Source organism: Halictus rubicundus, chromosome 17 (genome assembly GCF_050948215.1).
Source record: "Halictus rubicundus isolate RS-2024b chromosome 17, iyHalRubi1_principal, whole genome shotgun sequence".
Classification (NCBI taxonomy): Eukaryota; Metazoa; Arthropoda; class Insecta; order Hymenoptera; family Halictidae; genus Halictus; species Halictus rubicundus.
The window spans coordinates 2,897,978-2,970,066 of NC_135165.1; the positions used below are offsets into that span (position 1 = coordinate 2,897,978).

The 72,089-nt window shown below is 43.5% G+C and overlaps 3 protein-coding genes across 3 annotated transcripts; 1 reads left to right on the forward strand and 2 right to left on the reverse strand.

The window, feature by feature from the left end:
- Positions 1–20,564: 20,564 nt before the first annotated feature.
- LOC143362627 (peritrophin-1) lies at positions 20,565–21,696 on the forward strand. Its single transcript, XM_076802969.1, has 2 exons — positions 20,565–20,615; positions 21,440–21,696. Exons 1-2 carry the CDS (start codon positions 20,609–20,611, stop codon positions 21,694–21,696), a joined length of 264 nt encoding a protein of 87 aa, XP_076659084.1. The 5' UTR covers positions 20,565–20,608.
- Positions 21,697–24,333: 2,637 nt separating this feature from the next.
- LOC143362537 (endochitinase-like) lies at positions 24,334–25,801 on the reverse strand. The gene is made up of 2 exons (XM_076802785.1): positions 25,757–25,801; positions 24,334–24,678 (listed from the first exon to the last, which is right to left on the reverse strand). The coding sequence occupies exons 1-2, from the start codon at positions 25,761–25,763 to the stop codon at positions 24,413–24,415; spliced, it is 273 nt and encodes a 90-aa protein (XP_076658900.1). The 5' UTR covers positions 25,764–25,801; the 3' UTR covers positions 24,334–24,412.
- Positions 25,802–28,292: 2,491 nt separating this feature from the next.
- LOC143362628 (peritrophin-1-like) lies at positions 28,293–29,690 on the reverse strand. The gene is made up of 2 exons (XM_076802970.1): positions 29,646–29,690; positions 28,293–28,567 (listed from the first exon to the last, which is right to left on the reverse strand). Exons 1-2 carry the CDS (start codon positions 29,650–29,652, stop codon positions 28,293–28,295), a joined length of 282 nt encoding a protein of 93 aa, XP_076659085.1. The 5' UTR covers positions 29,653–29,690.
- Positions 29,691–72,089: the final 42,399 nt, after the last annotated feature.

Genomic DNA, 72,089 nt, shown 5'->3' on the forward strand with positions numbered 1-72,089 from the left:
TGCATATTTGCAACTTGAGTTCACACTAGATGGTTGCATGATAAAAACTATCTCTGCCAATTATTTGTCATTTGTCTTCTAAGCAAATTATTGGTGTCTCGCAATAAATTAGAGTTGAAATTGAGAGAAAAATAAAATAGGGAGTAATGAAACAGGTGTCAAGTGTAAGAATCTGGAGGAGGAAAATTGGAATGGAGTGTGCGAGCAGGTGAACAATCGGATAACGAGGGTTCGAATCGGGGAGACCGTAAAGATACAGGGCCCGCGCGTTAACCTTCGTTTATACAGTCGCAGAAGGGCTTAAGTTGTCGAATTCCTTGTATCCTGAGTCAATTTAGCAAGGATGAATTAACGACGAGAAGTGGGAATAGGGCGAATGAACTGGGTATTTCAGGGCGGAAATTCGTAGGGTAAGCCCTCTGGGTGATCTCTAGAGTGGTCACTAATACTCTCTAAGAACGCCTAGTGGAAGCTGTGGAACGTTGTTTCCCATCAGTTTCTACTGCCTACTAACACTGAATGCATACCTTCTTGATTAGGATCCCTCCCAAAAGCCGATTTGCTTGCATCTGGAGATCCGGCCGATTCTATTGGCTAATGAAATAGTATCAATCGACTGTGATCTACGAACCTCTATTTAATATCGACCACTTCCAACGTCGCCTCTGCCGACAGCATACCTACACATTGAAGCACATTTTTCTATAGAATTCTTTCAAAAACTCTTCAGAATAATTGCTTGCAATTTTATGCTCGACACTTTACAATTTTTACCAGCAAGGTGTAAAAATGATTATGTCGTTACGACCAGACCGCGGATCTTTATGCAAACTAAAAATTGTCCAAGTTAATTGTAAGAAAAAGAAGTCGAAAATAACATAATAACATAATTTTTCTTATGTCTGGTTATGACTTACTAATACTTCATTTTGAGAAAACATTTTAACAAATCTTTAGAGTCAATATAATGGAACAACTTCTTCCGAAATTATTGTGTAAAAGAACCTGTAACATAAAATTTAAATATTGGTCAGTTGATGCTTGCATGAGGGTACCAACAAATACAAGTTTGATATTTCGAGTAACGCGTTTAGCGTGGGCTGCTCGAGTAATTTCTTTATACATACGTAGAGACAGATTATTTTTTTATGAAAACGAGACATGTACAGGTTGTAGGAAAATCTTTAATTTAAAAGCACTTTTCCGGGATATAAAACGATTCAATTTAGTATTCTCTTTCAAGGGTTTTCAACGTATCGTGAAAGGTTTACCTCCCTCCATGGACATATTTCCAGCCCGAGAGCAGTTTTTTGCGAGTATTCTGGCTAAAAGCTGGTATAAATCATAAGACTGCTATACAGACTCTAAAAGAAACGTACAAAATATCTCTGTTCCCCTAAGTAGAAAAGGTTCGATGGGAAAACTCTGCCCTGATCTAACCAGAGTTTCTTAAATAAATAAAAATAATAACAATTATTCTTTCTCATTCGATTTTCACAGACTTGAACATAAAACTAAATGCAAGCAGTTCCTTTTTCTCGAATTTGAGTTACACAAAGAATGGTAAACATTTGCCACCCCTAGTCAGGGTCAGCATTCGTTAAAAATTAATTAGGAAAAATGTGTGTCTGAAAAGGTTAGTGCAGTGCTAACAGAATTTATTCAATTTGACAAGAGCTATCTAAAAAAAAGTAGTTTTCCTAAAATAAATGATCGCATGCTGTGATGTCAATCCTCCCGGACGATTTAATTAAAAAATTAGCAACACTTCCTTTGACGTACCCCGTACGTTTCGATTTGTCACCGCTTCAAGATCGCGCCACGATTTCGGAAACACTCGAGCAGAGATCGTCGCGATCGGGATGCAGCGATGCGGCGATGCAGCGATGCAGCGAGCGGTTCGGCGTGTCTCTGATAAAAGTGGCACCGGTCACAGATGATAGCTATGCATGCCCGGCTATACTTGAACGGAGGTTTCGAAGCACGTTGTACTTCTGGCGAACTGCGACTAGCAGGCAGCGTCGGCGGTTTAGAGTGTTCATGCCCGAAGTTTCGAGGGAACTAGGCAGAGCGGCATCGTTGCCGCTGGTTAATTTGCATCCCTTAATGAGTCGCTCACGTAACGCCCTTATCTTTACACCCTGCCCGTTCCCTTTCGCCGCGGCACCCTTTCCACCGTGCGAATTCGATCCCCCAAACCCCCTCCGCCCCCTTCGACACCCCCTTCGAGTCCTCCCTTCTTTCGGGCGAAACGAGCCACCCCCTTTCTCGTCCCTTCTTCACTGTTTTCTTGTCATTCGACCTTGTTATTTCTAAGTTGCGGCCCCCGTCGTCCGTTTTTTCTACCCCGCCCCTGCCGCGACCGTGTTCCTTCGACTATGCTGCTCTGCTTCTCACCCTTCGAGACCGTTCGATCTCTCGAGGGTCGAAGATTTTCTTGGCCCGTAAGAACACAGGACCGTGGCCAGAGGCAATAGACGTCGAGCATTCATCCCGACGGTCGAGTGTTTACGGAGAACGACCGGCATCTTTTGACAGTGGCCATCCCCGACCGGGATCGTCACTGTCAAAACACCGACGCTCGGACAATTGCTGGCGCACCTGCTGATTGGCCAGCCGTCGAGCTCCTCGTGGACAGGGCCCGCTCTAGGGGTGGGGACAATCCGGGCATTTGCCCGGGGCGCAATTTTGGCTGTAAGTGTGAGAAAAATAATGATGTTTTAAATACTCAATTAATAAAAAATTTCAGACTACCCTTGCCAGACAATTTTGCTAAAAAAAAAGGTCATTTTGTTCAGCGCGGTGCTTAGTGCTTAAAAAGGGGTGGCAATTTGTTTTTTTGCCCGGGGCGTCGTAACCGCTAGAGCGGGCCCTGTCGTGGAAACTGTGGCACTGTACGTGCCCACGCGAATTTTTGTGGAATTGTAGATTTGACGCGGCAAAGGATTAATAATTACGTTGGAAATGGTTAAATACACGTGTACCGATTGTCTAAATAGAAAGAGGTTGCCTGTCGGTACGCCATTTTGGTCTGCTGAAATTCCGAACTGTGCAATAAATCGTGTACTCATTCTGTGACGAAGCAACGTGGTGGTAACTGTTCGATATTATCACGTGTATCGTTTCAGATCTATGCGCATTTTAGATACCAAAGTGGCGAGCTGCTCTTGATTTTTATCGTCCCAGCTGTGTCTCGGGGGGTGGAAACGATCTTCCCCTACGTCGCGAACGTTTCACCGTGTCCCAAGAAACAATTTTCTTGCCCCCTTTCCACCTTACAACTCAGCCCGCCCCAAATTGATATCTTGTCGATAGACAAATGGTTATCGCGAGTTATCGGAATCGAACGATATCCACGGATTGCGTCGCGCGAGCATTCTCCCCGATGTTTTTGCACATGATTTGCTTACCACGTTGAATCGCGCACCGAAGATATCGAAAATTCCATTGTTCAGCGTCGGTCCTAATGTCGGCGTCAACCTTCGTAAAATAATCTGTGAAAATTGGAATTCGCATGAAAATTCGCAGTCTTCGCCATTTCAAGCGAATAACGGGGCGAATAAAGGGGTAAAAGTCCGCTGCTTGCTTTTAAAAATAATTTACGCGTTGATATTACAATATTTTAATATTATTTTGATAATTCATTATTTTGATAAAGCTGCCGATAAAATTTTTGAGGAGGGTGCTTCGGAAATAACGTTTTTACGTATTGTCTAGTGCGATTTTCGGGGACGCAGCATCGAGGGTGGTAAACACGCTGCGAAATCCGTGTTCGGATGAATTCTCGTGGAAGGGGAAAGCCTCCGGCGTAATTAGACTAGAAAATAATTACAGATCAAATGCGGCAGGGCACTAACGGTAATAGGAAAATTTCCTCGGGAAGGCAGAGTCGCAGTGTCGAACTTCTGAGCACGGGATTCACGCCACCGCATTGTGTCGGGCCTGCTATACCAAACAGCCGGCCGCCCTTTTCCGTAGCACTCCTGCTCGGTTATTCTTGGTCGGATGGCTCGGAAAACGCGACGCGACTCGACGCGACGCATCTGTTGCCAAATTATTTTGCCCACGGGTCCGTGAAAAATTTCCCCTGGTGCTATTATTGTTCCGTTGCGCGTGAGAATCTAGTTATTTGCTCATTTCATTATTCCTCCTCGCGGCCCGCCCGGAAAATAGGCGGCGACGGCTTGCTAACTTGCCACCAAGACCACCAGAAGAATTATCCACCGACGTTAAACCGTTTAACGCCGTTCCCCGCGAATAAGAATAATCCAGCTCATCCAGAAACGCCGAATACCCTCTTCCGTTGACGAGTCATACCCACAATTCATTAAAATTATTAACCTTCTGCGCTCGGAGCTTGTCATTGCTTCCTACCGAGAATATATCTTGATCTCTTTATTTTATATACTAAATTTTAAACAGTCATTTTCATGGGAAATTGCCCGCATTGAGGGGGCCGGCAGGTATTTGGCCTTGAATGTCTCGCTATGGTATCCTGTGCCTTTTTTCTAGACATTTTACGTCTTAAATAAGTAAGTAATCAATTAAAAATGCATACCACCGTGTTTGTACATGTCATTGTGAAATTAAGAGAATCTCTCAGCGGCAGCCATCTTGTGACGTCATACTTGCTTCAGAATTCGAATTTTCTGCCGAATATTACAAATTACTCCACGATGAGGTAGAAATTCGCAATTTGGGATCCATACAGACGTAGATTGGACTTTTAGGAAACACAATTGACCACTTCTAAACTGCTCATTGCAATATTGAAGCGGCAGTTTGTCTAGATTTCGACCCCTGCATACGTATATGGATTTCAAACAATGTCGGCCCCCTTAAGGAGTACAGGAGTTGCGCAGACGTTTGTTTCCTCTTTTAATAATTACTCCGGCTAACAGGAGCAGGATGCGGATAACCAATTTAAAAAACAATCAAACGAAGGGCAGAGGAGACGGCAATTCCGAAAATTCGCTAAAACATCGCCCCGGTTGATGGGCCGAGCCGCGCCATGGCGACTTAGGAACACTTATGCCGTTACTGAGGCGACATTATGGAAATAGGTCATCCACGATGCAAATGGAGAAACTCAATGAGCTCTCTTCAGGTGTGCGGATCCGGGTCGTAAGTGTGCCATGCCGGTCCCACGATACCGTCGCGAGGAACAGCCATCGTCCGTAAGGAGGTTAAGCGATTTCAGGAGATCGTTTCATAAGGTGCGCCCGACTAAGGACGGATGCCGTTGTCCGATTATTGGGAATTAATGTAAATAGGAGAGTCCGGGCGTGTTGCTAAGCTCGGCTAAGCGACGTACGCAGCTCAGCTCATCGAGCAAACTTCCACCGTGAGAGAAGAGGATCCTCTCTCCCGCAGCATCCTGCCGCGCAAGGACACCAGCTTCGAACCCATCCTCTCTTGCCGTTTCTCTCCTCTCTTCGCTCTCCTCTCTGTCTCCGGTACAGTTCGCCCGTCCCTAACCCTCGCCATTACGAACGATCGTGCATCGCATGTAGACGTCCTTCGACGAGCTCGAACGATGCATCGACGAAGCTCGCATGCCACCGGAGAGAAGACGGCACTTCCCGGAGACGCTGCTCTGCCTCTGCCTCCTCCTTCGACCCGTAAAATCGATTCCAGTCGATTCTGATTGCAGTCGCCGCGACCCACCGACTGTTAACTGCGAAATTTCGGGCTAAGACTGTGCTAACATGCGCTAAACGCGACTCGTTTCTGTATCGGGACGCTGCAACGGCCACCGGGCCTGCGTCTGTGACGGGAATCTTCAAGTTGGACCCTGGTAAATTGATTTACTTATACCTACCCCCGTCCGGAAGTATCGGGACACCCAGTAGAAATTACACAAACTTCAAATTTCTACGCTCACACTAAGAGCAACGAGAATTTGTGAAATATGTAAAATGTATCAAAATTCCGCATCTATGCGAAGTTATTTTTCTTGCGAATTTCATAAATTTTTATGTATCAGCGCGTTCAGAGAAACAAACGTAAGAAAATCTTGCCAGTTTTCAAAATCTGTTTAATTTGATATCCACGAGTGAATCAGTACACATATCTTAAAATTTGCAGCGTTGACTTTGCTCTAGTTTACTCGATACATGTTCAAAACAGGAGTCCACGGACATATATCGGCCAGGAGATGCTATTCTCTGCGACCGAGGTCTCTCGCGGTAGTGGGACTTTTATCGGCTAGATATACGGGACAGAGCAACCACCGTGTGCCTTATAAAAGAAAAATATTGACAATTGCTGGCGGTAGTAATTGACTATTGTTTAGTAGATTGTGTTTAACTAGTCCAAATTCTGTTATTGTAAGTTCGGCAGGTGTGTTAAGCTACCGCGGTATACTGTGCTCTCGATGATGTAATTAGGTGAATTGCATACCGTTGTCTGGGATTATTGATTGTTCACTTGAGAAATGGTAAATATACACGGTCTAAACATTACAAGTCGGCTGTTATACGGTTAACTATAGAAACTTGCGGCCGTGCAACTTTGTTTTATGCCTGATGTAACGTTCAAAGAAGGTCGCTAAGTGCTGCGCGACATGAACTGCAGCAGAGCGCTTTACAAAGCAGCAACCCGGTTCCGTTTGATGTATAAAGCGTTTGACGAATACGGAAACCCGCACATAGAACAGTTCTGTGTTCGACAGATCGTTAAACGGCATATTCAATTTCGGGGGCAATGCAAACTTTTCGGCAAAGATGAACGGAGCTGTTAAAGGGATTAATCGCCTTTCAGATGCGAGCGTGATTAACGGATCAGGATTACCGTGGGATCTCATTTTCCGGTAGCTCGAACCGAATGGGAGATCGAACGAAAGGATTTATTAAACAAGCGTGTGTTTTCTGTCGCGCACACAGGAATGAAAAATACAGTGTCCCATTGAAAGGAAAATAAATATGGCTCCCTGTCTTCCCGGATCGCGAACGGCAAAAGAACCGCGAGTATTTCAACTTATCTGTATGGGCGTTCGAGTTTTTATTGAATAATTAAAAACGTCAGTGGCAGATCTGCGCGCTCTTACGATCTCAAGCACGGGAGAGGTCCCTCTTGAAATTTGCATAGCCGCTTCGACGATGGGAGTTTCGTTGAAATATGGAGTTTTATTATTTTCGTGGCGATTCGCTCTGTTAAACGTGCGAGCAGGACACAGTAGTCTAAGTAAACGTTTTCTCCGTCTCGAGGCCGTGAACATTTTTACGCTTTCAATTCGCGATCATTCGCTCGGCAAATTGCCGCGGAACTTCTTATCGAATTAATCTCGAAGATTACCGATCTAATTACGTTCGATCAATCGCCGACTTATTTTCCGAGACGACTGTACATGTACAGGTATCGATGAGAAACGAAATTTGGGGATTTAGACGGCGGAGATTGGAGATATCGGAAATTGCAACTTTCCGAACTTCGGGAAGTTTCGTTCGGAACTTGTGCAGCGGGAACTTTCCGAAATTATGACAAAAGTCCATTCCGGGGGAACAATTGGACAAATAGTTGGAAGACACTGTTCCAAATATTAAAGTACACGGTCGACGCAAAACGTTCGACCTAGACTTTCTCGTTCGATGTAATTGAGAATTGTTGGTCGATAGACAGTCTAACGTCAAAAGTGTCGTTTTTTCATAAAAATTAACGCTTTGGATTAAACAAATCTTGTCGCTTGGTGGTTAATAGAACGGAAAGATGATGTTAAAAATAGAAGGAAAATTTTCTGCGTTGTCCGCGGACGAACAGCAGCGGGAAGGCGAGTGGAAGCCATTTATAATTCAACTAAACAAAATGGAGCTCGACTGGACATTTAGAATTGCAGTAATATCTGTTGTGCGCGGGAGAAATAGTGTTCTCAGTGAAATAAATACTTGGCCCGCGAAGGTGAATCGAGGAAAGAATATTCTTGCATATTCTGTATGAGCTGCAGGAAGTCATTTCCGAGAAGTACGTAGTCAACGACCGCGCGGTGATGTAATGGCGGCACTCAGGATAACTGTAGCATTTCGGCAATGTCCACAGCGGATGTATATTTTGAAAGCAACAGCGGAAGGATGAGTACGGTAGAAAACTCCCTGTCATGGTCACTATGAATTTTTCATTTCGCGATGTCGGCTGCTTCGGAGCCTGACTCCTATTTAGTTTTATAAATATTTCAGGAAATATATTTTCCCTGCTGTGTTATGTTCCGCCGAATTTAACAGAAATATATTAATCATCGCGCACACGTTCTCGATGAATAGGTGTACGTTCGAATATACCGACTGTGAAAATGTGTGAAATGCTGGTGGTATAACTTTCCTTTTGTTAATATATGGAAAAGAATTTCACAGAGTTTATGAGAAGAGAGGAAACTGAGAACCCATTTATAAAAAGAAGAATTTAATTACTAGACCATTATTATGATTGATTTCAGATTGTCGAATAAATATAATTATTGGCTTGCGTGAAATCAGAGTAATTGCAATCCTGTTATTCTTCCAAGACAATGCAAGCTAGTCGCTTTTAGTGCTCGCCAGTCCCATTGTTAAATATCTCCAGCAAGGCCGTATCGATCGGACCGATGTATGAGGGTTAAACCATGATTGTGAACCGCCCCGTACAATGTACATCAATTTGATTCATCAACGCACCGACGATCGAAGACATTCGTTCAATTGTTTACACACCTGTAATACACTGACTGACTGTTCGCCGAAGTTTCTTTGTCCCGCGAATTCCGAATACCGAGCACATCTCCACCAACGTCACGCTAGAACCGTCAAGCATTCTAATTAAGAATAATGTAAATATTTTCTAAAATGTTTGTTCAGTTATTTCGTATTGTCTCTTCGAAAATGAATTTCTTCCTCTAATAATTCGAACGATAAGTCAAATTCGTGAAATCCGTGGTTCAATCACGACATATTCGAGAACACTGAATGCAATTAGGTTTTGCAGCATGCAGAAGGATTACAGAACTAATTACTTTTACGCAGTCAACGAGTTAAGCACTGAATTCTAACGACTCCATTCTTGCAAAAACCTTGTCCCCAGATCTAACGTACGTCTGATAAATATATCAATGATCGTTCTCCCCTTAGAATACTCGTTTGGTTCACTATGAAGCTGGTAGGTAGTACATTTCCAAGGTCAGTGTACGTAGCAGCTCTCTCCTGTCGTCGTTCTCGGTCACTTGGCAAATTTCACCGTCATCCACGCTAATCATCAGGCCGGCTTGAAGTTTCAAAGAGAAATGAACTATTCATTGCGGCCGACCTTTGCGCCGGCTACCTTCGGGTCCCTTTCTCTGCCCTTCCCTTTATTTCTGGGAAAGGATCACGCTTAACCTTTGTCGTATTCCTTCCTCCTTCAATGCTCTCTAATTCCGCCATTTCTCTTTTTCCGCGTCCTTTTTCCTCCCTGCTGCTCGCCGGCGAGAGAGACAGGGAGAGAGGGAGGGAGAGAGAGAGAGAGGGGATAAAACAACGGCTTGTGGCTGGTAACGTGGGCTGTTGCTCCTGTTACCGCATCCTTTCATAACACTAAATAATTCCATTTAATTACTCGCCCCTCGCCCCGGCGAATGGCCAACGGGATATTATTTATCGCGCTTTCCCAAGTCGTTTCAAAGTCCAACCCGCGTCCTCCGCAACTACCGAATCTGACTCCTTGACTTCCACTCTTCATCCCGCTTTAACCTTTCCACTTCCACCCGGGCGGACCATTCAGAAACTTTAATGGGTCAAAACCTCTCTCGCGCGTCGTACATTCGGCTCTTTGACTAAAACTACAGTCAACTACTCCGCGATCCATCCCACGGCTATTCCACCCTCGCTGTTTAACCCCTATGCTCGTTCTGATACTCGTTACTTAACCGGAGTCGCGGCGATTTCGTCATTTTCCTGAAAAGTGTCCCATCAGCCGGAGTTGGACAACCGACATCCTCGGTTAACCTTCACCTCGGGAAACCAGAAATTGTTAACTTTTTCCTATGCAATCCTGCAGTCTCCGAAAAGAAAATCCCGAAAATCCCAGTTTTAGTCCGAGGATATCAAACTGAAAGATATTAAACTCGAGTGATTTTCAAGATTTGTTTTTAGTGTGCTGTTGGAAAAAATTGTTTATTGCAACTTAGGTGTACGTAAATAAGAACAAGGCGCGCAGGTAGGAGGAAAAAAAATGAAAGAATCGTGCTTCGCGATATCGTCGATCTCGCGAATCGAATTCTTACGCTCTTCCGATTCCCAAGGAATAACAAACGACCGGAGAGAGAGAGAAGAATCGAGCTAACTAATCGGAATGGAACGATGCCGCATTCAGAGTTACGATCAAGCATTCGTGCGGAACACTGTATAGCGCCGAGTTTATTCTGTTATGAAATGTTCGCCGGGGTAGTCGCGGAATTGTGTTTATTCTGAGAACGCGCACGGTCGAAGGTGATAACACTAATAACGAGGGTGATAAAGAATCGTGTTCGTCGAAAGCGCGAATTTATTCTATTATTGAATTTATTTATGCTGCTATTCAGAACGAAATAATTATTCAAATATAGTGCACTCACGCCGCACGTGTACAGTTATTTACTTGCGTGTCATTTTTAGAAGATTTGGCTACTAATTTTTCTGCATACAGTGAGAAACTTGCAAATCTGAATATTGCTTTGGTGGACGCGGAATAATTAGAATGCATGAAAAAATTACCTTGTTAGCCGGGAGACTTCAATGCACGTACGCGATTTTTTTTTTGAAAAATAGTATAATATATTCAAGTGCCGCGAAACTTTCTTCAAAAACCAATCTTTCCCAGAATAAATGTATAAGGAGGAGCATGAGTTCAAAGAGCTCCTCTCTTTAATCTCGCAAGCGATGGTTCGCGACTCAACGGGCTCAGGCTCAGCGTTGTAGAAGTACGAAGTTTTGCATTTATGCGATCCGTGTTTCAATGATCCCACGTTTATTTATAACAATTTGAAAGTTTCGTATTTACTCATATCGGCCGAGCACTGAAATGGTTTTTCACACTCTGATCTATTCGAAAGGCTGAGAGATGAAATTCGTCCGCCTTTCTACTTCGTGTATACAAAACTTGGCGTGTGTGTGTAGAAAACGCATTGGTGCAGCGTTTCATTCTGTTTTTCATACGTCGAAAACTCTGAGTGATAGGGCTCGACTTCGAAAAGCGATGGTGCACGAGCGCAGGGCGCGTCACTGACAGTGTTAACCGAATATTGTTAAAAAAAGTGAAAAGTAATGAAAAACAAAACAGACAATAAAAAATAATACGAAATAATATTTATTTTGCTCTCGACAAACGTGTTAAGTCTGTCCATCAACCTGGTACGCGACAAATCAGCATAAAATGCTACGTCTGATCATTGCAGACCATTTCTACTTGCTTCCCGAGAGGCACGTCGAACGGACGCGGTTAGGTTTCTTTAGATGACACACTTTCCGAGATATCAAGGTCCCAACAGGCAACAATGTTACTTTAGATAAATGACGTTTGCACCGAGATTATTTTTCTAGAATCGCAATTGTCAATAGGGAATATTTTTAGTACGGATGAGTCCCATTTCTTCGTCGTTCTTTGTAGCCGGTGTGCCTTGTTCTTCATGGCCGCGGCAGTGTAAAGCGCACTTTGTGCTCCTCGAATGCTCTCCGTGAGCCACAGTTCTTCATAAATATCTGATGACCGTCGAGAGAACTTACGGCGCGGCCGGTAGATATTTTTACTGTTTTTCGCCCTTTTCTGTTGCCACAAAGCCAAGAATTGTTCCACGGGCCGGAGGGTCAATCCAAATTTCCGTGAGGCACGATCGTGCCCGGAATGAAACAACTGGCCCCTGCAATTTTCAAGTAACACGGGCACACGGAACGGAAGATAGTTTACGATCGCTTCTCTGCCTATCGATTCGCGAATTTTATATGTGCCACGGAAAATGCGTTAATTCGATGATCGCGGCGCAATTTCTAGTCGGCGCATCCTCGGAATTCAATGCGTGAACCAAACTGCATCAATGCTTACGTCTGCATATATTATGTGTGCATTTATTTCTGTATTTATTATTGTTTCAAATTTATATTACTGTACGTAATATATAAATTGTACAAATTTGACAAAAGTTCAGTGTTTTCCAGATTGTTGAAATATGTGCAGTTCGGTTAAAAAATTGATCGGAATCGCACGAGCTCATTACCGAATCCGTACGTGGCATGAATGGGAGCAGTGGCGCTGGATCGCGGCAGTGTATCTGAAGAGTAAAATCAGGAATCGACTTGTCGTTCAATTAACCATTTTCTCCGATTTCCCGGATAGCTATTCTCGTTTTAGTTCCTCGGCCCGTATTGTGGCAATTACTGCCGGTCGGGAAGCAATGAAGTTAACCAAACAAAAGGCCGTTAAAGCCATCCCGGGTATCTGCACCTCTACCTCCGATTCTCGTTTACTTCGTTCTGGTTGCTCCTTTCAGTTAGATATCTCGGTTGATTTTTCCGTCGTATCCTTGCGGAGGATCCTATCAGATATTACTGTCCCCGATTAGAGCAATTTGTCGTCATCAACTAGTCGTCACGCTGTTAACCCGACGCAGGGTGTGACCAATTTTAAATTTTGAGACATCTGAAATTTTCTTATAGATATTTTTGCAATCTATTTCATTTCAGTTTTAGTCATTTCCTCCGGAATGGCTGTTTAAAAGATTTCCAAGCTCCTTGATCTAGCATGGTGATAGCGAATTCTATTAACGCTTAGGCACTATTAATACTTTTATTACCGGAAGTCTATTACTGTACTCTTTAACGGCTGTACTATAATACAAAGAAGCTTAATCATTTTCGTTCAGATGATAATTTCAAACGAGGTTAATAGATCAGATCACTCGGCACAGCTTATTGGCCTATGAACGAAATTCCTGGCGCTATGAAATAATTTATTAAAAAATTCTACATTATCGTTCCGGCAGACAAAATGCTAACTATTAGAGATCACAGATTAATTTACATTTCTACAAACTGCACCGTAATTGCGTAAATATAAAAATTGCAACTTCCTTTTGACGTGGAATTTTTTAACCATCATATTGACGATCGATTAACGACTTGCAAGATGGAGCAAATGGATAGAAAGCGATGGACATTGTTCTGAACAGTTTGACTGCCAAACCAGAAACCTCAAAAATTCCATAAAATCAAAGTAGGTTATTTAATGAAATAAAAATTGACAAAATTAAATATATGATATTTAGTGGACCTCCAACTTTCTTGCGATTTACAGATCCTAATCAAATTTGGTGCAATGAATATATTAACGTAAAAATTCATTTTAAAGCCTGGACAAATAATTCCGTCACCCACGTATGGATGACGTGACAGCCAACGTGCTAATAGATATCAATTTGAAGGTCGACTCTCCGGCAAAACGCGGCGAAATCGTTCGATCAGGATCGAAGCGCGCGGGGATCAAGCTCGATCAATAGATCGGCGAGGAAGAATCCGCGGAAGTCGGCGAAGGTAATAAATTGGTTGTTCCATTGATTCGCGGAAATGAAAGCGAGCGTAGGGTCTCGAGGCACAATGAGGGTAGTCCGGATCGCGTATCAAGTGGACTCGAGACACTCGAGGGTTAAATGGATCAGCCCGTATGAAAGCCCGGCCGCAAGTTTCCAGGGGGAAGCAACGACGGTCAAAGCGACTCTCGCTTATCTCGCCGGGTTATTCAATTATGACAATTTGTTCGAACAGGGACGAGGGGGGCGCGAGAGAGAGACAGAGAGAGAGAGAGAGGAGAGAAGGAGGCAGGAGCTGCGCGGCCGTTACGCGATAAATTGAACTCTCAAGGAGGTCTGGGATCGCTGCACGTGAACTACGATGCGTGGAGTCGGTGCAGAGAAGGTGAATAGGCTTGCAGTTGTTCCGCCGCGCCGGCACTGCCGTAGAAAGGACAACACACCGGTGCCCCCTTTTTACCATCCCACTTTCTTCCGTCCCTGCGCTCTTTCCTACCCTCATTCTCGCTCGAACCTCTATCCTCTATCCTGCCCCACCCCCCCGCTACCCCCACACCACGGCCCACCCCTTTTCTCTTTTCTGCAATCTACGCACATACACAGTCAGCCACTCAATATGCAAAATCGCTGAATACAGCCGTAAAACGCAGGCGGCGTGTATGCCAATATGGCGAGCACAGGGTCCACGCTTTTCTCTTATTCCATTTGCCCGCGTATCGTTGAATAACGGAAAAATCGGGATATTAACGGTAACGTTTCATTAAAATATTCTCCGACATTTCTACACGGTTAATTCCCGACACACCCGCTCCAACACCTGCAACGAGGTTTCGGGGAGCGAAACCGTCTCCCGTTGTCATGATTTCTCTTTTCATCCCGTGACTGAGTGATTCGTTTCGATGCAGTCTCTGTCTCCGGAGAAATCAGGTTTTCATTCAAATAGGTGTAGTAACGATAATTAGTAGCTCTAACAGCGTCTGGGAACTGTGTCGAATTTAATATTTCTCGTCAACGTCTCTGTCACAGTTAAGTTATGGTTACATCAGCGTACCTATTCTAGTTCAATAAATTGATCGAATATGGGTTACGTTATCGTAGGCTAACGTTTGAAGTCTTGACCCCAATGATAAGAGCGTGGAGTGGCCACTGTGACATTTATCGTCACAAGTAAACAGCGGAACTATAACACTTGTATCGGACATCCTACGTAATGTTTCGAGAATATTATTGAATCATTATTTGTTCTTAAAAGCCTGAAAAATTGAGGTGGCTGAAACTGATGATGAACTCTAGGATAAATTAAAATAGATATAGTAGTATATTAAATATAGTAATATAGTAATATAAAAGAATTCAATTCCACTGAATTATCTGCAAGTGGAATTTTGAATAACACGGACCTAATTACTATCACAGAAAGAGTGATGAACTCTAGGATAAATTAAAATAGATATAGTAGTATATTAAATATAGTAATATAGTAATATAAAAGAATTCAATTCCACTGAATTATCTGCAAGTGGAATTTTGAATAACACGGACCTAATTACTATCACAGAAAGAGTGATGCAATTTTTGTTAGGCTGGTAGCGCAGACGTTAATATCGCCGCGGCAAGTTTTCAACGATCGTTTGGTGTGAGGCGTCTCATTTCCCGAAGTAAACCCAATTTCCGCATCGTTCCGACCAATCGCGGCTAAGAGCCCCCGAATGATCTCGAGATTTGCAAATGATTGAATTTAAACTGTGGACACTCGCGACGACAAATCCGGAGGGGGAGTATAACGAGACGAATTCTTTTCTCGCCGGTTCCGCAAGCTCGTTATTACTTTGTAACGGCGGCAATTGTTCGCGATCAAGAATTCTTCGCGTGTCCCCGGACAATAAAACCTGATTAAATTCGAATTTTAAATACCGTGGGAAGCGGACAAACTGTTCGCGGAAGTTGCCACTTTTGAAATCGCCCAGAGGAATATTTCTCGCGAAACGTTAACATAAATAACCGGTTAATCTCGGAAAGTCCGATCGATCGTTCGCAAATAACTGATCCATCGACGCGGAGCGCGCAAAGGGAACACGGGTGTTCCGCAAGTTGCAATGAACGCGGTAACGAGAAGTTTAGAGCATTGTCGGTGGTTACTTAGCGACGACAAAATGAAAGGTAAGCTCGTTACCACAGCGAATTCGAGACACGCGTACCTCCCGCGGAATGAAACCAACAGCATGCGGAAGAAATAAAAATAACGGGGATGTGGATTGACAATGATCAAAGCGGAAACGAGCAATGGCCTCTGTTTCAGACTGTGGTATTCGCTAATCCTATTTTTACGGACGCTGTATTTATTTCAACGCCGCGCTCCCAGCCGCATTTTTCGGCTAATTGACTTTTCTTTAATTTTTGAGTCCCTCGAATCGTACTTGCAAGTATTTTTTATTCATTTGAAAAATATTTCGAAGAACTTCTCTTGAATATTTGTTCCTATGTGTACCACCTGGTAAATAATTTCAGATCAATTGTATTCCTATTTTATTGAGTTCGTCTAACTTTGTCCGAGCAACAGGCAGTGCTTCTTCGGATCTCACAGTATCAATTCCATCGATGAACAAATTTCGATAACTTCGCTGTATCTCTCGATCAGTATCCTTGGCGCGGCGAACGCAATGACTCTTCGAGGCACCCACAAGTGGCTCGGTAAACAATACCTTTATTAGGTTCAAGGCATCACGGTTTTCTCTATTGGGAAAGCAACAGCTATCTACAAGGTGTCAGCGCTGCCCGGAAAATCTTCCGAAAATGCCCCGCGCATTAGGAAACGCTGTACAAGTGTTTCCAAGAAATGTGAACTTGATACTTGATACGTGAGGTCACAGTGCTGCAGATCAAAATTTATCTCCAGCTACTTGACGCTAAAAACAATTCCCCGAGGGAATCAAACAAATGTCGTTCACTCATGTACATTTTTCTGTATCTTGTAGTAACGTTCTGCCCCCTTTTCAAAAACATTAAAAACCATTTTAATTCACCGATAACTCTACTTGTAGAAACAGCAACGGTTTGCGAGCAAACTGCGCATCTAAAGTAAAATGTTGCATCAAGTGCGAGCTCCAGGAGCCGAATAAAAATTGATTTCTCATTTTTAATCATTCCACCGAGTGGAAAAATACTTTTACTTTGCCTCCCCTAAGGGTTACAATTTCTTTTTCTTTACATCACCCCTTCTCCTTCTATCGCCGTCTTTCCATCGTCACTTAACCTAACTTAATCCTTACCTATCTCAACCTAACTTAACCTAACTTATACTTAGCTTATACTAGACTTATATACTATATAGCGAGAAAGAGAGAGTTTATATGCAATAGACCTTATATTTATGACTTAACCTAGCTTGTACATAACTTAACTATGCTTATGAACTATATAGAGAGAAAGAGAGAGAGAGAGAATTCTATATACAAAAGACCTTATATTAATAGCCTTACATTTACCCCCCTATCCTTCGGACCTCCCCTTCCGGTCGCCCAGAGTGGAAAAATAATATGTCCTAAAATTCTTCTAATCCTTCGGCTGCTTTAACCCACCCAATTATGTCACAAACGCATCGAATCCACAACGTTGCCATTTTTCATGGAAACGCCATCAGCCGAGGTCGCTCCTCCGTCCGCGGTGTTATCTTTCGGCTTGATTTTCCCATTGAGCCGTCCCGTTCGAAATAAAAAGGAATCGATATCGTCCTTCTCGTGGACGCCCCGCAAGATTTTATTGGAAGTGCCAAAAGTCTCGGGGCTGGTACACGGCGACGGTGTACCCTTGCGAGAGGGTGTGCGGAAGAAACAGTAGCACGCGCGTCGTTAAGGAGAAACAGAGAGGCGAAACGGAGGCCGAGAACGGTCCGTTATGTAGAAGCGTTGGCACACACGTTTGTACAGTGGGTTAGTCGACAATAGGCATTGTGCACCCGCCATAAGCAGGAACCGAACGCGACAGCACCACGCCGGCATTGTCCGAATGTCAGGCGAAGTTCCTTCCCTCCTCCCTACCCCTCTCTCTCTCTCTCACACACACACACAAACGCGCACACTCTCTCTTTTCGGTACGTTCACACACGCTCACACGCTCGCAATATCTTCACCGCACCGTTTCCAACCTGGCTCCTCTTTTTGTCTCCTTTTACTTATTCGCAAATGCCTCCTTGTATCGCCCTTTTTCGACTTGCAGCCAAACCCTGCGCTGCATCCTCGCGGTCATACTCCTCCATTTTTATTCATTTAATCGAGGCGAACGCTTTCCTTGGCTAGATAATTCACGATGGAGAAGGGCCTCGATTATTCTCTAATAGGGCCCAATTATAGTGCTAGATTAAATCTCCACCGATTTCTACAATAAATCGCAGTTTGCGAATAGTCGAGGTGCTACTAAATCATCAACATGCTCTGAACTGTACCGTGTTTGGACTCATTCTAATCGGAAGACTGTCACGAATATGCAGATAGAAATTTCCGAAAATTCTAATTAAAAACGAAGTTGTGACAGACTTAACACTAGGTTCACGGGACCCGTCAGAATGACGGGTTCTAATATTTTTAATTTACGATTACTGAGATTGTGAAGATCCGTGTACGTGGAATTACTCAACAAACTTATTTCCTCAGGTATATATTATTTGAAAAATGGCTGAAAACTTGGACAGACACATTCTTCTTATTTTTATAAAGTAATGTAAAATGCTCTTAATGCTCCGTACCTTAAACGCATGAGTGGGGTCCGCAAAGGACCCCAGTGTTGGATTTTGTGTTAACATTTCTAGCCGCGCCATGTTTAGTTTACAGAAATTGTACAGTCTTACAGAAAGTTTACAGAAATGAATTGTTGCTGTAATCAAAGTTAGCAAGGAATTAGGTAAGTGGGGTCCTCAATGGACCCCATGTATGCCATCATGTTCCTAATATTTAGTTTACCTATGCACTTAAGGGTTAATATCGTGCTCCACTTTTTGACTACCCAGCTCCCGGGCCTCTCGAGGGCTCTACCCACCGGGGCAAAATTTTTCGCAAGTATCGAGCACATCTCTGAGACATATGCCGAGGCGTTACTGCGATGAAACGACGAAGCTGCTTCCGTCGTGGTTTTCGGAAGTGGATGGATGTTTCCGGGCAAGTAACGTATCAGAATGGAATCGCGTCGGGCCGCGTTGCATCTCGGGGTAAGTCTCACTGCCTGATCCGCCATTATCGGTGCGATCGATGCGAGCTAAGCAAACAGCAGGAAGGAAGGACGTAAGGACGAAAGGAAGGAAGGAAGGAAAGTAGAAAGGCGAAGACGAAGACGTAAAGCGAGGCCGGGTCACGATGAGGAACAGATGAACAGGGGCTTGCGAGAGGACTTTCGAATTCCCGTGGGATTGGCCGTGTATCGTGTGCAAAACAGGGGAGGACGGCGAACTGGGAAATGAACCGGGGAGCGAGACACGGGAACGGAAGTGGTCAACGGTGGAAGGAAGACGCTAGGCTCCCGGGGAAAGAGAGATCTCATCAGAACGGCGACACTTAAATTCCCTATTTCGTTTGGCGCTCAATGCAGGCTACGAGCTACGGAGTTTGTCGTATTCGTCGTGTACGCCGGTGGTACCCGACGTACTCGTGTCGTTCCCGTCCGTCAGTTAATGTCGTATTCTCGTTGCAAAAAGGAGAAGCGGCAGGGCGAACGAAGCGAGAAAGAAGACCGGGGAAAAGAACGGCGACGGCGAACGGATCGAGACTTCTTATCGGTACGACTCAGCTACCGTCTCTGCCAGCTTCCTACACTCGCATTTCGTATGTTCCTTCCCTCGGACGATTCTTTCTTTCTTCCTTGCGCCCCTGCCCCGGCAGTTTCCTCCCCTATTTCTCGTCCTTTCTCCCTCTCTCTCTCCCTTTGAAGCCACTTTCGCTGCTTTTCCGCATTCCTTTTGCCAGTCTTTGCCACCGCCAACTGTGTCCGGGGCCCTGAAGCCCTGGGACGGGAATGTTAATGGAATCTATTCTCTGTCAAATTGGAAACCGATCGAGCCCCCTCGTTGTCACGAGTTCGCGGAATCGCCCGTGGAAAATATCGCGGGGCCTGAAATTTCACTTTCGAGACTGGAACACTGAGAAATCAGTATCAATTCGTTCCCAGTTGCCCACGATGACGAAGAAACAGGTACACGACTATAGGTACTTGGTCTGAACCACCTGAAGAAAGTATTAGAACAGCTACTGTGGACGTAGGCCTTGCCAATTGCAGGAAAATAATTTGATATATTTGTAAAAGAAATACGATAGAGGTTATGTAAATTTATCGTATTCCTTTTAAAACTCATTTTTAATTGGATATGTATTGCGCATGTCTGTAGAACAACGTGGCGGATCGACAGTTGATAAGAGTAGAGACAAAACAGAGAAAAGCGACGCGCATTGCAAAATCTAATTGATTAGCATTGTCACTTTCTTACATAAATCTTTGTGGAATAATAGCTTTTGATGTCGTTTCTTGTGTTCACAGGTAAGAGTGTAACCAAATTAAATAATGTAAATAATTGTAAATAGCGAATAAAAAAACTTTAATCTTGTGTTTACAGTGAAACTCAGGTTGGTTATTATTTCCTCAAGATAAATTAAAGAACGAAAGGATAAACTTATTATATATTTATCAGAGAAATCTGAAATACGAAATAGCCAAAATACGTAGGAAAAATATGAAACATCAATTTGCAATTGATTTGCAGCATACGAGAAAGATGCTCAGTTTAGATGTATAAGATATGAGTCAGTGTGCGGACAAGGAAATCATTTTTAACGCGAACGTATTACGAAACGTTTTCGAAACATCTCGATTTCTTCATCTCAAGGCGAAACGAAGACAACGATTCCCCGAAAATCACGTGAAACATCGAAGACGCAATTGTCTGAGATTACCTGTATCTCGATACGCTTGATAATGATGCGTAGCAATGATCGAGCTCGAAGGGCTACTGCAGATAAAATCAATTCGATGGAGTATATAAAGGGACAGCGCAATTCGACGGTCACAGTAACCTCTGTAACGACAAGTTTCGAGCATTGTGAGTTAATATTTCTGCCGAGCGAAGAGAAGATGAAAGGTAAGCTCGTTGACACAGCGAATTCAAGATATACTCGTCTTTCGTGTTATTGGACGAAGCGACTGCACGGAGGAGAGATCGGAATAACAGCGGAGACAACGGTCACAGCAGAATCGAGATTTACCTTTTGTTTGTGATTATTTTACTGTTCGTTATTTTTACGGCGGACGTGTTTCTGTCGACGGCGTTCTTCGTGTTCCATCCATCATTTTTGAACGGTCGATTCCGTGTTTCTTGGACCCTCCGCTGCAGAAGAGCCTACAGAATTACTTGGACCAATGAAAACTCGATTATGCTCGGTCCACGTCGTGTTTCAATCGATTGCGTTTCGCCTAAATCGTGTTTTAACGAAGCTACTTATTCTTACATGAGCTAAATTCGCCTGAACGATTTGGTTGAGAATATTCACGTGGTGGATTTACAGCGAGCTATTTTCGAAAATTGGCGCAAAAGAAGTGTGTTGGAGATTTGGTCAAAATTTACGATAAGAACACGGTATCGATTGAAAATTGATTGTGACGAGCAAATTTTGGAATTATCAGTGCCATACAGCCTCTGTTTTAAGAACCATTAACATACTTGCCGAGAAATATTATGATACTCGTTCAAGCATCATGTATAGTAATATATAGGCTTCATAATGTTGTATCTGGATTGATTCGTTCTGTCTGATGCATTTGAAATTTTACATTTCGCAAATCTATAAAATCTGCAGTCTCTTAACGAACAAAGATGATTGAACCATAATGAATGTACGTTCGGCCTGAATCATTTCAAATCATTGTGTAACTCGGTATTAACGTGATTCATTACCCCTTTTCCAGCCGCATTCGTTGTTTTCGCTGTTCTGGCGGTCGTCGCGTTGAAGGTGAACGCTGACCTGACTATAGTATGCAGCGAGGACCAAGTTGATGGTGTAATAGAGTACCATCCTCACCCATGCGTCTGCAACACCTACTACGTCTGTATGGGAACGGAACCACTCCCCATGTCTTGCCCCAGAGGTCTTCACTGGAACCAAGAGAAGAAGTACTGCGACTGGCCAGGCAAGGCTAAGTGCAGGAAAGCATCGAATTGTTAAATTAATATCTGAAACAAGCAACTCTTTATACTCCACTGGATCAATTATGTACATTCGTTTAATAAATCAGTAACCGGTAATACTCTAAAGCGTTACGTGAAGTGTATTTTCAATGATGTTCAAAACAACGTCGATGTAACCCTGCTCGGACAATTTATTGTATCTTAATAGTATCAAAATAGCCGTTAGCAGACTGCCGATAATTTCTGCATTTATGGCGAAAATGAGTTGGCGCGATTTAAGACGGTAAAGAAATTAAAAGGATCCAAGGACGTCGATATATTATTTCGAGTTTAATAAGGTTATTGAAGAACGAAAGAAATTGTAAGGTCTTCTGCTTCTCGCCGGTGATTCGAACAATTTTTATTGTTCGAACGAAATTTTTATTGTTGAACGAAAAATGTCTGTTGCGCAAGTTGTTGCGGCAGCTCGTCTGTATGTACCTTCAATAAATAAACGCGCGGTTGATTGTTCGGACGGTCGCAAATTCTGCTGTTTTCTGTGATTTTCACCCCCTCACCCTCAAAACCAAATCATCGCGCTTGGTATATGCTTGGTATATACGATCCCGAAAATGTTCAGACTATCGTTTCGAGATGATTTCAGCGAATCTTGCAATTCCGATAGTTAGTTCTTCTTCGAAACGTCCGACTGGGTCGTCAATTTATGCTGTCCCAATGAAATCCCCAGAGCTTCGTCGTGCTTGCGGTCGCTGGTGTTGGCGAGACATTAAAATAATGTTTGCCACTATTCGTTCCTAGACCGGTGTTTGATCTCGGCAATCTCGGGGGCTAAGTCTGCCGAAACAATGGCCTCCCGGCGCGAGTCTACGCAGTGGAATCTGGTAAGTTCTCTATGCGTCTAGTTTCGAAATCTGGGAGCTCGAGGGGTAGATTCGCCCGTATCGTGTAAGCCGTGGCGGAGGGGGCGAAGGGCGGAAAGAGAACGGAACAAGGAGAAGAACAGTTTCACGAGGCTGCGACGGCGGGAGCGAGCGAGACGAAAGAGAGGAGAAGAGAGAGAGAGAGAGAGAGAGAGAGAGAGAGAGAGAACGAGGGTAGAGAAAGAGAGGGAATATACGGGTCCAACTCCGGTCGTAATGAACTTGTGAATATTTAGAGGGGTAATTGCCCGTCGCGGCGAGTCTGGTGCGTCTACAGCTATAAAGGGTGTCCACAAAATTTAGAAGCAAAACCAATATCAGTGGACCACCTGTGCTCGGGCCTTCATTACGTCATACACGTACGCACGCACGTTCGTACGCCGGGGTTTGGCCACGGCCGCGCTGATAATTTGATTTTACGGGGGAGAGACCTTACGGAGGGAACGGCAATCGCATCCTCAGCTCGTCTCTCTTTTCGGGTTTGTTCGGATCAAATCCCGACGAATCAGCCGAATGCCTGCAGAGAATTACATGTCAGGCGGTGTTTCAGCATTTGAAACATACATTTCTATCAAAACATTGGTAGAATAGAAACATTTTTCCACAGAGAATCTGGAAGACATTGTTCTCGTCGGTGTTAACCCTGGATTTTTAAGTATGCTTAATTTCTTGAGATTGTTGCGAGACATTCTAGATTATTGGTATGATCGTGATATTAAAAAGAGCATTTCCTATTCATGTTTTCTGTGCTCGTGTATTCGCGACGTACGCCGGTGCACAGTTTCTTTGTGCGAGGAGGTTGCGCCGTGTTTTCTCCAACACACGGGTGTGCACGCCGAGGAACAAGACGATCCGCAGAAGCGATTAAAAAACGATAATCCTGACTGATGAGAACTCCCGGTCGTCCAGTAAATGTACGAGTCCAAGGAGACACGCAACAAAACTGTAATTTAGAAGCAAGGCAAGCGCCCGAGCTTTCTTCATATCTCGTGCACCGGGGGCCTTCACATTCTTTGCACGCCATCCGAGAGTTTTATAATCGGTATTCTCTCTTTCTCCGCTTTCCCTCCTCGCCCGGTACGCTTCCTTTGGCTTTCTCTCTTAGAAAAATGTCTGGCGATTAATTCGATCTCACCTCCTACCGGGGCCTAGCGGCATGACAGAACGAACCGAGCCGGCAAGACAGACAGCATAAATTAACCACCCAATCAGACGTTCAAATTTCCTTTGTATCGCGGACAAAGGGGGGGGGGGGGCGAAAAGGAAACAGAGAAAAACAAAAACGAAAAAACGAAACGAGACGAGAACTTGCTGTTGCCGCAACGTAGTCGGCATACGCGATAACCTCGGACAACGGTAAACGAATTCGACGAGAGTCCCACATTTTTCGTTCAGCTCAGATCTTCTATTAACTTTCCTGTGATACAGTGAGATACGCGGGACGCGTCATTGTGAATGATGAAAATTGTTCGAATCAAATGCGAGAAGCAGAAGACCTTACAATTTCTTTCGTTCTTCAATAACTTTACTGATCTCGAAATAATATGTCGACGTCCTTGGGTCCTTTTAATTTTTTTACTGTTTTAAATCGCGCCAACTCGTTTTCGCCATAAAAGCAGAAATTATCGGCAGTCTGTTAACGGCTACTTTAATACTATTAAGATGCAATAAATTGTCCGAGCAGTGTGCAAGGGTTACATCGACGTTGTTTTGAACATCACTGAAAATACACTTCGCATAACGCTTTAGAGAATTACCGGTTACTGATTTATTAAACGAATGTACATAATTGATCCAGTGGAATATAAAGAGTTGCTTGTATCAGATATTAATTTAACAATTGGATGCTTTTCTGCAGTGAATCGGTCCTGGCCAGTCGCAGATCTCCTTCTTTTGGTTCCAGCGAAGACCTCTGGGGCAAGACTTGAGGACTGGTTCCGTTCCCATACAGACGTAGTAGTTGTTACAGTTGCATGGGTCAGGATGGTACTCTATTTTACCCTCAACTTGGTCCTCGCTGCATACTACAGACGGGACAGCCGGGACAGCGTTCACCTTCAACACGACGACCGCCAGAACGGCGAAAACAACGAATGCGACTGGAAAAACATAATGTACTATATTATTTCCGAACTCAATCTTGTTCCTCGGCATTGTCAAATTTTTATAAATTTTTTATTATCAAGCCTTTCGTCAATTCACTAGATTTCTGCAAAAATAATTGACGATCTGAAGGGGAACTTTAGAAAATGCTATAACCCGGCTTTAATTGAACGCTTTTAATGAGAACCATCACATTAACAGACGGACTAACCGATACAGAAACTATAAAATGATATAGAGTGTCTCCAATGTTATGGTACAGTAAGAAAATTTGAAAAATGTATTCCAGTAAGGTAGCATTTTCACGAAAATCGGTTGTGAAAATCGGTCAGGTCCCCGTGCATTAGGATTGCAGCAAGTAGATTCGGCTGGTCATGATCAGACCTATCAGCCGATTCCTATTCAATAGGAAGGCGTACTTGGCGAATCTTGAAATTCGATTTTTCTCGAGAACGAGACCCCGCACAAGAAAATTTTATTCCACGTTTTCGACTCATTTTCGCATCGAGATTCACTGATTGGTCCTTTGGTGCCACCATAACAAACGATAGAAGCGGTACGATTGATTAAAACCATTCCATATAAAACACAAAAGGAATGAATTCTAATTCTAAATAAGTTAATTACAAATTATAATTGTTTTAGCACCCGTGTACTGTTCAGAAAACTGGGATATTTGAAGAGTTACGTTGGATCACAGTTGACATTGCTCGGGGAAAAATTTAGTCGACGTCAAATTAATTTATATATTTCGGTAAGATATGAGAATAGTTTAGGATTAAATCGAGCTGAACGGTGCACAAGGTTGCAGTGAATTTTACGAAAATTTATGCAGACAGTTAGGGGCTGAAGAAAAATGAAATCGATTCTCTTATTTTTCAATTATTCGAACAAGATCTCGTTGAAATGAACACAGTCCGCGAATACAGCAGTGAACGAGTCGAAAGCAGAAACTAATCTTCGTTTCTTCTTCGATCGCAGTCAATCCACACGTTATTTACATTTCTCCACCACGGTGTCGACAATGCCGAAGATAGGGGTAGGTTTTCGAGCTCAATACGGTAACCAGCTTACCTTTCATTTTCACCTTCGTTAAATATCACAATTGTAAAATTCTCGTTGCCGAACTTAATGTGACCGGTGAAATTTCGCATTCCTTTTATATACTCCATCGAAGGCCTTTATCTTCGCGTTCGCACGCTAATGCTAATTTTTATCAATTGTATCGCGACGATCTCCATTTAGGCGACAACAAGTATGCGACGATGTTCGCCCAGTGTGTAAGTGAATTTTGTTGTGAAGAATTCGTTCAGGAAAGAAATCGTTCACTTGAATTCCATTTTCGTTACACGTTAGTTTCTACCATATAGATGCGTCAGTTTGGCACATTTTAATCTTATCGGTGGCTATTATAGTTCGCTGCTCCTGATTGATATCGCGGTCGGTTATTAGCTCGCGAACGTTAGATATCGATTCATAGAAAGCTTTCGTAATGTGATCGTAATAAAAACAAAATTTTCGACAACTCAACTTGCAAAAGGAGACAGGTTTTTTCGGTGGACCCAGCGGAGAGAATAAAATAGAGTGATTCTGAGGCCGGGGTTGCAGACAGTCTGGCAAACATTAATAAGTAAATGAGAGAGCTTTCTAATTTTTAGCGCAAACCGGTTGGACGGCGAGAGCAACTCGTGCGAACGAAGCGTACGGCAAGTTTGTATGCGCAAGTCAGAGGCGGCGTAGGGTTCTCAACAAAAGGCTCATAAAAATTTAATAGATCGTCCCGCTTGAATGTGATGGCAGGCTTTTACGGCTTATAAATGCTTCGTTAGATTGAAAACAATTTCCCCGGGACGGAGATCGTGCCGCAAACTCGAAACTGGCACCGATCAGTTTAAAAACACTTCGCAGCGATTCTGCTTCCGGCCAACGAACCGGTCGGAATTAGTTTTAATTACGTAATAGTAGATTACCGTTCCCAGGTCTCGGTAACCAAAACACGATGGAACACGGCGGATAACTCGATCCGCGAAATTCCGAAAGTTCCGCGGGCTTACGACTGATCTGCGAAATATAGAAATATGCTTATCGTTCCATCATGCTCGCAGAAGAGTCGCTCGAAATGCTTGTCCTCCGACGGGAATGTTTGCACCCTAATTTCGAAAACAGTATTGCTTCAGTTGCGAGAAACTAAATATCAGGAAGTATCAATGTTCCTCATGAATTTATATTTTCTCAGTTACAAACGATACGCGGTAAACCGATGTTCCAATGGTTTCAGAATTGGCGAGCGACACCGCCATTTTGTAATATTTCATGTTCAGAAAGTTGGAGAATAAAGTCGAAAGATGTACAAGAAACGTTCCGAAAAGAAGGAGGTTTTTCACTTGGCCAATTGTTAGTGAAAAAATTCCACGAACATCTCGATTCTTCGACACTGTCTGACTCTTATCGTCTGTATCCCCTTAAAGTCCAGGGTTTCGCCGTGGGACAAGGAATCGGAATGGTTCTGAAAGCGAAGAGCGTTTTTGCGGTACGAAGCGGGCATTATTAGGACGGAATTTCATATTTTCGATAAGTTTAGGGCTCGCAACGGTGATCGGTCGGCGTCCCGTTGCCGATGTACAGGAAAGTATTCGGAAGGTATTCGGATTAATCGAACCGAGCCGCGAACTGCTGTACTCCGTTGAAGCTTTTTAATTTGACACACGCAGACAGTCACGGTGGCCCTCCCCCGTTACGTATGTATTACTGCGCGCGAGGCTAAAGTCGACGATGACACATCTGGATTGATTTCTGGCATATCGCGTTTCCTGTGGATTTTCGAGAGGATCACACGTCAGCTATCGAATTCGACGCGGTCCCCGATTAAAATTCGATCGGTTATCATCCGGACGTCGTGTGATATTCCGGCGGAGTTTTACGTACGAGTCCGATAACAATCCGTTGGATTATTGAAACCCACGCATCGATTGACCGACAGCCACCGATATCAGGAATTACTTTGGCGCCCGTTCCGATCGATCCTGCGCGCGTGCAACTTCGATAGGACAAGATTACATGTATTTCCGGTTTTCGAAAATCCCGTCATTGTCCCAAGAAGAACGCGGGGACATTTTGCGGGATGAATCCGGAAACAGGTTTTTCAATTTGAAAATCCCCTGTTGATCATTAATACGCACCAATTGCTCATTGGTACCGATACTCTTTGAACGATACAATTTTATTTTTAATGAGTGTTTCCTTTCCCCCCCGATGCAACTTTCACCAACACATTGGCGACAATTCTTCAATAACCTTACTGAACTCGAAATAATATATCGACGTCTTTGGATCCTTTTAGTTTCTTTATTGTCTTAAATCGCGCCAACTCATTTTCGCCATAAATGCAGAAATTATCGACAGTCTGTTAGCGGCTATTTTAATACTATTAAAATGCAATAAATTGTCCGAGCAGTGTGCAATGGTTACATCGACGTTGTTTTGAACATCACTGAAAATACACTTCGCATAACGCTTTAGAGAATTACCGATTACTGATTACTGATTTATTAAACGAATGTACATAATTGATCCAGTGGAATATAAAGAGTTGCTTGTATCAGATATTAATTTAACAATTGGATGCTTTTCTGCAGTGAGCCGGTCCTGGAAAGTCGCAGATCTCCTTCTTTTGGTTCCAGTGAAGACCTCTGGGGCAAGGCATGGGGATTGGTTCCGTTCCCAAACAGACGTAGTAGGTGTTACAGTTGCATGGGTGAGGATGGTACTCTATTTTACCCTCAACTTGGTCCTCGCTGCATACTACAGCCGGGACAGCCGGGACAGCCGGGACAGCGTTCACCTTCAACACGACGACCGCCAGAACGGCGAAAACAACGAATGCGACTGGAAAAACATAATGTACTATATTATTTCCGAACTCAATCTTGTTCCTCGGCACTGTCAAATTTTTATAAATTTTTTATTATCAAGCCTTTCGTCAATTCACTAGATTTCTGCAAAAATAATTGACGATCTGAAGGGGAACTTTAGAAAATGCTATAACCCGGCTTTAATTGAACGCTTTTAATGAGAACCATCACATTAACAGACGGACTAACCGATACAGAAACTATAAAATGATATAGAGTGTCTCCAATGTTATGGTACAGTAAGAAAATTTGAAAAATGTATTCCAGTAAGGTAGCATTTTCACGAAAATCGGTTGTGAAAATCGGTCAGGTCCCCGTGCATTAGGATTGCAGCAAGTAGATTCGGCTGGTCATGATCAGACCTATCAGCCGATTCCGATTCAATAGGAAGGCGTTTTCGATTTTTCTCGAGAACGAAACCCCGCACAAGAAAATTTTATTCCACGTTTTCGACTCATTTTCGCATCGAGATTCACTGATTGGTCCTTTTGTGCCACCATAACAAACGATAGAAGCGGTACGATTGATTAAAACCATTCCTTATAAAACACGAAGGGAAAGAATTCTAATTCTAAATAAGTTAATTATTTGATGTAGTTAATTAAAAATTGTCATTGGTTTAGCACTCGTGTACTGTTCAGAAAACTGGGATATTTGAAGAGTTACGTTGGATCACAGTTGACATTGCTCGGGGAAAAATTTAGTCGACGTCAAATTAATTTATATATTTCGGTAAGATATGAGAATAGTTTAGGGTTAAATCGAGCTGAACGGTGCACAAGGGTGCAGTGAATTTTACGAAAATTTATGCAGACAGTTGGGGGCTGAAGAAAAATGAAATCGATTCTCTAATTTTTCAATTATTCGAACAAGATCTCGTTGAAATGAACACAGTCCGCGAATACAGCAGTGAACGAGTCGAAAGCAGAAACTAATCTTCGTTTCTTCTTCGATCGCAGTCAATCCACACGTTATTTACATTTCTCCACCACGGTGCCGACAATGCCGAAGATAGGGGTAGGTTTTCGAGCTCGCTACGGTAACCAGCTTACCTTTCATTTTCACCTTCGTTAAATATCACAATTGTAAAATTCTCGTTGCCGAACTTAATGTGACTGGTGAAATTTCGCATTCCTTTTATATACTCCATCGAAGGCCTTTATCTTCGCGTTCGCACGCTATTGCTAATTTTTATCAATTGTATCGCGACGATCTCCATTTAGGCGATAACAAGTATGCGACGATGTTCGCCCAGTGTGTAAGTGAATTTTGTTGTGAAGAATTCGTTATCAGGAAAGAAATCGTTCACTTGAATTCCATTTTCGTTACACGTTAGTTTCTACCATATAGATGCGTCAGTTTGGCACATTTTAATCTTATCGCGAACGTTAGATATCGATTCATAGAAAGCTTTCGTAATGTGATCGTAATAAAAACAAAATTTTCGACAACTCAACTTGCAAAAGGAGACAGGTTTTTTCGGTGGACCCAGCGGAGAGAATAAAATAGAGTGATTAACATAATAACATTATTGTTTTCAACATAAGTGGCGGCGGTAAATAGAAATTGCGTGTTCATCGAATGAAATTGAAAGCACGCCCTTCGAGGCGTTCATTTTTAAGATTTCGCGCCGGAATTTGTAGCTTTTATAATCCAATCGTCGGCTTTATGAAGGTACAGAGGGCGGATGCAAAAGAAGACGCAAGAGTGATTGTAAAGGAAACAGCGAGGGCGAATCGCCTCCTCTCTCTCGAAGTCGATCTGGATTTACGATATTGGTTGCAACGCCACCTGAACCCGGCCCAGCCATCCCTGCTTTAAACCATCTCAAACCGGTTACCTTAGTCCGTAAGCACGTTAGATCGGCTTTCTTTATTTATTTCCACATTTTGTATTTCCCTTCTCCTTCTGCGCGCGCGTTCCCTGCGAGTGGACTTGTCGGAATAAGTTATGACCGTCCCTTATAACACCGTCGCATTATCGGGGGAGAATGGCGTCCGCCGTGCTCGCTACAACAAACTGAAAAATAAAACGCCGAACAAATTGAAACGAAAAAGTGATTTCCGCCTATTCGCAAATCGACGAAAATATTCAATTAACCCCTCGCTTTAGAATGACGTTCCGGAGACGATTATTTTTAACATTCAATCGGAGACTATCCTCGATTTTGAAGCTACGCAAATTATTTTGTGTTTCCTCGATCCGCGAACGTCGGATGAAATGATACGGTATGTTCTAATCTGAAGCCTCGGAATTAAATCGTGAAACTTTATTGTATTACTGCGCGAGTCTTCTTTTTACGGAATTATAGTCCTGCAAACGTGGACAATGATCTGGAAATGATTAGCGGTGAAATGCTTGCTCGACTCGCTGCAGAATATTCCAATGAAAACTAAACTTTGAACATTTATTTTGGATTTGTATCGAGTGTAATTTGCAGGCTACAGAAGCAGATAATTCTCATAATTGAACCTTGCGGGCAGCTATAATGATTGAACAAAGGCGCGTAAGTCGTTATTCAAAGTAGGCACGATAAAACTGCGTGCACTTGTTTAAACTGTGCCCGGCGCTGTGCTTAAAGTTCCCTTCATTTTGTCGGCGCAGTTAACCAGGCTAATAAAAATTTGTTTCCTGGACGCGGCCCGGTAATACACTTCTCGAGGAACTTCGCCGCGCGGACCATCGTCTGTTAATCGCATTATGCAGCCTAATGGATAAATTATACAGCAAATTATATTTTTCTATCGTTACCGTTTCATTCCGGCTATCCGCAGAAGATAGCCTTGGACATAATCAACGCGCTAATCTCGCGCCTGGTAAGAAAACGACGGGTATTAACTACGAAAGTTAGATAATAGGTTCCTGTAAACAACGCCGTTCGTATCTCCGGCAAATCCCCTCTTTTCCCGGAGCCCTTCATTGTTGGGACAGCACAATGAACACGTATTAAAAACTATAAATTCATTCATCGCTCGTCCGCTGCTTCTCGCCGAGATTCCCACGGCGGTTTATCCTTTCCCTCGACGGGAAATCGAAGGAATTTCATTTAAAAATTATCTTCGATTACTCTCGGCCGACAGTAGTCGATAGTTTCCGAGGCGTGTCTACTCGAATAGCTCCCGACGAGTTTAACCCGCCGAATGCCGAACCGGGAACCATAAAAATTCCACTAAATCGAGGCGATTTGTTTAATGGAACAAATACTGGAATGTTAGGATTTATCGCGGACAGAACTTCTTCGCCACTACTGTGTAACGCCGCTATTTTGTAATTTTACAAAACACAACACTTGTCCAAGGTGTCGCCAAACATCCCCTGAAAAGATATTTTCGTTTCGCGGAACAATTATTGAAAGAACAAATGTTTTATTTTACCAATAATTTTAAAGTTCCCCGGCGGTGTACTCCGTTGAAGATTCATATCGATCGGAGAAGTTTCCGAGTTTCGAAAGGAAAGGTGCGCCCAGGACCGTGAATTTCCCGAGAAAATCCGTCGTCGGAGTGTGCTGAGAAAATAATAGCGCGGTTCCCCTCTCCCGCTTTTAAACGATCGAATACGTCCGTGCCACGCGACGAGATTTATGCGTCGATTATTTATCGCGTCCCTTTCGACGTAGAAAATAGAAAATATGCTTAAAAGGGAGAGCAGCCGGCTCTCACGCACGCGTCGACAACAAGCTTACCATAGGTATACTTAAAATCTCATTTATATTGTCCTTGCTATCTGCCGGTACATAAATTCCGCTATTGGAAACTCGGCCTGCCTGTTATAGAAACGCTGCGCGAAACCCTGCAGAAAAATATATGCGTATACGGGTCCGCGCGTCGCGATCAAATCCATATCTCAATTCGGGCATTCGTCGCCGAAAAGTTCGACCATTTTCGTTCTGCCATTCGTCATCTGTTTGTTCGTTACCGCACCTGCACAATATTTTAACGTACCAAGCTCAGGTGGACACCGATCTCTTAGCCTCGTGGAATTTTGTTTCATTTCAATTTTCTTAGGTTCCTCTAGGAAAATGCAAATCCACATTTTCTCGCAGAAGATTTTCCTCTTTGTTGATGTCTTCGATCCTGGAATAATTCCTAATTTTTTGGTATTAATTTTTATTACGAAATTAGCAATTTTCTTAGGTTCCCCTAGGAAAATGTGAATCTACATTTTCTCGCAGAAGATTTTCCTCTTTGTTGATGTCTTCGATCCTGGAATAATTCCTAATTTTTTAGTATTAATTTTTATTACGAAATTAGCAATTTTCCTAGGTTCCCCTAGGAAAATGTCAATCCACATTTTCTCGCAGAAGATTTTCCTCTTTGTTGATGTCTTCGATCCTGGAATAATTCCTAATTTTTTGGTATTAATTTTTATTACGAAATTAGCAATTTTCTTAGGTTCCCCTAGGAAAATGTGAATCTACATTTTCTCGCAGAAGATTTTCCTCTTTGTTGATGTCTTCGATCCTGGAATAATTCCTAATTTTTTAGTATTAATTTTTATTACGAAATTAGCAATTTTCCTAGGTTCCCCTAGGAAAATGTCAATCCACATTTTCTCGCAGAAGATTTTCCTCTTTGTTGATGTCTTCGATCCTGGAATAATTCCGAATTTTTTAGTATTCATTTTTATTACGAAATTAGCAATTTTCTTAGGTTCCCCTAGGAAAATGTGAATCCACATTTTCTCGCAGAAGTTTTTCCTCTTTGTTGATGTCTTCGATCCTGGAATAATTCCTAATTTTTTAGTATTAATTTTTATTACGAAATTAGCAATTTTCTTAGGTTCCCCTAGGAAAATGTGAATCTACATTTTCTCGCAGAAGATTTTTCTCTTTGTTGATGTCTTCGATCCTGGAATAATTCCGAATTTTTTAGTATTAATTTTTATTACGAAATTAGCAATTTTCTTAGGTTCCCCTAGGAAAACGTGAATCTACATTTTCTCGCAGAAGTTTTTCCTCTTTGTTGATGTCTTCGATCCTGGAATAATTCCTAATTTTTTAGTATTAATTTTTATTACGAAATTAGCAATTTTCTTAGGTTCCCCTAGGAAAATGTGAATCTACATTTTGTCGCAGAAGATTTTCCTCTTTGTTGATGTCTTCGATCCTGGAATAATTCCTAATTTTTTGGTATTAATTTTTATTACGAAATTAGCAATTTTCCTAGGTTCCCCTAGGAAAATGTCAATCCACATTTTCTCGCAGAAGATTTTCCTCTTTGTTGATGTCTTCGATCCTGGAATAATTCCTAATTTTTTAGTATTTATTTTTATTACGAAATTATCACAGTCCATTCACTGAGTTCGAACGAAGGGGAAAAAGTTCCAGATTCTGTTCGCGCTAAATAAATAATTAATTTCATATTTCAGTTGAGCTTCGTAGGTCCGAAATTTTGTAGTGCAATATTCAGAGCTGCTTGATGCATCGTTTTAAAGTCGTTGTTAAATTGCTAACTGTTTCATTGTGTCTGATCATTTACATCAGTGATATTTCTCGATTCGAATTGGTATTTCCTGCGGTCCCGGTAATCGAATAAGTTTGCAAATGGTTGCAGAAGTCTCGATAACGAATTTTCTCCCCAATTTGCCGGAGCAGCGGCGGCGATGGCGGCGGCGCGGTGGCTCGATTTTCAATATTCCCGCAACGCTCTCCCGTCCCGGCTAGCGAAACAAAATTTTACTTACGTTGAATAATATCGCATATTTTGAACGGTATAGTATAAAGCCCATTTGCCTGGTTGGCCCATGCGTTAACTTATACACGGGTTAAAAGCGGCTGAAACCGTGCAAAACATAATGGTTGCTTTTAGTATCTGCGTTTCATGTGCGACTGTCGAGTGCCAAAAATCGCATATAATGTGCGCGCCGTTTCGACACACACGGTGCCCATAATAAATTAAGAGGCTTTCAACAGCCGTGCCTATTAGCAACAAAGGGAAAATAAAATGATACACGAGCGCAATTCGATATCCATACGCAGACCCGCGTATTCCACTCGTTATTCTCCTTATTCGGAGTATATAAAAAAAAAAAAAAAAATACAAAAACAAGCTGCGCGCGGAAAATACGATAAATATAAAATAAATATTGAAAGAAGTCTGCTGGAAATTTGTTTCTTAATTGAGAAGACCGACAAATAAATTTTACAGAACTTACAGAATTAAAATGTGCATGTTTGCAGTAATTTTTCTTGGAAGAGAGAGCAGGCTTCTATTCTGTGCTCATTTTAATACTTTTAATCGACGTTTCGTCGCCATCGATCAGACCGCAGGAATCCAAATTTACATAAAGATCCGCAGTCCGGCGATCAGCAATTTCGCATGCACCACCACTTTGACGCCAGCATGTACGTCACGGGCTTCAGCGTTAAGGGGTTAATCTCACTTAAACGTCCCCGACCGTACAGACATGAACCGCAACATCATCGCTCTGCTCATCGAATGATTGATCAACGTTAGGATACATCCTCGGAACAAGGCCATCGGTCTAGTGGTGTCAGGAATAGGCGATGCAAAGTCAAGCGTTGCGTGGAACTTACCAAAATGCGATACTGCCACCTGAACCGTATCAAGTTAATTAATTTATTTGTCACGGAGCCTCTTGCCTGCGGAAATTGACTTAACTGCGGAATTTTTGCAAAATTAATTTTATCCGTACAAGACACGGCAACTGCATCCTGCAAAATGCTCCACTACGTCGCGTTTATGGAATTTTTTCCAGTTTGCCGAGACTGAACTGAGAATTTCTGGTATTTCGCGAATGGAAATTTGGTAGAAGATATTTCTGCGGGGGCCCAAAATTTCTTAAGCGATACGACACTGGCAACAGTGCTCTAAGGGCCATTAAAGAGTGGCGAAGAGCGTGCGGAGGATGGAGGACGATTTTCGAGTGCCCAGCGGAACGCACTGTCGGTAATGTCGATGAATAGAGAGGTAATGAATCGTAGTGGACACCAACACGAAAGAGGCGAGGCAATTCTAGGCGTTTGGCTAGCCCTCTACCCTGAAAAATATATATGTACGTACTCACACATATGTACACATCTATATATATAATATATATATATATATATTTCGGGTTCATTTCTCCCTCCCACGGGATTTTCCCTGTTCCCCTCTTCAGCCTCCTCGCAAGATCTCAAGCTTCTACCCGCGCTGCACACGATGGCCCTGGTATAGGCGGAATAGAGCACATACGTGGTATACCTATTCATATTAAAACCTCTGAAATCCACCCTCTTATTCTGGCCTACGTTGGCATTCACGTTGGTGCCAGACACCAGGAAACTGACCAGCTATACGGTCCGCGTACGTCCCCGTGCTCTTCTTGTTTCCCTTTATTTATACTGACCCTCCCTTCCCCCCGCCATGCCCTTTGTACCACCGTAAGATATCGCACACCCCCTCTGCCAGATCCACCGCCCAGAACAATTAAGATTCGACTGTACCCCCTAAGCGAAACGGCCGAATTTGCTCGGGAGTCCCAGTGTCTGATTTTTGAGTCGTTGGACTACTTGAAGGATCTGTTATTTCGTTTCGTCGAATTTATGGTGAAAACTGCTGGCGTCAATGTTGAGTTATTAACGAAATTTAGGGTTCCTTTCTTTCCGAGTCCCAGGGTGAATCAGTGCCGGCTGTAACACTTTGCGATTTGCTATCTTATCTTATCGCGGCTGTTATCGACGAAGGAATTTGCATAACGATAGCACAAAAATACATATATAAATACGATAACCCGATGATCCACAGACATAGTCATAAAGATAATTTCAGTTGACTTCTACATGTATTGATCGGAAGTGTTCTGTCTTTATCATAATCCATTTCTTTTTGTTTTTATCAAATAATGGAGAGATTTCTTCGAAAACATAAAAATGTTAAGCCCAGCCGTTTACGATAAAGTAACGCGCGCAGCACATTATCGAGGCATCCTTGAAACGGTGCACGTAATCTGTTTAATATTGCCACTCGGGCAACGACTGATTTAATTAATAGCAGCACCTGCAGGCACGGTGAAAATGCAATACAATATTTTACTTCGTATATTTATACCAAACATCACGGCGCAATCAACGACTCGGTGCTCGCCTTGCAAGCACTGCGAAAGAATAATGACTTCGTAGTTAATAATCACCGAAGAAAATCCATTATATACAATTGCATTATATACATCACTATTAATTTATCAAAACTGTTAAAGGAGGAGAGACTTTTCCGTTCGGCCACTGTCTCCTGCAATCGAAAATTTGGATTTTCCACAGAAAAATTTGAAACAGTAGGAGAATTAACACTGTTACTATGGGAAGAAATTAGATTCTATTAGGTCGTCCCATAAGTTCGTGCCGTTTACTCTCGTACCATTTAAATTCTAAAACTAAAATATGTAATCACCCTTTCATTCCACAACCTCCTCTGACCTTTTTGTCAAAGACATACCCCGTCACTATAAAATTTCTGCGGTTTTTCATTAAAATACTTTTCAATGGTGAATAATATCCATGGACTTATGGGACGACCTAATATTTGGTTTCCATTTCTCGCCATCGATGCAGGCAATTTTTGATTTTGAATGACGATCCGTGGTATAGTAGTTAAAGACTTTGGAACTCCGACGTTCCGATTTGATATTTAATAATCGGCTCGCCGACGCCGTTGTTTTTCCATCGGGCAAATCGGTTTTAGGAAAGAAGTTGCGAACAGCCAGGCAGACGACGATCGGGTCGGTAGCGGTGCACGTGTTTGTGTATCTTCTTGGCAAAGTAAAGAGGTTGAAGGAGACCGCTGAGTAGCCGCTTCAGGCTCGGTATATCGATAAAAGTGTCGGCGTCTTTTCCATCTTCCAGCAGCATTTCCTCGTTTCCCGATCCGCGCGCAGCTTCTTTTTCCAGCGTGGTTGGTGTTCCTCGTTGGCCCTGCAACAGCCTGCCTGCCTGCCTGCCTGCACTCCGACCTCCCTAAATCCCCCAAATCTAAATGATTCGGTTATTCCTGGAAGATCGCTGGAGGCGTTTCTCTTCCGACGGGCCCCGGGTTGCAAAGTGATTTCCCTCGTACTCGTAATCCCGAATTCGATCGATCGGTCGTCGGCACGGGGCTCCGGGAGTTTTACGCGAGGGTAAGCCAACACCGGTATAGAAAACTGTCTAATAAGTCTTCAGGATAAGCAAACAACGGTAAAAATTCCCGGATAAAGGGCTCTCCCGGTACACTGTCAAGGTTGCGAGTTATGCTTTCAATTTAAATTCTGTAGCCGACTTGTCGCGCGATCTGCTTCTCCTTCCGCAATTACATCGGAAAATGCGACGTCTCCTGTTGCTGCGAGAATTCAGATAACAACGTGGCCGCTTCGTCCACGTTAATTCCACTGTTTGCCCACTTTGTCACTGTTCCCGACCCGAAGGAAATATTCTGTTCGATTATGCGTCACAATACCACTCTCTGGTCTCGCGAACCACAAGATTCAAATACTGGGTGTTCAAAGCAGGTTTTCAAAATAAATTTTTACCTTTCTATATCCTTTATTCCCTTCGGACTCGACGAAAGTTAGTAGAAACATTTTTGGGTGTCTCGTACGATTCTTCCGTGTGAACAAATTAATTTATTTTCATCGGAAGAAGCTGCGAAGGAAATGCTGCCTTGGTTTGGTCGCGTGTAAAATAATGCACGAAAATGGGAGATAGAGGTTCGCAGACTACCGTTCGCATGATGTCTAGGGCATTGTATAGTATTGTCGGCAAGTGGTTATTTGCATACGTCGATGCCAGGTCGATGGAAGACTGGCTGGAGAGTAATCATTTTAGATACAGTCCATATCGCAGCATTCGAACGGCGGCGTCGCCGTTTTTCATTACTCTTTTTTGCGCTTTGGTCTGAACCCATAGTCGGTGAAAGGTTATGTACGACCTCGTACCATCTACAGAGTAACACGCCGCTGTAAAAACCCCATAAAAGCCAGTTTCCTGGGGAGCAATGCCCAGCAGAGCGAGGGCTCATATCCGCGGCTTAACCATCATCAGATATTACGCATTTTCATAATATTTTACACCTTAGCGGCGTATCACAAAGTCACTGGGCGCATTGTCGTTCAGACACCGGGTTCTATACCGATTTTTCGTGCGAAATAAGGCGAACATGCTCGTTAATTATGAGCCGCGAGAGCTTTGCACAAAGTAGCATCTCCCTTGTCGAAATCTGTAGGGGAAAAAGGGCTTCGGAGATTTTCAACGCAGATTATTCGACAAATTTTCTACACTTAAATGTCGATCGTGAGGATTGAAAATTTATTTAAACTTTCGTAGATCCTATATCTTTCTATTCGACTTGGTAATGATACAACAATGAGTCAAAAAATTGATCGATTGCTGTTTTAAAATGTTCAATTATCGATCTTTCATTGTCGAATAAGAAATTTGCAAAACGGGTCAAAATGGCCCCGCCTCGATTGTTGTTATCTTAATCCCCAACTAACCGAGGACAACTTTGTCATAATCCTCGATGTATTAAGACAACCTCTATCTCGATCTCGAATTCGCTAAGATAACTTTTATCGCAATTTTCGCTAAATTGAGATAACAATTGAGGATTATTGGATTAACAAAGTAGACTATGTGCACGTGTTTCGTGTACATTTTATGCCCCGACGAAACTCATGTTTGAAGACAAGTGAGAACGTGAAAAATGTTTAATTACAGTGCATACATTGCATGTGGCACGTAAAAGCTCGCTGCGACGCCTGATAAACTTTTACTGCTTGCATTAGGGACAATATGGAAGCTCTTACCAGAGACATGCTTTATGTTTAGGGTTCCCGGCTGGGAAAAATTATTTAGCGTCCGTAGACATTGATAAACACAAGTCATCTAGATTGATACATGCTGCACCTGGAAACCGCAAGGCCTTCTCAGTCACTTAATTATTCAATAATTTTGAAAACAATTTAACCCTCGTACGGTCAAAAATGGCTAGACAAAATTTTCTCTCAGAGTATTCATCTGTTCTCTTTCTTTTCTGAACCTTCACGTAATTAACCCTTTGCACTCGAAGCCATTTTAACTCCAAAACGAAACATTTCTTCCGACCTAGAATATTTCTCTTCTATAGATTTTTTTTTCAGGTTATACATACAAAAATGGTGCAATTTACTCGTACAGTACTGAAGTGTTTAGTAATTTATTAAATACAAAGAAATTTAATAAAGTCAAATATATTTTGAATAGTGATACAGCAATTTTTAGTGGCGCCTTGCAGTCGTCATTCGAGTGCTAAGGGTTAAATACTTTTTTAAGCCTACCTATAAAAATAAGAAAATTGCAAGAACAGAGGAATTTTTCAATTAGACAACAATCGAACGGACGAGCTCATCAGTTGGAAGAGGCTCCCGGTGAATGAGGCTAAAAATCCGCGCAGGCATAAGCAGTTTATCGATCGGAGAATCTGGCGAAAGCGTTCGAATTCCCCGAATTCGAAAACGCAGCGGCGTATCGTGCTCGCGTCGGCCTGGCCGGTCGATCCGATCGCGATCTTTCGGATTGATCAATGCCAGCCCGGCGATTTCCGGCGGGTTCTCTCGGCAGCGCGCGGTCGAACGGAACGCTCCGCTTTAAGTTGTTAGCGCACCGAGAGCAGACGCACGGTGCATCCGGGGATGCACGGACTGTTTTGCTTACGGGTGACGGTAAGCGAATACGATAAAAACGGGCGCGAGCACGGAAACCGTAGGAACGAGATCGACGAGATTCTCGGGCTTGAACCGAGGCCACCCGAAGGCGCGAGATAGTGCATAGCACGAAATAGTGGATGGGGATCAATGGGGGCCCGGGTAGTCATAAACGACGTGAATCGGAAGAAAAACTGCTAAACGAAAATGCCTGCCCTGGAAGATCGGAAGGAGCGATCTAATGGGGAAAATAATGGATTTTCGGCAGTAAAGATCGCCTGGCCAGATCAGCCAATCCGCCCTTGCCCATCTTACCTTCTCGATTTCGTTCTTCCCGCAGCCAATGGGCCAACCGACGCGATACTGGCACCTTCTCGAACTCGCCACTCAAATCCGGATTTTTTTTTAACACATCAAACTCCTCATGCAATCACCGACTTCTTTCAAAATCGCCAGGTTTCGAGCGGACTTGGAAAAATTATTTTCCGAAATATTCTCCCACACCAATCGATTTGTCCAGCGAGGAAGAACGTTTAAAAAGTTTAAGAACACTTCTTTTTAACCCATTAAAATGATTAGACAACAAATCCACGGTCTACTCATTAATCTGATATGTTCCCGGTCAGTTTTCGTCAGGCAATGCATGAAAATCGTAATCGTGTCACGGCGGCAGGAATTTCGAAAATTGAAAATGCGATATGCAGGAGATTATGCGAGGTTTCCTTCCTGGTCAGCAGCAGGGTTCTTCATGTTCCCCGAGAGGATGCACGAGTATTTTCAGCGGCCGTCCGAACCGGCGGATTACCGGAGCTTCCTGCAGGCTAATTGATTGTTCGCAAAATTTTATGCACGCTCCGAATATTTACAGTCCTCGGGCACGCCACGTTTCTTGCGCCTAACTGCGTGAATTTCTTTCGAGTACACCATTCTTGGCTGGTGGTACACCGACCGTTCGCAGATACGCCTGCATGTAATTAACCCGGCGTCGGAGAAAAAATTAGAGGGATATGTATATATACATATATATGTGTGTATATGTATAAGTATACGTACATATATGTATATATGAATTTAACTGCGGTGTACCGAGCGCGCAAAACTTTCTTCTCTGTTCCGGAACCTTCCTGGAATGTTCCATCGCGTGACGCGGTACAGGACGGAATTTTATTCTGACATTTTCGCGTCCCTGAGGTTTGCTTTTAAAGCTCGAGGCCTGCGCCGTATAAAACTCGAACCATTTCGTCCATTCGCCCTTGGTTCTATATTCAAAAACGTTTCCCTTGTGTTATACAGTTCGTATGCTTCAGCGTCTCTCCTCTTTTTCCTCTTTCCCCCTCGGCCTGTACGTTCCGCGCGATTTCGTCGGCTTTTGAATTGTTGATCACAGTTTCCGCCACTGGCGAACACGAACTTAATGAATCTATGCGGCCCGTAATTAATTGTTGCCGGCATTCTGCGCGTCGTAACCGATGCCCAAAAGCTGTTGTAATTTTGTTTTTCTTACTTGCATCCACGTACCGCGGGGAGTTGTTGTTCCAGAAATTTTGTAGTATCGTTAAGGATGGAGATTCGGTTGATCTTTTTGCTGAATATTTTTGAATATTGATTTTCGCGGAGCGCACACTTTCCGCGTTAGCGTGGAACGCCTTCCTGGCGACACAGTCATTTCGGTTTCCAGTTTAAATGCGCTGCGCTCGTCCGAATTTGAAATTCACGGAAATATTAATCAATCGTGTGTTTCGCATTTTTTTTTTAAATCGTGTTCCATCCCTAGGATCCTGCGAATGAAGCTCCATTGTTTTTCGAGAATGTTGCGCGGCGCGAAGCAGAATTCGACCGTCGAAGACGTTGCAGTCGGGGTCTCTCGGCGGAGCTTACGCGGAATTCTGTTCGGCGGAAGGGAACCCGAGGTCGAGCATTCGAGAAAGGGTGGTCAGGCTTCAGCACGCGGGAAGTGGCCGGCATGCTTGGCACTCAACGTACTCCCGGAATGCACCGGGCAGCGCGCACGTACTTCATTTCGGCTGATTATGCTCGCTGCCCGACCGCTAACCACCGACCGCCGCGTCTCACTTGGCTAGCCTTTCGTGGCCGCGTATGGCAGGCTCTACTTAACGATAAGGATCGGCATAGATGCGAGTGCCCTATGCCCGTGGCATGGTAAGCATGCGTACCACCGTGACTTCCAGCCCGACATGCACCGCCGGTTAAATCACTTCTCAATGAATCGACCCGCTAATCTCTGATAGACTCCGCAGCACTCTCGATCCTCGATCGAGAATGAGATCAAATTTTATCGGTACAAGAGAAATCTTGCGTAAAGTCCAAGAATTTGGACTACTATCTGTACAAGTGCAATGGTTGTAACTCTAGATTTTTGGAATTAAGGGGGCCGGCATGGTTTGAAATCCATATGCGTATGCAAGGGTCAAAATCTATACAAACTGTCGCTTCAATATTGCAATTAGCAGTTTAGAAGTGGTCAATTGTGTTTCCTAAAAGTCCAATCTACGTCTGTACAGAGCCCGAATTGCGAATTTCTACCTCATCGTGGAGTAATTTGTAATATTCGGCAGAAAATTCGAATTCTGAAGGAAGTGTGACGTCACAAGATGGCTGCCGCTGAAAGATTCTCTTAATTTCGAGAGATTTAGTCAAGGTCAAATGCCTGCCGGCCTCTTTAACACTAGAACTACCGAACCAGTCGAAATGACTGGTGGATGATTTTCTCTTTAACGATTAGTGAAACTATGAAAACGTTTTCACGAGAAATTTTTTAATATATCTCTTCTTTCAAGTATATGTTACCATAAAAATCGTATGAAACCTGAGCAAATTCAATCTTGCAGTTATTATAAAGGGATGAGTCTAAGTCACGTTTAGGGCTCGGTAGTTGTAGCGTTAAATAAAAGTTAAATGGTACTTTTCTTCCACCGTAATGAACGACTTATTCGGATGCAACAATGGTTACAGTTAACACGGAATTGGAAGGAGCGTCTCCAGATTGTTGCAAGTGTTTTACGAGGGGTTCTCGGTTGAGAAACGGTACTTTCAGTGGCGCCATACCCCGAAGGCCCTCGCGTTTACCCTTTCCCTCTTGACGGTCGCGGCGATCGGCTCCCTGGGATTAACGCCGCTCGCCGGTCACCGCCGGACCGAGATGGATGGCCGACGGTCAGCCGGTGAAGTGGAGAAGGTTGAAGGCGCTGCTCCCCCGGGTGCGATGTGTCGTGTCTAATTACAATGTCCAGCGCGCCGCCCTCTGTCCAAACACAAACACCGGGGCAAACCGTGGCGCACATGTCCTCTCCTGCCTTCTGCCTCCTGCCTCCTGCCTCCTGCCTTCTGCTCGGCGAAATGCAGCCCCGGGATCGCGCCTCGCTACGGTCTGTCAATATCTGTCGATATTGTCAGCCGGCGAGCGTTGCTATTGCCTCGGTATAGAAGGATGACTGCGATTTCCGAAACGGACGGCGGCTCGGCTGTCAACGCTTTGATTAACTGGAGCGTCGATTTGTATTACCTTTGCCGAGGGATTTTTCTAGGGACACGGCCGAACGTAGGTCCGCGAATTCGAAATCATTTTTTCCCCGGAAATTTTGCCGTTTTCCCACTAATATCTACGCAACTCAGCGACCTCTTACGTAGTTGTCGAAGGCAAAGGAAAATTTGAATATCGGCGGCCGAGTGCCGCGGCAGAAACGTAATTTTATATCGCATTTTATTCGCGAACAATGAACCCGAATTGAAGTATCGCCACGAGAAAATTGTGGGGGGGCGGTGTGATTTCGAAATGCAAACCAATTTTCATCCGCGAGATTAATGGACGGTGCGAACGAACGGCGCTAAATATCACATATTTTCCGGATAATGTGCAACGCTCGTAAATAATAACGGTTTCCGTGTATTTTTCCCGTAGAAATGGGCTGCCGATGAATGGGAGTAAAATAACATTCATTAAAAATCTTTATTGCGCACCGGCGCGGCATAATTGAAGCGTGTATTCCAATTTGCAACGGAGCGATTTAAAATTCCGTCAGTGGTGTTCGTGCTTTAAAGCGTTCTGTATTATTTGAACGAACGAACGAAAAAAAAAAAAAAAAATAGAAATGAAGAAGGGACGAAACGGAACGACGGCAATTGCATGGACAAGGGTGAAGAGAGAACTCATTAATGAAACTGTTCGAAACATGTCGGAACACAAGCTGGCACTTGTACGAAACAAATTCTCCGTGTACACGATAATATAAAACTAAGTAGTAACGCTGGAGAACACACGTCTGACCATTGCTAGACATTTCTACTGTCGTCGATGGTTAATATTCGTACGAGTGGAATGGAATTGTGAGATCGCGAAATTTTTAGAATTCACAGGGTGGTAATAATTAATAGGAAAGAAATAACGCGCCGCTATCTTCATCCATTATAAGTAGAAATGATACGCGATGGTCAGACACGCCAGCAGACCGTGCCACATGTATGGCGAATATTCCGAATCCGAAAATTAAGTTTAACAAGGAGAAATGTTATCTATACCTTTTGCCTGTTTTTCCGCGTAAAATCATCCGTTACGTCGTGCCCGTTCATTCCACCCTGCAAAATGTTTTAAACAGTAGCATTATTCCTCGCGTTCGGTGCCGACACGGGAGAGCCATGCGTCGTGATTAGACTATAGTGCTTCATGCAAATCCTGATTTCCATGGGCCACTCTAGAGACGTCTGAACAAGTGGAAAATGTCTTTCACCGAAGAACAATTAAAAAATCCGTTTATCTTGAATTGTATAAAAATACAATTTCTTCTGCTGACAAAAGTAAGAGTAGCTATAACACAAAATTTGTTTAGCAAATTGGTTTCCTTGATAGGCTCGGCGTGAACGCTTTGGTGTGAATTTACTGCGTCGTAAAAAGATTAATAAAAAATACAACAGTGGATCTCGAAGTGGGATGACAAGTTAGGCGCATAAAAACGCAATTCTGAAGAATCCCACGAATTAAATCCTTAAAATACGCGAGCTCACGGCTTCACTCGTCTCTGCTCTACAGCTCAGTAAACCGTAGCAATCAGAAAACCCGCTGGCGCTCTAAAGCGTGGTAGAGCGCAATAATCGGGAAATAGCGACATCGCTTCCTGCCGGAAAACGTGTTTCGGAGCGTATCGTTCAGAAAAAGTGAACCAATGAAAGACCCATATTTCAATACGATCCATCAGAGAGAAGTCTCCGCTTCGCGATGACCTCTCAAAAATTATTCCGCGATCTCCCCCTGCAATTTGACCATAGTTCAGCGACTTTGTAATTTTATGGAGCAGCGTATTCCGAATCGCTTCGGATGAAAAATCTACAATTTTTCGTTCCTTTAATTTCGCCGAGTATAGTTTCGCCGCCTAGATTTCGTATAGCGATTTTACACCTATCTACAATCACGGACGATATTTGTAGAACAGTATAGCGTTCGTCGGGCCTGGTCGCCAACGATTTCGTTCGTGTTTCGTTTCCGCGTGACGTTCGTAAATCAATAAGACCGTCGCTATTGGATTAAAGAAATTGAAAATTGAGTGCAGTTCATTAGAAAAGTTAGCAGTAATTCTCGACCTGGTGCTAACTCCACAAATTGGATGTCCCGGTCTGTTCCCAGCGTTCGTTCGACTTGTCGCCGTGTTCTGAACTCCCCTTCGGCTCCGGTTATCCGGAAGATAGGCCGCGGAAGTTAACCGTTTCAGTGTCGCGAGCCTTCCCAAAGATCCGATCCGAAAATTGGCAAGCGTCGACGAGCGTTGCCAATATTAGACAGCGCGTCAGCGCTTCTCTAATCGACTAATTAACGCGTTGAGTGCCACCGGGGTCATCGGCGACCGTCGCCATGACATTATATTACTGGTTGTCGAGCGCGAATTAGTCTACGGGTTTATTGTATATTAATTTAAGCTGATCCTTGAGGTCCTGTTTTCAATTTTAATCGAAACATATAATTTTACTTGCAAATCAATTTTATTTCGACGTCGATCAAAGTGACTGCTCTAGGTCTAGGTATATTCTTGATAAATATAAACTACAACAATTTATCAACGTTAAAATTGACTAGACCACAGTGTAAGGGTGCGAACTGTAAATGAAGTAGTGGAGATCAGCGTGGCAGCCGACGCGTTAATGCTCCGTTAATAAACCACGCAGCTTATGACAACGCAGATTTCGACTCGCCACAAGCTTTATGGAAAAACAAAAAAAAAAAATTAGCACAGGATCATGTCCGATCGCAGAAATTCTCCTGTCGCGTCGGCCATCGGGATTCAGCGGGGTAAACGAGGCAAGGGGACAACCAATTACCGAAAGCAATTAGCGGGGACAATTAGCGGCAAAGTTGCAATAAGTAATTAGCGCCCTCGCGAATAGTTACTTGTAATTAACTTACGCTCAGCCGCGTTTTTTCGTTATTACGTATTTTTCGTCGCAAAGCTCTATTGCCTGGCCCTTGGCAGCGGGACGCGTCTGCGCCCGACAACCGTCGCAAATGAAACAGCCACGAAATTTTTCCGACGCCATTGCTGCGCGGTATTAGAAGCCGTAATTTCTGGTCCTCGGTGAAATCAACCGAATCGGGGGCGGGAATATTCGAAATTAACAGGCATCCTCGATTGATCGTTCGAATCAATGTTTCCATAGAAATTGACTCACTGTTTCCTAATTACTAAACGAATGGCAGTTCGTTCCACTGCTCCGCTGACAGTAAAAAATGTTGGCTGTTCTTTTCAATTTGAGAAGCAGGCAGGGAACCATAACCGGAGCGTTCGCGCTGAATACGTTTACGTTCCACGGGCGGCAACTGGATGTTAAACGTTAATAAAACGCGCGGTATCTCCATACACGGTCTTTCTCTTGATGCCAACAGAAGAGTCGCGCCGTTATGTTGCGCAGCTCCATGATAAACGCGAGTAAAGACATTGTTAAAGGGCCGCGGCTTAACGCCGCGCATCTTGATACCCCCCTCCTTCCCGCGCGCGCTCGCGCTCGCGCGTACATGTATTTACACTTATATGAACAGCGACGCGAATTCATCTCGCAAATAAACTCGTGTGATAAGGTTTACGACGTTCATTCAGCGAGACCGTTTGTCCTGTAGCAGCCGGCAAAGGGAAGAGGGGTCCAGTCGATTTCTCAATGACGCTCCTCCCTGCGGAAGAAATCCCAGCACTCTCGTTCCGTGCTGCGTCATTAACAAGCTTGTTAACGACTACTGTTTTCGAGCAGCACGTTTTATTATCCATTTATGGAGAGCTCCCAAGAACCGGCGATCGTAAAGCCGCGCGAGAATCAAGATTTAGCGAAATCAAATATCATCGCGTTCGCTCCTTTCTCTGTTCGTCCACGCTGATTTTACTACTGCAAACCGAACCAAGTGTTATATACGAGCTGCGATAAAATTCCACTGAGCATCCTACGTTGCTGCGAAAGTAATCTGTATTCGATCATCTGCAGTGTGTATCGTTAGCGTATGATCGCGAAAAGTTGCAGATTTTTAATCGTTCCTTCAACACTAGGTTTACGGAGCATTAAAAGTGAGTATTTCACATTGCTTTATAAAAATAAGAAGAATGTGTCTAGCCAAGTTTCCAGCCATTTTTTAAATAATATATACCTAAGGAAATAAGTTCGTTGAGTAATTCAACGTAGACGGATCTTCACAATGATCTTCACGGGTCCCGTAAACCCAGTGTTAAGCTTTACTTAACAATTTCAGGGTCTCATAAAAGTCTCCTTGCTTCTCGACTGTAATCAAAATTAACGTAATGAAAATTACCATCAGTATCACTCACGTCATTAAAGATCTGCTTCACTGTAGAACCTCGGATGAAATCAGTGGCAATACAGAACATATTTCACGACGAGGATCGGCTAGAAGTTTCAGCGAGCTTCGCCGAACGTTAATCATGACCTTTCCCTCCCCCCGTGCACACATAGCGAGTTCGCGATCAGTATCGTTTTTCCACGGCGGTCGAACGGCCTCCTCTCCCCTCGTCGAAATAACAGGACGGCAGAACGGACACGGACACGTAACAATATGATTCCGGGGGGCGGGTTTCTTAATCTCATCCCGGGACATCATAAGCCTTATGGCGCGACAGAAACCGCATTGATGCGGGATAGGATAAGTTTGTCCAGATTCCTAACCCTCCTCCGGTCTTGAACTTTCTCCGCCTTCCTTCGCCTCAGTGTATCCGAATTCTATGTACGGTTAAAGTTTGCTCGTTGACGGTCACAAGCCGTGTTCGCGGCGCACGACGTGAGTTGGTTGTGGGAGAATCATGGTGGCAGGGCAGACACGAAAGGGGTATAGTGCGGTTTCAGGGAAAACGATAGCGCGCGCGAGCGTGGAAAAGAGAAGGCGAGATGGTTAGGAGCGGAAAGCCTTGCCGAAGGGTCCGCCGTATACTCGGGGAAGGTATTCAGATCCAGTTGGCATAGTTGATGCTCGAATATGTCATATCTCGCGGTCGCAATTACACGCCCCGCTCTGCGAATTCTCCTTCGTCGCGTTTAGCACTCTGCTTGTCTGCGATTTTCTTATGCTAGATTTTCGTGGGCTTTGGAATTAGATTTTCGAATGACCGTGATAAAACTCTGCGATTCAAAATCTTGCTGGACTGTGGTCAGGTGGTCTGCCGCGTCTGGATGCTTGGCACCGAAAATTGATGATCTGCGATGGAGAAAGCCGAGAACGCGAAGACGGTTCGGCAAAGGCCAAGAATTAGCCGTCATCGGGACACCCTGAAGAGGAGCGAGATAAGAAAGAGCAGCCGGCCAGGTAGAAAAGCTGTCCATGCTAGGTGACAAATGAAAGGGGTTAGCCCCGGCACGGTTTAGTTGACGTAACCAAGTTCCCCGAGCATCCAATCTATTACGACCGGTTCGGCATTAGTAATGTGTCGACGGTAGCGGCGAACTCCTGGCTGTTCCGGGGTTCAGGGGTTGTCTGAAAGGAGGTGGAAGAAGGAGGCTGGGCTGCGAGGGAGTCGCTTCAGGGTGGCTGCCACACGGAAGGTAGCGGTGCCGGGTTCCCGAAGGAAATTCGGTGGCCAGAGGTGGAGGAGCCGACTGACAGAGATTCGACTGGGGAACTTGGCGTAGGGGCAGGAGAATAGGCAAGCACGACATCAAAACTTGCTTGAGCGAATCTAAATTAACCGAGTAACTCCCCGCGTTACGGTCCACAATATACGGTCGCGGCAGAATGGCGAATTGGCGACTGGCTGCTGCTGGTGGTGGTGGTGGTGGTGTCTGGAATAGAGGCCCACCGACGTCAACCAAAAGATGGGTGACAGGGAGTAGGGAGGATCGTGTGGAACCTGACGGATGAGAAGGAATCGGATGCGACTGCGAACCAGGTAGGAGTCACCTACGATCAGACCGCCATAATGTGAACGCTGCCTTCGGGCAGGTGTTGGCACCGAATAAGTGGGTGATTTCAAGCGTTCGGTATTTAAGATTCCTCGGCTAAATCTTCATTTTCCTGGACCAGAAATTGGGGCAATAGAGTCCAGTGAATCGGCATCTAGAACAATTATATATTTTTACTCTGACTTATCGTTGTACGTTTATTCAGGTGAGCATTTCGGGACGTAACGAAGAGAATTAACCTCAAGTTTAAACGCGATACAGTCTCCAACTTTACTTTACCTACCCACTCGCACTATAGCAGCGGGTTCAGCCCGTTACCACCGCCGTCGCAATAGTTCTCTAACCCTTTCCACCTTGTCTTCCTCTAACGGCGGTACTGTGTTCGCACGATACAAGCATAGAGTCTCTATCTCCCTGCCTGTGCTTGTTACTCCAGATTATAGGTACAGCAGTGATCACTTAAATTTGCAACCTTTGGCATCCGGAAGTCAAATTCTTCCGTTACAGGGTTGCGTTTCTTTTCCAAATGTGGTACCAGTGGATCGTCGAGACTCTCCCGATTAAAATGAGTCCAAACACGGCGTAGATCGGTCTACTTTTATAGAATTCATGCATAGCAGTTTGGTGGGAGTAGTTCAGTAGAGGGGGAATAGAGGACGCTCAAAATTTCTTCTGGCCTGATTTACGTCTATAAAACTGGTCCCATTTACCTCGTGTTTGGACTCGTTTTAATCAGAAGAATCCCAATTATCCACTAACACTACGCTGGATTAGATGAGACAAAAATTACTGAATTTTAAACTTTCTTTATCACTTTTTCAATTTTAATTCACGATTACTGGAAATGTAAAAATGCTCCACGAGGAATTGTTCAACAGATATATTTCTTCGGATACTATAAAAGAAGAAAATGGCAAAAATTTGGGATAAACACGTCCTCCTGATTTTTATAAAGTAGCGTAAAATAGTGACTTTTGTTGCTCCGTAGACTACTGAATTTGCCACAACGTGGCGCGATAGACGGATGCAGAATTCCCTGGTAAAATGGTGAACGGAGCCGCGGAGCGTTTGTTATTGTTTCCCGATTTGCATTCGCGTATCGTCGACGGTCCATCACTTCTATCCAGTCGGTGTCCCCGGGACATCATCGCAAAGTCAATCGGGGAACAATGGCCGCCTGGAACCTGCTCCGTGGGACGTCGCCTCGGTTATCTCGTTACCCTTTATAGGATACGTCACTTGCCGCGGTGTCTCCGCTTTATTGTCGATGATGACTGATAGCGATACTATGAATTACGCGCGAGACCGCACGTTTGTCTATCGCGTTAACCAGATAGCCTGATATGTGGAGTGACTCGGCGTTGCATGTAAAACAGGCCGCAGATTTATCGCCGCCGGGCACAATGCCGCTCATAATTATTCGGGCTCGAACTTGAGACGAGCGCCGAGGATGGATGTTGCCACCGAGAAATCGAACGCGAAATTTATAGACCGGATCAGAATTTTAGTGGAAACTCGCAGGCACTGGTTGAGCCTTCCTCGAAAGGCCGAATCGATTAACCGTCTCTCGAGTTCTTTCGCATTTCATTTCAAAATTGTTGGACCGACGCTGAACTTTCTGCGTTTAAAGTAAACCCTCAGAATTTGTTTTCTACAATTTAATTCTGCATTATCTTTTTTCGTCCAGCTCTTGTATCACAGTTGTAGATCTGGAATTTTTGTCGATTAAAATTTTTTTAAAAATGGCAGGTAGTTCTTAAAGTTTATTTATATAAGTGAATGATAGTTGTAGCAGTCTTCTGATTGTCGAAACAACCCCAATCTCGGTAGTTATGCATGCAAGAGGCAACCACCAACAATCGTGATTCCCAACATGAATAATATGGTAGTTCGACCGCGCCTTTGTTACATGTCAGTTGCGAATGTTAGGTTTCGTGTATTAACCGGTTCAGTAACTGATCGGTTAGTCAAATGTGCACGGATAAATAGGTCAACCGTGGTGGTTGGCTGCTTAAATTTCTATACGCTCGGCTCGGTATACCGGCCAAACTGCTGCATGCGTGGCAATGAATTTTAAGACGCCGTTCCCCGATAAGATACCGTTCGTTACGTCGAACGTTATCATGTTTCCGATCGTGTAACCGTGTGTCGACAGTAACCGCTCTAAAACAATAATTGTGTCACACGAAAACACGCAATAAAACATGATTTCCTTTTAATCTCTTTTTCACCATTTTCTGGGAATTCGTTGTTTTCGTGAAACGTAAATCTTCAAATCAAACTGAAATATCATAAGCATCATTTTCGAGTAAAATACTTTACTCGACCGCTAGATTTTTTAAAATGTAAGCAGGCTTCCTAATGCAATATATTTCTGGCACTTAGCGAAGCTGTTGACGTTACTAGTTTATTTCGAAATTAATCAATGAAATTAAATTGAAATTTTTAGACTGCCAATTAGGTGCTGAAAATGTCAGATTGTTGGGTTATATTTAAAAAGAAAGTCACGTTCGGCCATTCTTTAAATTTAACCCAACAGCCCCCCTGTTTAAGTAATCAACAATCCTTTAAATATAACCTCCAATTACTTTAGCAGTACGTCAACAACATTGATTAATGCAAATGTTTCGTGACAATTTGTGCTCGTATGCAGAGGTACTGACAGCTCGCTTAAAAACAGACAAATGAAAATAACACCGGCGCGGAATAAGGAATAAATAATTGCAGAAATAATATCCACTTCGGTATCCGTGGCAAACAGAAACAATCGAAATGAATAAGCAATGAATAAACGACTAACCGGGTAATATCGATCCCGTTATTTCTCACACGAAAGAATTTAAATATAAATGAAGTTGCATCGCGGCCGTCCCGGGCTGCAATTATGTTAGATCCGGCAAACGGTTCCATTGTGTTTATTTCTCCGTGGCTATCAATCCAATAAAGGATCCTGGGAATCAAATTTCCTGACCTGCTGATGAAGGAAATAATCCGACATACCGTAGAAATCACGTCTACCGGTGGCAGTAACGAAGAAGACGAAACACGATCCGCTTGAGAGAATTAGAGAGAACGATGGAGACGCGACAGCGTGCGATAGAGACGACACCATCGTAGGAGAGAGAGAGGGAGAGGGAGAGAGAGAGAGAGAGAGAGAGAACGTGGTGGCAGTCGATTGTCGGATAACGAGGTTATCGGGGATGATATAAATTCAATCTCCATCGGTGACGAAAAATCCGTGAAATGCTTCTCCGACGGGGCATGGAACGAAACTGGTCTAGAACCTTGAAAAAAATCGATTTTCCTTTTCCGCATTTTCCCGAATTAACCGAAAACTTCAACAAATACTAACACATTTCTATCTCCTTACTCTGCTAAATGTGAAGAGAACGCCTAAAAATCAAAATTTCAAATGAAAGATATGCCGCCATTTTTGTTAAATTTCTCCCTTTTTGTCTGCAACTACATTCGCACTAATTAGAATGCTATATTTTTTAAATTTCAGACCAACAGAACGGCTGGAATCGTGTTAGGCAGTCAGAGTACTTTTATATTATAATCCATTTCCTGTTTAGGAAATTGTAGCTCCCACAATTTTGAGTATTTCGGGGTGAAAAAATGATGTGGTACGGTCGAAATGATAGAGAATACGTACCCAAAAGCTGAACGCGAAACAGTCGTCCGATTTCCGTAGAAAAATTTCCAAACGAGACCTGGAAAATGGAACGGACCCCCTTCGAACTTGTCCGACCCGCTTTCGTATTAATGGGAAGCAACACCGTGAAATTACCTACATCCAAGGAGATTCGCGTGCTGTCCCTTTGTCCATGCCGCCTCTCGGGCTCTTCTTCGACGACCAGCCTCGCCAGAATCGAGTTAACAAAGTATCTGGCAAGGAGATACATTTCGCGCGCGGTACAGATTGATCGCGCCGAGTTTCTGGCGAGTTTCAAGTGTTAATGCAACTTATCGCTCTTCTTCGTGTTCCGCCACCGGCTGAAATTTATTCTGGCCCCCCCGGAACACCGCGGCTTTCTGCCTCGGAAATATTCTTCTTTGGCGACGTCCCACGGCAGTCCGGAACTTTCGATCTAGCTGCTCTTCTGCCGGCAACTTCCGTATCGGCGTTCGCAGAATTTTATAATCTCTTCTACTAATGAAATTTCGTAATAGTAAATTCATCTAGCGAATTGAATGTGAAAATAGCTGGTGGCAGAAAACAGTCTTCGAGCGATATTCTCACAATTTCTCGCTATCTCGTACGGTATTTTGGGTATTCCATATTTTGGGAAATACCAATCGCGTTTAATTTGCCCATTAGCGTCGCAAACGCATAAAATCCGGCGACCCGGAGACCGGTAAAGACGCCAAAGATAATTTACAACACGGCCAAATATTTGCTAATGCGAGCGTGGCCTCTCGCAAAATTCGCTAACGGCAGCGCCGCATAAAGATGCGCGGTCTAATAACGATGCGCGGGCATAATTTGCCAGGGATCGTAACGCATGGAAATGTGCGCCGCAATGGGAAGTATTTTGCGGGTATCGAGAGATTCGGGCGACGGGGTGGAGTTTGTGGGGAGGGGGGGGGGTGGTAGGGGGGTAGCGGATGTTTTCCGTAACTGCGCGTGGAAGATACGTCAGCGTATGAATACGGGAAAGGGAAAAGATACGAGTCACAGAAACGGAAATCAGTTGGGAGCAGCAAGTTACGATTGAGATTTAAGTTATTGACAAGCTACTTTGGCGAACCTCCGCCGAGATCTGCTTGGTTTATCCCGGAGGCCCACTGCCTTCTGATTTCCCTGAGGATCGAACCCTTGAGAAACTATTCTTCTGGCCACAATGACTCCCGGCCCTCGCGGCACTTCATCTCCATTGCGAGCCGCTCACATTTCCTATTGGCGGTTACGTGTCACGGCCACGTGTCGGCCGTTTTGCATATTTCCCGCGAAATCCGCCCCCTTTACCGAACTTGTTAATCGTTCGAGAATCCCGTGGCATTTCTTTTCCAGCCTGATATCCTGCGACAGGATTCCTCCAGGCTAGGGCATATTTTTCTTCGGGAAAATTTGTAACATATTTGTTGTCCAGTTTCATTAATTCTGTGGCTAGTCGATGCTTGAAACGGTGTTGCGTTAAACGGGTGACGGGGTCGGTTATTCGCAGGACGGTTAAACAATTAATTAGAAGCGAGACGGTAGGAATAAATGCGGTTTATACGCGCCAGGTCATACTGACAATGAGATACGCTGTTGAAATGCCTTCAGCGTAATGACCGGTCGATTGGAATCACAGAAAACCGTACAATCCCGCTCCCATAGCAATAGTAATGACGGTAATAAGGTCACGAACCACTATTGCCGCAATAATGACATAGGGATTGGTACGATGCCGGACTTGCCTGCCTAATAAAACACAAGTTGTTGCAATTCCACCGTTTATAGCTGAATAGCACGCGATACCACTTCGCCCTCCTATTGTAAATATTAGCTGCTACTTGTTCTGAAGGAAGATTAAGAAGGTTCTTGTCAACCTGATCCGATTATGCAATTCCTCCGAGCCGTGTTTCTTTTTTCCCGAATGACAGCGCTGAAGATAGTTTTTAAAAATCATAAAGTTTCGTCAGCGAGTCTGCGTGACCGCTCTACTCGAACAAATTCCACTGAAAATAACAATACTTTACAATATTATACAAGCTTTCGTCCAAGTTGATGCTCCTTCGAGGACGAAATAATGACAGTCCCGTGGGAAAAAAAGCATTGTCCGTAATTAGAACAAACGTATTCCACATTCCGGGAGAAGGGACACAAGAAAGGCGACGGTAAATGCATAATTGGTTGTGCTACCGTCGACAAGAAAGCCGATTCTGTTTTTCCTGCTCCTCTCCTCCGAGAAACAAGCGGCCTTAATCGCTGAAAAATAAAGGAAACGGTAAAGGAAAATGCAAATGAACCGTGTGAACCTTTTTCTAGCGTCTCCGAAACCCGCTGGGTTGCAAACACACGGTGCTTGTCCTCAGCGTTGCAACCTTACTCGCACTGTGACCCAAAAATGCGGAACTAAGAGACCCTTTACAATTTTTTAAAGTAACACTGCTTCGTTGTAGTACCAACAAGTGGGGATAATTCCGCGACGTATATCGTCCAGGCCTGGGCGACATATACAGAGAAATCACTGTAGTCTCTGTCGCGAATTTGGCACCTATCGCTCCTCGCAACGAATCGAGATTACAGTTGTCAGCGTGGACGGACGGCAACTAACCAACCGAATCGAATAAACAAAAATAAAGGTCCTCGGACTAATGGTGCCTGAATCTCGAGTCCAGCGAGCGCTTTAAAACAACCATAACGCCTCGGTTGACGCAGACCCAGTCGGCCCATCTGCAGATTTCGAACGGACGTTATTACAATTATCCGCGAAACAATTTACCGAAATAGAAAAGATAACTGTGTCCGGGGCAACGGTGTCTTCGATCTCGAGCGAGATGGAACATCGATCGGTTCGACTAACGGTTTCGTTCTTGGCTGACGGACGTCTATTCGCGGAACGACTGCGAGATTCGAATGAAACAGGACCTGCCTGCCTGCCGAATGAACGAACGAACGAACGAACGAACGAACGAACGACGCGACGGTCAGCAGCACGAACAGTGGACATTTTGCCCATTTCGCCGGATCTCCCTCCATCGTTCGACACGTAGTATATTTTATCGCATTACTGGCATTGTTGCATCAGTTTCCGCTATACCCCCGTGGTCACTACTCTCTCATCCCCCCCTCTCTTTCTCCCTTTCTCTTCGATTCCCTGTGTGTACCCCTTCGCTCGTCCATTCCCTTTTCCCCCCCGGTTCGAACACCATTCCACGAGGATTAAATATTGACTGCGATTCTGATTTATAGTAATTGCCGGAGAGAGCAGGACGGCGAGAAAGCGAGACGAAACGATCGAAACCGAGGGGATGGAAGAGTAAAAGAGGGCGACTCTCTCGCAAACGGTGCGAGGGAAACTGGACGGATTTCCAACGCAGGGGGAGGGCGAAAAGGGGGTTGAAAGGGTGTGGGGGTTGGGGGGTTGCTATACCAGAGGCGGGGGATGGAGGAAAGCCATTCCCCTGCCGCTTTCCCTCGCTGACAGATGCATTTGCCAAAGCGTTGCGGACGTTTCTGGCTCGTTCTACGTCGTCACGCGGCCCGTCGTTATTATAGCGCATTTTTATTTAGCGACTGTTACCGTTCATCGTTTACGGGACTCCTACGTGACGAAGCTATGGTCTGGAATAATCGGGAAATTTATCGCGCGGGAACTTCGCGATGAATAACAGTAAATCAGAGATCGCCGAACTTCCCTCCGCCCTGATACCATGCTTTTCAGATTTTTCCTTTTTTTCTTTTCTCTTTTCTTTTTTTTGACCGGTCTGTTGTTGGTCCTTTTTCACTTTCGCAACGTCGACGTTGCGCTCGACAGCTTTTGGACTCGAGGATTTTCTTGGGAGATTGGGGGAAACGTGGTTTGCGAAATGTCAAGGTGGTGGAAATACTTGTTTTGTAATTTTCTGGAATTTACCATTAATTGCAATTTAATGGAAATATTGTTAAAGGTTCTCTAAATATCATGCTACAGGTCCCCTATGATTTGCGTCAACTGTACAAAAATAATTCGACCTTCTCATACATATTTTGTCACGTATACGTGAATAAGTAAATGTCTACTTTCACAAAGCATTCTTGACAAATTAAAATTGTAATTTCCTGCAGCAAAAACGAAGTAAAAATGGTATTAATGTTTTGCTCGCATCATAAACAGACAAAGAAGATAGAACATGAGTAAACCCGGAGATTTTTATTTAGCATAAAGATCAGCAGCGTAGCGACGATCTTTTTGACAATTGGTTGTGTTTGTAGTCGTTGGGCGACTCGAATTGTTTACAAATTGCCGGTAATTAAGGGGAATAATGAGATACCGGTATGGTGGCATGGAAAGCAAGTGACGGGGTCGGCCCGGGTGAAAAGTAAGCACGAGGGGCGAGCGGAGAGACGCAGAGTGGTCACTGGCTACCAGTTGAGAAGGGTGATTTAGTGAGGGAACAGCAGGCGGCGCCCGATTATTTTTGGTTTTAGCCGTGGCGGCCATTATTTTTGGTCTCCCGCTCGCCGCAACTTGGACTCTGCTCGGTCAGAAATTTAGTGTGACCGAATTCGACCGTGTAAAAAGCCCATCGCCTCTGCGAAAACTACACGGCGCGGCCCCCGTTGACAGACGAATTATAAATTTGCCGCGGCAACGCTGAAGACGAAACCGTTGCGGTCGACGCAATGACTCCGAAATATTGTACGGTTTGCTAGTTGGCCACTCCGTCACTGTGACGCATTCGTTTTCCTACCCGGAGACCGCCGACGATAGATCGTCAACTGTTCCGTGCACTTTTCTATCCAATCGACCGCGCAGCCTAATTACACCCCATTAAAAAATACTTTGGCCCGTTCCATCATTTCCGAAATAAGAAAAAATTCTAACCAATTTATAAACTACTTCATTACGTATCAGATAATTAATCTCTCCTCGGGTAGAAATAAGGGAAACGTACAGCACATTTTTCTCCACAAAAGTTTCCCGTGTTTTCCAAAACGCGTTTCTCGTATTTTTCAAATGCATTCTCGCCGGCTAATTTGTTTCAATTTACCGTCGACCAGTGAACGTTTCGAGTTACATTTTTACCATTGTTCCTCCCGAGGCGCCGGGCATGTATCTTAATTATGATCTACATCAGGAGCGTATCCATTCTAGTGTTTGCCGCGTGGGCAGTCGAAAGGAATGAGATGTCTGAGAAAAGACACATGGGATTATTTCCGAGGCTGCTAACTTACGCAATGAAATGACAGACGGATATCAACGTTGGAGAGCGAGAAGTATGTGTGTGTGTGTATGAAAGACAGAGAGAGGAGAGAGAGGGAGAGAGAATTACTGGCACTTTGAGAAAAATGAAATAAATGATGGAGAGGCATCCCTCGTAGCTGCTAGCAGTTCGGCCCATCAGACGTTTTTATTAATTCCTCTCAGATACAATTAGTTGGTCTATTCGTCAGACGCGTTTCATTAAGTTTCCCTTTCCATCTTTCTTCTGCCAATTCTTTGCCCGTTTTCTCGTCTGTCGTCCGCCTTATCCCTCTTCAACAACGAAAGGGGTAATTGCTGAAGCGGGGCCTGCAGCTTTCGTCAGTTTCAAACGCCTAACAAACACACCCCTGTCATTTGAAGCGATCTTCTTTATTATAACAGAACTCCTAATTAGCACACATATACACCGGAATCCTTCAGTTCAACGATAAATGTTAATGAAACATATAAAAGAATTGATATAACATGTAAATGTTAATCTTCTCAAAGAACACGGATCGGAACGGTGCACCAAGAAATGCAGGAGCAAGATTAAAAGGTGTAGTAATTTTCTTCGCCGAAATAAATAAATTGCAAGCTGCACAATTCGTTCGATTTAAATTATCAGGTGCTTCGCGGCTCGGCGAACAAATTCTGCAGTATCAACCTTGCGAGAGCGAGAAGAAAATCATTGGATCACACGGAAGGGGGAAAGGGATCGAGAAAGGAAATAAATAGAATACAAGTGTCCTGAGAGAGGGAGGGGGGAGAGAGGGAGAGGATAAATCGAAATACAAACTGAGAAAACCGGTCGACGGAAGGTCCGACGGCGAGAAAGAGAAACCTGAGAATGGAGCGAGCGAGGAAAAAAGCAACGAGGTATCGTCTGTAGAATTTTATGGGCTAGAGAGATTACGTGTCTTTGGTCGTCGTTAGTTTCCGATAACGGTCACTTTTTCTGATGTTATAGGTGTTCTGCTCCCCTTTCTCTCAATTAAACTCGAACGATTAAAAATAGTATTCGAAACACTGAAACATTTCAACCGAAACAACTCTAGTTCCTTCAGGGACAGTAATATATCCTTACAAACAGTTCGAGGATTAAATAGTTTAAAATTCTCATAGAAATAGTTTGATATTCTTATAGAAATTGTTCAAAGATTTAGAATCATTACTCAAACCTTCGGTGCATCGATCGATAATAATATCATTAGTTGTAGGTTTGTCTCCACAATTTTAGTACAGTAATGCAAGTCCGAATTTCGCGGGTCACTGTTACTGGTTTTATACTTGCGGTATCAAAACACGATGTCTGTGAAGGTATTCGATCGGTGTTTGTGTTTAACTCGACTGGTTCGAGTGTCCCGCAGCACGACTTCCTTTTCCGTGTGGAAAAGTGCAAACATGACCCCAGTTCTCTAGGAAAAGAAGCGTGATTGCACTGTTTGGCATTTCCCGAGCACACTGGCTGCGGATACCTGTTTCACTAGCTAGGTTAAATAAACTTATTTCTAAGTTAAACTAATTAGAAAATTATTTCCCAATCCTCTGTCACAGCTATTTACATGGAACGCAAACGTTTCTACAAACCCCCCAATATTATAAACGAATTTTTATTCACACGAACTGGAAAGTGTGCTTTAAATTGGTAATACTAAGGGTTAAAGGGTTAAAGTATAATATTAAAATTCGTGTAAGTGGAAGATCCCCCTCTCACAAAAACGAGGATTCATCCAGGACCTATAATACAATTTGCAGAAAATTAAAACAGTACACTTTCGACTCCCAAACCGTGCGCTGAATAGTTAAAAAGCCTGGTTAGAAAGTATGCTAAGCAAAGCGTTAGGACGCAGAGGGTATGCGCGTAGAATAGCGGGACAGGAACGAGGAATCGGCAGGGGCTGGATCGGCATCGATCGCTAATGGAGATTAAATAAAAGAGAATCGTCGAACGCGCTGTAACTAAAATCGTGTTCGACCGTGATGAAAAACAAAGAGTCAACTATGGTCGGGGGGGGGGGGGTGAGGTCGGTCGCGCGGTATACGACAGACAAAGAGAAATGACGAGGGTATACGGAAGAAGGTGTGCGAGCGACGAGGAACATGCCAGAGAGAGCCGGGCGAAACGTGGTCCAACGGGGTTTTCGGGGGGTGGCGGGGGAGGAGGGGGTAGTGAGGGGGTGGCTCGAGTTTCGTTTCATGGTTGGAGGGCAGAAGGAGTAGGAAAGTGGTGGGACGCCAGAGAAATGGAGGAATTGCCGGAGAGGAAGTCGACTGTGGGCCGGGGTGGCGACCGGAGAAATACGTATCCAGTTAGTTTTACACTGTGCCTCCAATTGATTCGAAATCGATTGTCGTTCGAACGATTCTCAATTGATCGATTACGGAGGGTGCGCCGCAAAGGGGGCCGCCGTCGCCGCCGCCACCCCTCGAACGCCGCTGCAACCTCCGAGAGAGAGAGAGAGAGAGAGAGAGAGAGAGAGAGAGAGAGAGAGAGAGAGAGAGAGGGAGAGAGACAGAGTTTGGCCTATAGGAGGACTTACTTTAAGCCAACGCCAATTGCATTCCGTTTTTTACGCCCGCTTGTTTCGACATGCCTTTACGGTCTCCCAATCGAACTCTCCTTCCCTCCCGGGCCACCGCCTCCTCGCTGCAATCTACGATTTTACCTTAATTTCTTCCACGTCTTCCTCAAATTTCCTCCACGATTTTACGATGCCCCCTCTCCCTCTTCTGGGCTAACGTTTACCCGGCTGTTTCACCGACACCTCTCCTCCCCTGTGATCAGCGCAGGCCGGATCACCGAAAGCTCATTTTCCTAAAAAATATACAGGCTACTTCAATATTACATCTCGCGCATAACGTGGTTCTACACCTTTAGACAGATGGGGATCCCTTTTCCGACCCTTTTTCTAGGTCAAATATATTTTTATTCACACACAGGTCTCGAGTCAACCGTTCTCTCAAAAAACAATTTTAAAGTTTCTTAACCCCTTGGCATACAACTTAAATGGAGAGATCCAGCAGCCTTTGCGTAAGCTTATTGGCAATATTTATTGTTAACCCCTTGCCGTACCTTTCAGCTCGGAAGAATTCGGGCCCAAGCGCCAATTCATGTTTCGTTCGAACTTTTGAATACGAGTCAGACTCGTGATATTTATGTTTGAAGTGATATTACGACTACGAACCTGACTCGCAATGTTAACGTTTACGTTTGGTCCGAAATTCTCATGACGAGCCAGACTCGTCAAAGTATGGCAAGGGGTTAAACCACTTTATTCCACGTGTCTACAGGCTGTCCCAAAATGGTATAACCGTGGAGGGGATGATTCTAGATTCACAACGAGAAATGAGTATCAATTTCGCGTGCACAGAATTGTCTCATAAATGGCACCAGCACAAATCGGCATCGTTGCAAGAAGAGGAACATATAGATATAGAACATGTAGATGTAAAATAAAGGTACAGAATTTGTAAGAGGAAGTCGCTGTATTTACGAACAGCAATCAGAAAACCGAGGAAAAGTGTGTTTGCGGGCAGCCAGCAACAGATTCCCCGTCCGCCAGGGTATTCGTCGGCGCTAAATAATTCAATTTTCCGGAGAAACATCTGATTCGGAGCATCTCCCTTGGCAATAGGTCCCTCGGATAACTCTGTTCATAATAATCACATTCACGGATATCGGTCCTTTTCCATTCACCGTGGAAACGGTCCCGCCGGTGGGGTGAGATCGGGGCTCGTAAAACCGTTCCGCGACGAATCAATTAAGCACCGAGAGAATGAACGAGACGGAAAACTAGAGAGAGACAGAGAGAGAGAGAGAGAAGGAGAGAAGATGCTCAAGAAGCCGATAGCACTCTCGGAGCGAGCAGACAATCCCCGAACAAGATTTTTCGTGATAAATGCAGCCTAACCCCGGCTCACGGTCTCGCAAGACTACGCGTGGAGAACAAAGGACAAAAGCGCGGTAGGGGCGGCGTGTCGGATGGAGAAACTCGCTCAAGTCCGGAAATAATGAAAGGGTGTTTATCCAGAATTAGGTCCAACCCCCGTGGTACCCCCATAGTCCATCGTCCGCTCATTCAGACAAATTAGCCCGGCGGCGGCCCTTTGTAGTTTCGAGATTCAAAGCGCGTGTTACTCTTACCCCAGCGTGTTCGTGTTGGCAGAGCTCTCCAACACTTCATTTAGACGGGACGCGCCGCCCCGTTGAAAGAATGCAAGGGAAACCGTGTCTTTCCGATCGGCTATTGGGGTCTTCCATTAAGTCCCGGCTTCCTTTATTTTTATTATACCTGTCGGAACACCGCGCGAGACTCGTTTCCGCCGCGCAGCGGCTCCGGGGGAACAATCGAACACCAAATGTCCGATTTTTTGAGAAATAATCGATATTTTATGCTCGACGACGGGGCCATCGTCGGTGGAGATGACAATGTTAATTTAAAACGCGAACGCGATTCAACTCGTTTTATTTAACAACGGGGCCGGGATAAATGAAATGCATATCTGATATCGCTACGTATGTTGCCAGTTCCAGTAGATTAAGAATAATGTAAAATTGATATCAGCGAAATTCATCGGTAATGCTGGAGTCACTGTTATCTGTGTTTGCGAAGGTACATGTATAGATATCTCAATCATGCATATAGGTACTGGCTTATGTGTCAGCTAATCTACGCAAATCTTATCGGAAACTAAGCTTTGGGAATCAGATACAGCGTGGCCGTGTACGCTCATAGTGAAATCCAATCGATTTGGTGACTCTAAACGCTTTTGGAACACTTGATGTAGAAAATATTTCATGTTTGTTTCAAATATCGACATCTGTATCTGTAAAATGCGGGAAATTATCACTATTATTATAGAAATACAGAAAACATGCTACGAGATAAAAGTGACGTAAATAATACAGAAAAATACAGGATTCAGTAGATTTTTATAAGTGTTCGATAATATTTTTGCGACGAAACTCGCATTATTTCGATTAATTCGTACAGTGCAGTCGATTATGCAAAAGACACAGGATGCTCGTTTGCAGCCGATTGTTGTATGCTTATTCAAATATTTCGAGCAGCCTAATTACCATCGACATATGGACTAGTTAATATCTATTGCGGGGTAAACTAGAATTGAATTCGACACTCGGCTGACGGATACGCTTATCAATCAATGTCAAATGGAATCAGTAAGCTGATTTAATAGAGAGATAATTATATGACTCAAGTTCGGAGCGTTATCGTATAAATGAGAGAAATACTGTTCTAATCATGATCCACTACTAAGAATAAAATGTTACATAATATACTGAAACCCAAGCAGTTTAAAACTTTTCTTCTGTGATATAAAATTAAATTCTTATCGAACTACGAAAATATTTTATGGAAACATTTAAATTTTTGGAAATATACTTGATATGTGGTTCTGAAATAATATTTTCGCTTGATAGGTGTTATCAGCTTTATCAGTGGTATATTCAGAGTTTGATGGAACTTCTAGTGAAGTGATTAAACTGTCTGGTTTCTTTTGCAAATTTTCCGACGAAAATGTCTACTGGCAGATATTCTAATAATAATACAAAGACATAAATAGTCGGAGGCAGGAGAAGATAGAAAATCATAGCTAACAACTATTCTGTGTAATTGTCGTACATTCAGGGAAGTTATCCGTATGTAATTACAAGAGACCTCCTACAATTTATAGTGAGCAACCCGCACAGTTGCGCTTAAGATTAGAGATGTAATTACAAATTACGCTCTTCAGCGAATCTGTGTTGCCCTTCGCTGTAATTTATCGAATCTGTACTTCATCCTGCTGCAGTACACTCATCTCAACTTGTTCTCAGAATTATCAAACGTTTCATTCCTTCCAGGCAGCGTAAAGGAACGGTTAAAAACAACAAAAAATCAACAAACAACAAATCAATCTAATTCAGAACTAAACAAAAACTTGTGTTTGATATTTAAAAAAAGTATATTGTGTGTCTTGCATCGTAAATTTACTGCGAACGAATATGTTAAAGTACACGAGCAAGGATTATCGATGAAAAACATATTTCAAACGCACTCTTCACGACAGTAAGAACTTCTCTGATGCACTCTACAATCCATGAATATATTACTCTTCTTGGCGAAGTATAAATTGCGGTCGAGTGCCGAGAAGCGGCGCAGGAGAAAGAAAACAATTTCTTTTGAGCATAGCTCACACTGGTTAAAAGATTAACTGCTTATCCTCACATCTAAATTCAGTGCAAAGTGAACCGTAGGACATTTAGCAGATAATGCGAATGCGACAGCTGGAATAAAGTTACTTTATGGCGCCATTTAGCAACAGCTGGCAGCAGTGACAATAGTATTATTCCTCTGCATCTGAAATATGATGGACATTTAAGCTAACCTTGATAAAGAAAAAGGAAAACTCGAGGTACACCTCCAATATCAAGCGAAACGAGCTATCGTGAATTCTTGTTGAAACTTTCATAAAAATAATGTCTTTTGTCAACTTTTTATCCGTCCTACTGCTGATTTCGAATTCACAAACGTTAATTTTCTTGAAAGCGAATGACACTGATAGTCATAATTAGAGAGTGTTCACATATAATTTGTGTTAAACAATTTTTCGTGTTTTTTGCAAAGCAAAAAGAATATTCTCTTTTAATTTTACCACACAAATTATACATCGTTATGCTTGCTGATTTATCTTCTTTGCAGATTCTGTGACAAGTAAAAATTAACGAACAAAGTATGAACATTATTTGAATGTAAGTTCTATAGCATTGTAGTATCATAGTATCTTCACTGGGTTTACCACATCAGGTGGAATAAGTGCATGCATGCATTTTTGATCTACAGCTGTTTTTCATTTGATAGTGTGCCAACTAGTTAGAGACTTCTAAACTGGCCAGTAATCGCCGCGAAGCTTTTGGTTCAATGAAGAGCATCAAGTCGATCCATTAATCTTGAGAGTTAAAAGAAAATTAATTACAGTTTCTGCAGATTGAATGAACTGTGATAATGAATGATGAAGGAGAAAGAAAGGAGTCGGGTAAGAAGCTTGCGGATACCGAAGAATCAATATTACTAGAACAGTTTCGTCAAATTCTCAAAATGTTTAACTCCGGACTAGAATTTCCATCCCATTGCAATTACATTTAAAAATCCTGAAGCATACCAGACAAAATACACCAAAATAATCCTTTAAAACAGCATTCCCCACAATTCTTTAATTTTTTAACGATTACTTGTCCTCCGAACTGAAAGTAACAAAAGTTTGTCGTCTTTTATCTCTAGAGGAGAATCATGCGACAAAATTACACCGAAATTAAGTTATTAGTTTATTACTTTTATTTCTAAAATACGTCGATTCTTCAGCCCAGATTTACACGCACGCCTGATTAATTAAGCGACTATAAATTTTCATTGGCGGGCCCCGAAATTCTCGGTTTCTATTCTGTAACATCTATGCGCGGTGAATTATTCAGGTCTGTGTAGAGAGATGGTCATGGCAATCTGAACTGGGTTCATCAATTATTGATTGGCAGGCACTAATTAGAACCCTGTCAGGTACGAATCGACAGGTCATTTAAAATGAACACGAGTGTAGTTGCTTTCTTGGGGCTGGTGTGCTCGAAGTCGGTGAAATATTCAGCCACGTCGGGTTAAAGATTCAGGAATGTCCGCCGCCGTCGGTGTCTCCGTCTCTTCTAAAGGAATAGGAAAATCCGTGGCTGGTGAATTACACCGACGGGCCTGTCCTATCTGTTATCCGAGTCAGCCCCGTTTTCCGGTAATTAACTATCAATTCGTTGGATCGGAACTCGTAGACCGGAACCGGTGCGCCGGTGATATTTTCAGCCCCCGCTTTGCCCGCTGCCTTCTAATGCCATCCATTTTATTATATCATTTAAAAACCTCGGTCCGCGCGATAAACCCGCCCCGATTAATTCCGATTCGAATATCTCCTAGCGAGGACGGGTTCCTATTGTCCCATTTATTCCTAGGCTCGATCGCCCGTTCTTTCATTCGACACCATCGAATAATTTTTAACACGACAACGGTTCACCTTTAGCCTGGCCTTCTCTCATCGATGCGCCCGAGTCGTTCACGGTCGGAAGAATTTCCATTTTTCCACTTTGTAAATGGAAATTCGTTCCGTCATTGACGTCGCTCGATGGCGAATTCCATAAAACAAAAATCCCCCCGGACGATTATTGAATAAATCCAATAAGCGAGACCCGAGGGCGATCGTCATAGATTTTTAATGATTCGCCGGTGGAAAATTGACACACGATTGTTGCTGTTGTTGTTGTTGCTATGCGTGTGAGCGTTTTTTTTTTTAATCGTTGAACGCCGATCGTTCAGCCGGACAAAGTTCAAATGCTTCGATTTTCGATCCCCATTTAGGGTAATTCTATTAGCCCGTTAATAGCATTCGTCGGTGACATAGAAAACTCTGACTTTTTCGTTCGCATGATGCATCCTGCACCCGTTCATATTTAAAAAGGCGACTCGCTCGCGCCGTTAAATAAACTAAATGCGCACGCCTCCCTCCTCCCACGGGCGGATTAAACTCGAAATCATAATTGGTTTACAAAGCCGGAATGAATGCGCGCGCCCGTTTTACGATTTTTATTAATACATGCGGATAAATGATTCGAGCTCTTATTCCGAGTCGGACCAATAAAGGTCCAATATTTTACCCTGCCTCTGTGGATCCGCTCGTGCAGTGAATGTTATCTTTTCGAAAATATAGTTTTCATAAATACCCCGACCGCTTTATTCCACTGATACTCGTATTCGCTATTTCAGTGATACAGCTTCGTCCTTTTATTTTGAAAGTATTTTTACGTTTAGATATTAAGAGTTATATGTTTATTGTACTATGCTCAGATTTTAATATACCCCTGGCAATATTATATTCGAGTCATTCCAGCGAATCATTTAAACATCCGGGAACGCGAGTTTTCTTAGCATAAAAGGGGGACTAATGAACGGAGAGAGGAAGCGAACCACCCCTCGTTTAACGCACCGAAAAATCTTGATGATTTGTGCGTCGCATCTGCATTTTAATTACTCCGAATAATTCTCCGCATAATCTTAATCTCGAGAACTTGTTGAAGCCACTCTTACTTCTTTGCTTCTCGATCCTCCTTTTTCACCCTCGATGCCAGCCTCGTAGCGGTCAATTTGACTAATCATTATTACCTGAGAATTATTATGAGCACCGTCTTAGAATTCAAATGAATCTGGAATTTCCCCTGGAAACTGTTTCCAGCTTCGTCGCGTCGAAGTTATAACCGCGTTTGCGTTTGGAGCTGACACATTTCAATTGTTCGACTATCCAATCAGACTTGTTGCGAGATGCTCGCGCAAAATTTTTCGTGACACGGTAATGATTTTGTCTGTTCTCTCTTGGAACACTAGTTCACTCATTTGGAACAGATAAATATATTTAATGTAAAAATATTCACTGAAAATATTCCCGGTTTGGTTGTCGCGTCTGACCTATGCAGACTGTTTCTACTTAAAACCGGTGTGAATGCAAGACACTTAATTAAATTCTCGTTCGCGACGTTTCTGCATTATGAAATGAATCTAGATATTTTCTGAACATAATCACCATTGTCGTGTCTGACTATTGTCTACCATTTTGTACATAATTTTGTCTACGTTTTCAATTTATTTGTAAATTCAAGCAACGTGGACCGCATCTGCAAGTTTTCAGAATGCAATCGAGTTGCCGTGTCTGACTAATGTTGACCGTTTCTACTTAACCATTCGTTCTCAATGTCCCTGAGAAAACATGCATTGCGATATGAAAATTTTCAGGACATATTTTTCACAACGCGAAATATATGTGATAATAAATTGATTAATGTTTTCCACCCTAGTCCGTCATTTTGCAAAAAAACTGTGTAGGTGCAGGCAGATAACGCGACGTTGGAATTAAGGTATTGTTCAAATCAGTAATATAAATTGTCTTCCATATTTTTTCTTACACTTAAACTCTAGTGGAGAGAATGTACGTTCTCTCTCTTTTTTTTTACTAACCAGCTGCATTTATCACAGTCCAGAGGATGGATGAGTCTTGACGGCACAACCCTAGCGCCGTCACGTTATTTTTTCCCTTGACTGAATATTTGTCTCTATCCAGCAAAGAAAGGGTTGGTAAGCGGATCGCGGCAGAAGGGTGTCAGTCGCTTATTAAAAAAACCCCCTTTTGGTCTTGAGCAGAGCTCGCCTTTGCCCCTTCCCTCCTTTACGTGACAATGCGTAGTCATTAAGATTCCCTCGTGGAAACGACGCTAAGTACACGGTAAAGTTGCGAATCCATAAAACCTAGAATCCTCTGTTTTCACGGCTGAAGAATCACGCGTTATTACAGATTCACCCGTTATTCTTTGCACTCGATTTTTCGTTTCTATACCGCTGCAGGAAATATCGGACTAAATCATATTTATTTTAATTGCGTTAATTTTAGGTGACGATTTTCTCAGCGTTTCTGAAATCGATTAAAATTTTATTAGTATCACACAAGTGCTTTTTCCATCATCCTTTAACGATGTATTTGCCTTTTCTGTAGTCACAATTTGCCTCACTTTGAAAAATCGTGATTATAGGTTCACATTTCACTGTGGACCATCTTTTACTCATAGTTCTCGCATATGAGGTATTTTTCGAAATTCGCGCTCCCACCTGTGAAATTCAACGTCCTTCTTTCCCACTGGGAGAAGATACGAACTGTCAGCTGTCCAGACACCGTAAATATACAAGTATTGTTTTCTTGCACGCAACGACCGCCCAGAAACGCGAACGCAACACTCATTTAAACCGGCATAAGATAAAATTCAGTTTAAGAGACAATTTTACTGTCTCCCATCCTTATGAATCAGCGGAACGTACTTTATCTTCTAGAAATATACGTGGTCTATGAATCCTGTACTTTTTTTAGTGCCGCGTATAATTCATCGAATCACCGAATCAGTGAAACATAAATCCTTGTGGAGGCTATACAATTTTACGTTGTTCTTAATCTACAGAAACAATTGAAATAAGAAACTATGTCAATTCTACACATTCTGAAATGTAAAGAATTGAAGTTCCAGTTAAGAAAAATGACAAACGAGTACACGTTTCAATTTATGCGTAAAAACGTAGGCATCTCACATTTGTTCAAAATGAGAAGTAATTTCAGTTCAAGTTTTCCAGCTTATGCCACACATTTTTCTGAGAAATATTTTTCAGGAGAACAAGTAATTACTTTAAAAAATTATTTAGGCCCATCTCAACGATTTCACGTCCTGCAATTAACGCTAAATCCGTTCGGCGGAATGGCTGCATATTAAGGAACGCGGCAAAGGAGAAAATCGTTGGCTCCGAAACTTGTGACTATCTAATCGGAGGACATTGTGCGAAGTACGCCTGCAGCGTATCCTGCCGCGTCTCCTTGATCCTGTCTTTCATATTAGCCGTTGTTCCTCCCTTCTCCGTGCCTTTTGTACAGGTCCCTCTTCTCCTATCCGTCTCCAGATTCTTACTCTCCTATCCCGCCCGGGGAGAAATCGGTAAGGGCATTTGCCTTTCTCCTCGCGTACACTCCGTGGCAAAAATACACGTCGTTTCCCCCGAATCCTCAGGTGTACTACGAAGTGTCACTGTACAGAATTACAAGCAGAAGTTCAATCGTTTCCGTACGTAATGAGATGATTGATTCTAGATTCTGTTGCTCGACGGTGTTGATCGTTTCCAGTCAGCGCAGTGCGTTATAAAAGTCTTGTTTTACCGGACGATTGTTATCGTTGAATGTGAAAAAGGCGAGGGAGAATGAAGACAACGCGGTTAGCATAAACGGCAGGAAAATCAGCCCCCGGCCCCGGACGCCGGTTACCAATTGTATTCATTTCGAACCGGCCGGTGGCAAAGTACTCTGGCCGTTCTTAATTGGATTAAGAAACTGGAAATTCCAATTGCATTTGGTATGCTGACCGCGGAGGACAGTCGGTTGGACGACAGCCTAATTCCCGTAGACCGAATACACGGCGATAGAACGGGGGAGATCGGGTTGAACGAATGATGTTTGTCGAAATCAAGCAATCAGCCCCAACGAGTCAAGCAAGAGATTATTTCTGGCAACTGCTCGCAAAGATTGACCCATCCACTCTATCTCTGGTCACCTACACGCGTGCTCTGTCTTCCTCTTCCTCCGTTTCTCTCTCTCTCTCTCTCTCTCTCTCTGTCTCTCTCTCGCAAGCGCGCGTTCTCTGTGGGATCGGAACTCTGGACCAAAGGAGAGCCACGAGCCGCTCCGCTCCACCGAGTTACCCAACAGTTTGTGTCGCTGATGGAATAATAGTCCATTTGGGATGCACGTGCTGTCGCAGTATCCTCCTAAATCCGTCGCGCCGCAGTTCTCCCCGCACGTATTTACATGTTTCGAACAATTAATATTTATGCCTGGCCGCGTTGCTTCCTCTGCGCGCTCATTCTCAAGTGCCCTTTCAACGCCTGATATTCTGACCTTCGCGGCGGAATTTCACACTGCGGCGAACTCGTTTCCACTGGTATCCACGGAAACGACAATGCTACTCTTCGATCTCGCCTCCTAACTGGCCAGGCTACCTCCGGATCTGCTCCATTGTTTCCTCCTCGCGCCGAACACTTTCCTCCGAATCGTCAGTCCATCGAACTAACTTCACCGAGTAACACAATTCTCAATTCCTTCGTTAATTCGATTTTTCACGGTCGAAATTCGAAAACTACTGCAATTTTTAAACCTTTGCACTCGGCGGTATTTTCGTTCTAAAACTAAATTTTTCTTCCGTCTTGGAATATTTTCGTTTTATTCATGCGAAACCGATCTGATTTCCATATATAATATTCAAATGTTTGGTCACCTGTTAAATACAAATTTTGTAATGTAACAAACATTTTGTAATTTCTTTGAAATAATACCACAACAATTTCTAGTGGTGCTTCAGAGTCATCACTCGAGTGCAAAGGATTAATAGTCTGGAATACATTTTAACAAATTAACGGTGTGACTCCACGTGCGGGCCCCTCCCTAGATTGACCTTATCCAGATCTCCCTTCCCTAGATCCCCCTTCATATACCTAAATTTCCTTTCCTTAGATCTCCCTTCCTTTGTCCAGGTCACTCTTCCCCTCGTTTCCCCTGCTTCCCCTCCCTTTGCGTTCCTGTCGGAATTTTGAAACGCTCAAGGGTTCGAGTGAAAGGCGGTCCTCTACCGATTACGAGAATAAACGAATCAAATTTCCGTGATTATCATTCCCCAGTGATTACCAAGAGTCTTCGAGCAGAGGTCCGGACATGCAGGCAGCTGTTAAGCAGGGTCACGATCCCCGATGAATTAGCGTCGAGTCGGGATAATGCGGGCCGCGTCACGGGACCGTGGCTTGTATCCATATTGAAAGAGAGCGGGCGTAAGATAGAATCTAGCATAAGAGCCCTAGATGGGCGTCCTTATACGATCCGGTGGCCGTAAATACTTCAGCACTGACGCGCGCAATATTAAAGGTGCAGAAGCTGTACGGGTAGGGAGCATCATCCCCGAGCACTCGA